Source organism: Hemicordylus capensis, chromosome 3, assembly GCF_027244095.1.
Source record: "Hemicordylus capensis ecotype Gifberg chromosome 3, rHemCap1.1.pri, whole genome shotgun sequence".
In the NCBI taxonomy this organism is placed as follows: Eukaryota; Metazoa; Chordata; class Lepidosauria; order Squamata; family Cordylidae; genus Hemicordylus; species Hemicordylus capensis.
In genome coordinates, this window is record NC_069659.1 from 192102951 (window position 1) to 192166853 (window position 63903).

The window sequence follows — 63903 nt, forward strand, 5'->3', positions numbered from 1 at the left end:
TCAAAGATGGTCTAGATAAGTTGGCCAATTGGGGCTTTAGACAGCTATGTCATTGATATAAGTAGATGCAAAGTCCTCCAGCGCAAATAGCATCCAAACCTATTAAGGTGGTGGTAGCCCTGTGAAATCCAAAGGGCATAGGAGTAAAGTGGAATCCACCCTGACAGGTGACACTCACCACTAGACTAGGGAGCAGGGGAATCTGCCAATATATCTTTGTGAGGCCATGTCTGGTGGATGGCCCCTAAACATTCTAGCAGGCCCTTCATCAAAGGCATGGAGTAAGTATTGAATTTAGAAACCGAATTAGTGGTTTCAAACTTTGATGGACCCATCCAGTTTTGGAACCATAATGGGGAGTGTGGGAGGGCTGGATCACTCCTAGTAATTGCATGTCTGGAATTTCATGGTCTACTATTGGTCTACTATTGGGGCAAGGTGGTGGGGACATCTCTCCCTATTGCCTGTACAACTGTATCATAATCAGACTCTGGGTGGATAGAATACGAGGTCACTTGGAAATGCCCTGGGGAGATGGACAAAACGTCTGAGAAGATAATGCATCTGAGAAGGGTCAGCTGCAGAGCCGACAGAGCTGGGCTGGACCAGGCCAGTTCCTTCCACTTCTGCTGTCAAGACCTCCAAGCTTGCCAGATCATCAAACAGGTTAATATGATAATTATGAAGAACATTACTTTTATCTGGCAAGGGATAAACAACCCTAGTGGATTATGAGCCCTATAGGTGCCCTGCCAGTGGGCCATCAGAGAAGAAGCAATAATACCTTATCTCCCGGGTGGAACTCCTTTGGTTACACTTGGCAGTTGTAAAAGGTTACATGGTTACAATAGCTCCTCTGAGCCTCTTGGAGATTGTGGGAGGCTTCCTGCTTCTTCACCACCCCAAGTGGGACTTTACTTCAAGTGGGCTGAACTTAGCCACCAGTGCCCACAGATCCAAATAGGGAGTCCTTTGTGATACATTCAAATAAATATTGATTGTAGTAATGATAGAGTCTGAAGCAACAGCCTCTCTGTTAGAAAGGGCTCTTCACATGTGTTATCTGCATGGCTATTCCCCTCTGTACCTTGTCTCCCAGTCCCCTCAAACTGAGAAGCACCTTCCAAGAGTTGGCAGTTGACTCTTCCTTGTGGAAACTCATACTGACTTCCAGAATTCGGACTGGGTATATTCTGACCAGTGTTCTATAAAAGTATGCAGTTTTACCTCACTGTTTTGCCCTACCCTCCTCCTCCCTCTCTGGCCAGACATGTGTTGCTGCCTATCAGGCCCTGGTTGGATGGATGGATGCTGGTTTGGATCACATAACCTTAATTACTTCTGTGACAGTAGGAAGAAGTGGTAGGGAGACAGGGGCATGAACAGAAGGCTTGTTATGCCAAAATCTGGGTTAATTATTGAGTTTTCAGGGTTTCCAGGATCAGGGCAGATGCCATGCACTGAATCTGTTCTAATTAAGATCTGGGGATTGGCTCTTATCTCCTTGTAGAAGACCATCTGATACAGGTGATCCTGGTGGCATATCAGGGTCTCTGTTAGTGGAAGAAGTAGTGTCCATGTCAGAATCAGAAAAAGGGCCTGTCTGATTTGTAGAGGCAGCTGCTTGGCATTTGGGGCAGTTTTAGTCAGTTGCTGAGGTGCTACTCTATCCTGGGACTGGCTCTCAGTTGCAGACTTTTTTATTTTTTTGCTTCTTTGGATCTCAGCCTCCAGTTACTGTCTTAGATGAATGGGATCTGGAACATGAGTGCCTCCCGGGGGGTGGCATATCCATGCCCCCCCCCACTTGGATCCCAGCAGCTGAAGGTCAAATGGTGCTATGGGGTCCATTAACACATATTCCAAATGAGGTCTCTGCTCATCAAAATTGAGGTAGTTTGGGGAGTAAGGAAGGTTCCATTGAGGGGAATAGTAACATCTCTCCCTTGCCCAGTATGAGCTCTGCCTGTCAGCCTGCTCCTCCCACTCATGGTACCGAGAAGAGTACTCAAACTCGATATCGGAACTGTCATGATCATGATCCCTCCAAGTCAGCATTGGGATCACGTAGCTGCTCCTCCGAATCCTGCTCCTCTAGCAATGGGGAAGTGGTCACAGAGACAGTGGTCGGTTTTGGAGGCTCTGAGTACTTCTCCTTATGGCTTTTTTTGCTCCTGCCTCCTCCGACATCACCGGCTGCTTTGAAGTCTTCAAACCCAAAGTTGACAGCTTCGGGTTTGGGAGCACCTCTCTCTCTGGCACTGTAATTGGTGGGCTCTCCCTAGGCACCATCAGAGACACAGAGGCCTCCAGCGAAGGGGGAGGAAGCTCTCCAGTAGAGAATATCCCACAGTTTGTATGGCACTGACAGGATGACTCTGAAATGGGAGGATTGTAGGGCTGTGGTAGTAGATAGAGCCATAGTAGCGCTCATAGGTGTGAGGTCTTGTTTCTCCTGGCTTGTCTCGTGAAGGCCTTACTAATGGGGCACAAATGGGTCCGATCGGCCTCCCCTAAGCAGGCCAAGCAGCTTTTGTGCCTGTCAGAAGCCAGGAGCTTCACTGAGCAGGACACACCAAAACTTAGCAGCCTCAGACCTCTGACAGGGGGAAAGCGTGAGGCTGGGTGGAGGTGAGTAAAAAATGAACATGCAAAAACGAAGGCAAGAATATAACAAGAAGATAGAAAGCAAGAATAAACAAAAAATAACAAGGGTATGATGACAAGAAATTAATTTTTTAATTTTTAATTTTTTTTTACAGCTCTGGCTTCAGAAAGAAACTAAGGCAGAAGGTCCTCCAATGTCACTATTGCAGCGGTCGGAAGAAAACTTAGGGAGGTAACATCTGAGGAGAGGGTTATATCACTCAAGGGATCAGGGCTACCGCCCAAAAGGCTTCATCAGCTCTAGAGGTTTCCCCAGGATCATGTCTACGCAGATGCAGACACCCACAGTGTGGAGGACAATAGGACCACTACCAAGAAATAGGTGATTTGTGTGTGCTTTTGGTTTTTAGTAAAGTTTGGTCAGTAAATTCTTATTCCTCCCTGGGAGGAGAGTTAATCTTGCAGCAAGCATTAATACGCCAGTGTCCTGATGGCCTCGCAGTTCCTAATGGCTCTCACCACACGGTAGTGGAGTCCTGCTCTGAATGGGTTCACCACAGCCCTTTACTCCACCTTGGTTTGCCTTTGGATGGGAGACTACATGTGAGAGCAGTAAGATATTCCCCTTAGAGCAGAGGTAGGGATAGATATTCCCTGAGGATGTTCTGGTATAAAAACATAGTGCATTCAACTGACTGTCCATGCAAATCTTCAGTTGTTGTTGTTGTTGTTGTTGTTATTATTATTATCATTATTATTATTAATTCAATTTCAGTTGCTGTTTGTGCCCTCAATGACCCACATGTTGAAAACATTGCATGTGTCACAAGGTGTGTGTATAGGGGGATAAAGCTTAAGTTGTGGCGAGGGTGGTGGTGGTGGTGGCAAAAGGCCTTTAGGTCCCGGCTCCAAAATCACCTAGGTCCATCTCTGGCTCTACTCTACTACAGCCTCCACTTACAACATCTGAATGAGGCTAAAGTTCCAGGGTTATGTGTGACTTGTTTTGCTCCGATTCCTTAATATGACTGAAAAAGGATTCGTCAAAGGAAATTCAGGAAATCTTCTGTATGTAGATTCCCAAATGAGAACACGTTTCTTCACTTGCAATGAATATTACATAGGAGTGGAAATGAGGGGAGTGTAGAAGACCACAAATTTTCCCCCAAGGTGTATTCAAAGTTCACCATAATTACAAATTTGCAAACATTTCAGCATTCTTACCTCTTAGCTAGCAATGTTATCTGACCCCTCAGTGTTTTGTTTGGATCCACCCTGCCCCCTCAGGTACATTTAAAGTTCACCATAGTGGCAACTTTGGAAAAATCTCTGCGCCTTAATATCTGTACCTTAAAATGTTATCTGGCCCCGGTGTTACAAGTAGAATTCAATATCACCTGTTCTCAAAAGGAGGAAACCTCTTCTTTACCCTCCTGTCTCAATTATGCTAAGTCATCACACTTTTGACCTTTCAAAATTAGAAGTTACATGCTGACAGTCATCTTTGCCTATAAATATTGCTCCATTGTCCTTTTCCTACCATCAAGGACAGAAGAGCAAGTAAGAGCAAAGGTCAAACTAAAGAATGGAAGGAAGACAAGACTAAAGCATAATGAGTGCTCCTTTAACACCACATATTTCTGTATGCCTCTTGGCCATGGTTGCCAGCACTGGTCAGTGTGCTGCCCAGGGGCATTTCCCCATGGTGAGAAGGTAGCACTGTTCTTATGTTTCATTGTGCCAGTGCATTAAAAACCTTGTGTGTGTGTGTGTGTTTTGCTTGCAATCCAGTGTATTGAGTAAGCACGCACACACGCACACACAGATATCGGCACAACTGGCTTGTATTTTCCTGGAAAATCAGTTTTTTCCTGAGTTAATGAAAAATTAATAAGGTTTTCCTAGTTTGATTATGTTAAGAAACTAAATAGTGCTTTTCCCAAGTTGTTTAATATTTTTTTTAAAGGACAATGGGTGGAGTACATAGTTACAACAATGTTTCACAGGGTACAAGGTTTCCCCATGATTATAACAGTGTTTTCATTTTCATGACGTCTGGTGAAGGTTAACAGTTGCATGGGCAACATTACCTAGCACTTGAGGGTTGAAACAACACTTGTTGATATTCTGCCTATCATCCAGCTATTAGACACAGAACTCCAGGTTTGTTGGAAGCACGGTAACTTTTATAGTTGCAGCATTACTTGCTTCCACAATGGCGAGAGCCCTGTGTCTAGCAGCTAAGTAATAAGCAGAAACTCAGTAGGTGGTTTCACCCAGCATTTGGAGTTTTGGCTATCAGTGTGTTGAGGGGGTAATCAGGTGCTGGCATTCCCATTGGTGGTGTGAAGGCCCCTCGAAGCTTGCCTCATCCTGTTAGTCCCCTTGGTCAGAGCTGTAGGGGAGGAATGGCAGTTCAGTCCCCAACTTGCAGAGCAAAGCCAGTTTGGGGAAAATTCAGCCAAGTAAGAGGTCTGGAGACAGTTCTTTAAGTTTGAAGAACAACAAGGATTTATTTAGAAGTAGACTAAACTATCAGCCATCTCTGGAAAGACAAAATGAGACTAACACAGAAAGAAGAAAGAGGGGAGGAGTCCAGCACTTCTATCCATTACCCCCTAACCCCCCCCCCCCCAGGGTCACTATGAGACATTGCAGCTGAGAGCTGATGCTGCCAGGGTCCTAGCTCCAACATTAGTCAAGCTCAGGGGTCACAATCACTTCACCTTGAAAGTCCCTGTTCAGCTCAGGGGTCATGAACCCTTCATCCTGGGACTCCTCTGTGTCAGACTTGGGGTTCATGACACCTGCTGTCTATTTAGATTATCTGGAGAGGTCTGGTTATGGTTGCCACCAGCTCATTTGGTGGTAACTCAGGACCGGGCCTTCTCTTTGGCTGTCCTAGGGCTTTGGAATATGCTTTCTGTCAAAATAAGAGCATCTCCCTCTCTGATTGCTTTTAGGAAGACCCTCAAGCCTGTTTTCGCAGGCTTTTAAATGAAATTAATTTTAAACTGTTTAATTGTTTTTATCCCATGATATTGTTTTAGCATTTTTATTCTTTGAAATTGTTTTTACTTTTATATTTGTTGTATTTTAAATTGTGTACATCACCTAGAGATGTACATATCATGTGGTATATAAATATGATAAATAAATAAATTGAATGATCCAATAAAAATATGCATATCATGGGATAATATGAATATGAATACGACAAATGTTTATATATTGCTTTTCAACAAAAGTTCCCAAAGTGGTTTACATAGATAGAAATAAATAAATAAAATGGCTCCCTGTCCCTAAAGGGCTCACAATCTAAAAAAGAAACATAAGAGACACCAGCAACAGCCACTGGAGGGATGCTGTGCTGGGGATGGATAGGGCCAGTTGCTCTTCCCCTGCTAAATAAAGAGAATCACCACTTTAAAAAGGTGCCTCTTTGTTCAATTAGCAGGGGAAATAAACATTTCATAAGTTGTTTCTACCAACACAGAAATGGCCCTCATACACAAGCAATACAGATCTCTCACTGAACAACTTTTATCTTCCTATAGCATCTAATAATGCTTTCCATCATTTCTTTTCCATAGGGACACATACATTTCCCCACCACCTGGTGTATTTTGTGTTGTGCTCTTGCACAATGGTACTACACACTAGGCCTGTGCACAGACCTAAAAGTTGGATTTGGGTCCAACCCAACATTTTCTGACCTTGCAAATGTCAGTTCGGTCCTTTAGACCCCTATGAAAGTCAGGGTCATAGTCAGAACAACCGAGTGGGGGGCAGGGGATTTAACAAAACTAATCACTGATACTCACTGTGAACCTGGAAGAAAAATAACACAACACCAGAGAGGCACAGGGAAGTGAGGTAACAACAGAGAATCCAAGAGGAAATTACCACACAGCAGAGAATCACATGAGAAAGCTGGAAATGCTAATGTGAGTGGGGGAAGGGGCTAAAAGTTGAAATTAATGTTTTAAAAAGTTAAATATCCACAGGGTAGGCATGCTGATGGGCAGATAGGACAGAAGATGATTCCCCGTCCCCCTGCAGCCACAATCTAAAACAACAACAAAACACAAACCCCAAAAAAACTTCTCGCCACCCTGGGGGGTGGGGCATGCCAAATAGGAACTTCAAGCCTTGATTTCAATGTATGAGCAGATTTCAGCAAAAACCATTATTTTTAATACCAGGTGACTTGCAATCACTTTCTGGTGAGAATTGAACAAAATACAGAAGTACAGATTTATGTACTTAGAAAGTCATGATTGTTCCTGCTCAGCAATTATTCTCTATATAAGAAAAAGTTGCCCTGAGACTTCAGGGCACTGAATCTGTAGGGAAAGCAAGAACGGGAGTCACTAAAATCAAACTTAACTTGCCCCTCTTTCATTAAGGGATACTCCATGGAATTAGGGAATTATGGGCAGCTGAGCTTCAGAAGGAAAATCTTTTTATACATTTCTCTTAGGCATACCCATTGCGAATCCCATGTGTGGCAGCTCTCGCGAGAATTCGAGCAGCTGCCGGATAGCGACGGGGATGGGTGGGAGAGAAGACAATGGTGGTGGCAGCCAGCCAGGAGGGAGCGCGGGCGGCAAGAAAATGGCAGCAGCGGGTGGGCGAGGGAAGTAGCGGTGGCCAACAGGCAAGTGGGGGATACATCGGGGGGGGGGATGGCGGCAGAGGCTGGCTGGTGTGGGGGAGTGAAGGCAGAAGAAGACGGTGATGGTGGGGGGGATGGGGGATGGCGGCAGTGGTGAACTGGAGGCGCAAATGCTCTGCGCCTGGTTCAGCTAGTATATATTTAATAGGTATATGCATGTATCTATATATATAATTCTCCTGGGTGCACCTTTAGAATGTGCGCCTGGGCGCCCAGCTGATTGACTGGGCGGTGGAGGTGCCTGATAGGCTGAGGTGGCGGGAGCTCACGCATGGCAGGAGGCCGTTGAGCTGCGGCCAACGGTAATGGTGGAGGAGGTGTCAAGAGTCGACTGGATCGCCAGGAAGAGGAGGTGGCAGGAGGGAGGAGAATCCGCAAGCGGGTGGGGGAGAGAAGCGGCCCAGGCGGGCATCAGAGATGCCTGCCTCAAGACAGGGGGAAGGGGCTGAAGCGGGGGGGGTCAAACTAGGGGTGCAGATGCTATGCGCCCAGTCAGCTAGTACATGGTAATTCTGCTACTAAAAAAACAAACTCCCTTTTACTTTTGAATTAAAGCATACTTGCAGAGGCACTTTCCATTTAACATTTCTTAGACAACATTTTAATCTATTGAAACTGCTCGAAATCTTTTGGACAGCTTTTAACAAGTTATTTCCTACCACTAATGTACTTAACACTTCCATGGATATCATTAATCTCAAGGGCCACATTCAAACCAGGAGACGGCAATAATTGCATCTTCTACTGGAGAATTCTGTACTTTGTTCAGGCATTCTTTTTTCGCAGTCCTCCTTCTCAGGTGTTTGGTAAGGAACAGCAAGTTCTTATATGGAAATAGCCACACCGCTATTAGCCCCAGTTAATATCCTGGACACCAGCACACATACAATTACAACATACTACAACAAATACTAGCAGATCTGATTTCAGTTACAAGCATGTGTGTTTTATAGATAGTTTCCAGCCATGTCTCTACACCCATGAGCCTCTTTTGCCTAGGCAGAAATCCATGTTTTTCAAAGACTGAAATACAGTGCAACTGCATTTACAGTACCTCCCCATGCCCCTTGGGCATCTTGATGGAATAAGTTGCAAGTAGAGTCCAAGATAAATGGTGACAGAAGAATTTCAGTTTCCTTACTGCATTAGATGGGAATCCATGTTCTGAATATTCTTTAGGACTTCAAGAGCTATTTCATAGCAAAACATATACTGTTCCTGGACATGAAAAGGGAAACAGTCAATTATATTATACAGCATAGAAAGGAGGACCCTGAGAATTTACCAGGTTTCTGGGAGAACCCCACCTTTCGCCCCTACAGCAACCATCTGCATTGCCTTCAAACCCCCAGAATTGCTGCCATTGGTGAACTTGGGTCCAGTTACAACAGAGATGACAGAGCACCTGAAGCTCACCAACTGATGCTAGAAGAGTCTCCTTATGAGGCAGAGGGATCACCTCAAGAGGAAGAATCAGAACCAAGCCCAGCTGCAAGGGCTGAATAGTGCCAGGAGATGGGTAGAGACTTACTGGTCCTTATTTAAGCTCTCCAGCCTCAACCCTTAGTTGCTGGTGCAATGGTTCACAAATTATTTGATTGCCTGGCTGCTTGATGTCTTGCCACCAGTGGTGACCTGCTTTGGATTCAGACAATGTCACTGTGGTAGATGCAAATGTATTATAAACAAATAAGATTAAATATACAGAGTGGAGGTAACTGAGTGGGGCAAAACTGGATCTTTTAGATCCTCCTTCCTTCTGCTGTACCAGGTCTCTTGCCTTAGTTTTTCTAGGTTTCTTTTTCCTTTATTCACCCATATGCGCTTATTTAGTTCATGTGTTAGGGAGAAATTTATGTTGCCAGCATTTTCTTTGGTTGTGCTTTGCTCCCTCTCAGAGAGTAGATGCAGAGAAGTAAAGTGCTTAAGGTATGTCCTCTCCCTGCAAATGTCTTCTCCATGCAAAAGCAGACTTTGGTTTGGAAAGTCCAGTTACAAATCAGACTATTGTATAGGGAAGGGAACTGAAGGGAACTGAAATTCTGCTCTCACATGAAATTAAGCAAACATACATAAAAGCACATCATTATCAAACAATTTTTAAAGATAATTTTTCAGAGAACTAGAAGTCTGTATCACAGTGGTCTTGTGAGCAGGGAGAACATGTACAGTTGAAGGGACAGAATATATTCTCCTGCTTATAAGCAGCAGTTAATCAGTGCTGAGATTGATTCTGCCTGAAAAGTTGTATATCAAACCTGGAATTGCTGCCATCTGTAGGCTATATTCCATGGAGGGTACTAGCCCCTGTTTTCATGAACTTTTTGCAGATTCAAAGAGGAAGCTGCCTGTTATTTTAAAAACAGGTTCCAGGGCTGAGCCCTGATAACTCTGAGCAGAAATGAAACTGTATGGCAGATGTACTTGACACCATGAGGCTGTTCACACAAACAACCAAACCCAGGCTTGGACAGTTGTGCCTGGGTTTGATTGCCCATGTGAAGTGCTGGGATCGGAGCTGGTCCCGGTGTTGCCTGCCCCACAAGCCCGAGTTTTTAACCACGGCTTTAACCTGGGTTAAAGGGTGTGAACATGCCCTTTACCCCACATAGCCCGAGCACACACAGAGTTGGGCGCCTAGAGCTCCCAATTCATGGAGAATCTCCCAATCCACTGTGCTGCTTGCGTGGTGCATTTGGGATTCCTGGAGGCCAGGACTCATTTCCTGGCCTCCAGTGATCTGCAGTGCTCTGAGCATGTGGGTGTGTGATGGTGCACAAAAGAGGAGATCACTGGTCGACTGATCACTGGAGATCACTGGTCGTCACTGGGGAAAGGTAGGTTCATCCTTGCCTATCTCGTGGTCATGTGTACAACCTTAATGAATTACTAAGGTCTACACATAACTAGAGCTAGCCTGTACTTCCAGGCCTGCAAATAGACTGGTACTTGTGGTTTGTGCATGAATAACCAGTTAATTTCACAGTATTTGTGCAGGAAGACAACTGAGCTGAACATTTTTACCTTGGTTTGAATCATTCCAAAGCGTTGATGTCTCAAATCTTTTACTATCTGTTTGATGTCAAACTGCAGGAAGAAAATAAGGCTATTTATTTGCAGCCTGTCGTCATAGGTGGAACAACAAGCTTAAGTGGAACAACAAAACATAATAAAAGCTTGTAAAAATAATGCCATTGTTGCAAAAACCCTCTAAGGAAGATCAATTCTATTATGCCTAAATTGCTGATAAAAAGCTGAGGCTGAGAGTAGGAATGTGGAAGAATTTTGGGGGTTCACTATTACGTTCTTAAAATTAAAAAGCTCATTCATGAAACATTAATCATTCATTAAATGTATATTTATTTAGTAATAAATTTAATCCATTTTCTTTTCCCATTGGGAGACCAGCTGCTTTTCTACTATCTGTGTTTGCTCTTCAGTTTCCATGACATATTTAGGTATTCTATTGCTCTCCCAAGGGATCAGACCTAATAACAGATAAAAAATCATTTTTATAAAGATTCAACTATTAAAGTATCATTAGTTTTAGACCAAGCCCTAGATACTAATTGTTGCTCATGTGGTGCAAAGGAAAACTCCTAATGGGATTATTACCTAGCTGACATTATAAACCTCTGGACAATGAAGTCATGCAACTCCAGAATCAGTCTGCCCAGAGGCTAGGGGAACATCTTAGGGCAGCTAATATACAAACAAGTTTTTTTTTACTGCAGGTTCTATTAGCAAGTGCCATAGCTTTTACCTTGTCAGTGTCTGGTGAGATTCTTTAGTCTGAAAGAGATATCTTTTACATGCTTGGGAGTCAGATTCCTTGGGAGCCAGCATACAATAAAGTAAATCTATATATAGCATTCTCAGACAGACACAAAGCTGGTAATATATAAACATCTCAACTTTGCTAAAAAACCTAAAATACTCCTGGACTGTTACTAGTACTAAAATACTCCTGGACCACTACTAAAAATTAGATGGAGTCTTAATTAAATCATGATGAATTCTACATGCTATAGCACAAAACTTAGCTACACTATAAACCATAGATGCTTAATTGTCTAAGAGAAGAAATTAGACATAAAATTTGCCTGAACGTTCTGGCATAGGGGTAACTAAATTGCTATGGGGCTCCCAATAGAAAATAAAGTTAAACATGTCCCACTGTTTCAACTACTCCTGCATCACAAGAACTGGTACACTTGATATTATGGGACTTTACTATATCTACCCTCCCACAGTGCAGACGGAAGCACATTAAATCAAGCCATAGAAAAAGATACCCAATATTTTTAATTTACCAAATCAGATAGATAATCAGCTGGCTTAAAACTGGCGGTGGGTGGGGAGCCTCCAAATCCTAATATGACTGGAAACTAGACTCGGTTCATTTGGTCGTCCAACATCTGAAGCCTTTTGTCCAAGAATTAATCTGCCCTGTCCATAGCCTTTTGATAATAAATGTATAGAAAATCCATAATTTTTCAATCAGTATGGAAACTGATTTCCATACTGATTGAAATTTCTCCACTAGTATTAGTGGTGCTGAGCTTGATGAAAAAAATAATCTTTAGACAATAGTTAAAAATAGCCATCCATGCCCTTGTTTCCACCTTCTCTAGCAATTGCATTGTGATTTGCAGTGAACTTCCTGTTTGGGCACAGTAGGAAGGAACTTGCTTTTTGGGCTCAGAAATCTCATCACAAGCTAAAGGGGTAAAGGAAGTATGGACTAAGGCCACTAGTTAACAGGATATGCTTGTACATTGGGTCAGATTAAAAAGTTTCTTCAAAGTCCAGTGAGATAGACCTGGAGGCTGTGTGGCTTCTCTTGACCACCGAAGGCTTGGTCTATAGGAGTTTTCCTTTTTACTCTGTATAGCAATAGCAATAGCAATAGCAATAGCACTTACATTTATATACCGCTCTATAGCCGAAGTTCTCTAAGCGGTTTACAATGATTTAGCATATTGCCCCCAACATTCTGGGTACTCATAAGCAACAGTTAGAGTTTAGAGCTTTGACTAAACATAGATTTAATTTAAATTCTACTTTGCACGGAAGAACAGTTTTTATTCTTCATTCTGTGTAAATTCCATTGCTGATTCTGGCTGCTAGGAAAAGTGATAAAGATATGATTGATCAGTTAGTTAATACAGAATATTTGGATTTGTTTTTGGGGTCTAGCATTTGTTTCATTACTAGGAACAAACGAGCCCAGTTTGGTTCAATTATCTGTTTATTCACTATGGAGTAACTAGAACCTGAAAAGGGCTGACCTGAAAAGGGCTAACTTTCTTATGAATTATATGTTGATGACTATATTGAGTGTTTTATGAGGTAAAAGGGAAACTTTCATGAAGATTTGACTGAGCTGTTCTTTGACAACACCAGAGAAGATAAAAACTTGACAAGAGCTGGTCTTGTGGTAGCAAGCATGAATTGTCCTCTTTGTTAAGCAGGGTCCAGCCTGGTTTGCATTTGAATGGGAGACTAAATGTGAGCACTGTAAGATATTCCCTTAAGGGCATGGGGCTGCTCTGGGAAGAGCACCTGCATGCTTGCATGCAGAATATCCTAGATTCCCTCCCTGGTATCTCCAAGATAGGGCTGAGAGAGACTCTTGCCTGTAACCTTGGAGAAGCTGCTGCCAGTCTGTGAAGACAATATTGAGTTAGATAGACCAATGGTCTGACTCAGTATATGGCAGCTTCCTATGTTCTTAATGAAGTCATGCAACTCCAGAGTCAGTCTGCCTGATTATGAGCTGAATAAAAGCTTCATGGAAGCTGTTAGATTGTTTGCGAATTATTGTATAGGAGAGGCAACCGGTCGGCTTGGTTATGTAATGGAGAGAAAGAGGTGAAATTGCATCACCATTAAGAATTAATTTGGCTTGAGATGCTACAGTGGTTATGCAAATTGATGCCTCTGATTTGTGTAATGACAATACATGTAGTACGTTGGTCAGTTATATTTCCTTCTAGTTATAAGGAAGGACCCAAGTTAAAAGACCAACAGGAATGAGACCTGAGAAACCAGAGAGTGGATTGGTGGGGAAGTGGAAGAGAGAAGAGGAGAAACTGAATGGGTATAGTCTTCAGGGTCTAGGTTTTTTTTAAAAAAAGTAATGCCAATATCTTGTCAACAGTATGAACAGTGGAGGGCTTGTGGTGAAGGGAAAAGAGAATGGTGACAGGGAACACTGCCCTAGCTGCAACATGGATTTCGTGGTGGCCAAACTTCCAGAGCATGAAAGCTGGACTAGAAATGGAGACTGTGGATCAAGATGCTGTGTAAGAAAGCCTTATAAGTCCAATCAAGGTGGAGCTTAGGTTAAGTTAGAGCTAATTAGCTGGGGAGGAGATCTGAAAAATGTAGAGACAAGAAGAGTATTTTAAAGTTAATTAGGGAAGAGTATTTAAAAAAGCAGTTACCTCTGCATATAATACACTGAGCGGATCTGACAGTAACTGAACAAGTTTAAGAAACTCAAGTACTTGTAACTGGGTTTAACTCAAGTACTCAAGTACTTGTAACTGGGTTTAACAGGGGCAGAACTTGTAACCGACCTTTAAATTAAAAAAAAATTTGGTTTGACATCTGTTCTCTGTCCATTTAGGTATTCTAATTCATAGTTTAATCTCTTAACTATTATGCTACATCTACCAGCCTACTAAGTCTGCCTACCTTAATCTTGTTGCATTACCTTGCCTGGGGCAGCTGTCAATTCCCCAGGCCTAGCCACCATGTCTCCTTCTGATACAGCTTGTGTATAGATGTTTGCAAGCATATGCCATCAAGGAAGCATGCCTGCTAAGGCTAGAGTCCTGGTAGCCATCAGGAGCAGTAGGTCAGGGCCAACCCTGCAATTTACTGTTGTAGGATTTGTCATCTCTACATCTGTAATTCGGTCTTAATGCCAGGCATAAACTCCTCTAGAGTTTTCTTAGACAACCAATTTCTATAGAAAAACTATGCCTCTGATGGCTTGCAGCAAGATGCACTTCTATTGTTTGCAGCAATATAAACAAGGAATAATCATGTCTTGAATAACTGATTTTTACTGAACTTACAGACATATCTTCTTCTATATGGTTCAATAAAATATCCACACAAAGCAGCACCCCGCTTCTTCCAATTCCAGCACTGCAATGTGCAACGATAGGGCCAGTCTGGTGAATTTTTCTCATGTACCGAACAAATTTGACAAGATGTTCTGATGATCTGGGGGTACCATGGTCTGGCCAGGATGTAAACTGAAGATGCTGTACAATACGCCTCTCCTGAGTCTGCAAAATTAAGATGCAAAAGAATATATGCAAAGGGCAGAATATGCCCCCAAAACATTCTCCAAAATTTCTCTGAGGAAGAATTTCTTCTGTACTTTAGAATATTTATTATTTATTATTTATTCAATTTCTATACTGCCCTTCCAAAAATGGCTCAGGACGGTTTACAGAGAGAAATAATAAATAAATAAATGAGATGAATCCCTGTCCCCAAAGGGCTCACAATCTAAAAAGAAACATAAGATAGACAACAGCAACAGTCACTGGAGGTACTGTGCTGGAGTGGATAGGGCCAGTTACTCCCCCCCCCCGGCTAAATAAAAGAGAATTACCACATTAAAAGGTGCCTCTTTGCCAAGTTAGCAGGGGTGGTTAGCAGAATATTATCCAAAATTCTCATGAGGGTATTTTTCAGCTGACCTTTCAGAAATGACATTCCCCACCACCCAGCTTGATTCAGGAGAATAAAATAAAGAAAAACAGCAGCAGCTAGCCACATAAACAATAGAGACTTCTTTGATTTTTGCTTCCTTTCTATAAAAGGGCAAGAGAATGGCCCAGTTCATATGTAACACTAAACCGGAGTTAAATGGGGAAGAGGTTGGAACTCCATTACGTCCAAATGCATGAAATCACACGTTTGCAGCAAAAGCAACCTTCAGTTTGCCTCGCCAAACTCCAAATTGAACCTTCAGTTTGCACAAAGGTTTACGGCTGAGACCTCCAGTTTGGCCGCCAAAGCATTACATCTGACTCAGGGCACCACCATAATTGTGCTTTCACATCGATTTCTAAACTGCAATCATTGAGGTGGCAGTGCAGACCTGCCCAGGGATGTGGCAGCCCTATGCCAGTAATGCTTCTCACTGGCTGCTCTCAGAGAACCAGCCCCACCCCTCCTGTCACCTATTCAGCTATGGAGTTGCCTGACAACATGGATGCCATAATGCCCCATCCTGGAGTTTATTTATTTAATATATTTATATACTGCCCCAAACTTGTGTCTCTGGGTGGTTTACCATTAAAATCATTTAAATGTTAAAATCAGTTGTCAGCCTGTCAAGCTGTGCAGTCACTTGGGACATTCCATCTTCCCACTCTGTCCCTTGCTCCTCCCACCTGGCAGTCTGGTGCAGGATGACAGGTGCAGGGACAGGATGATAGGATGGGCACGAAGTGCTTTGTTCTCTGAGAAGGAAGCAACAGTGATATATGTGCACAAGCAGAAACACTCCAGGTGGCAATATAAGCAGGACACCCTATCACAACGCTGGGAATACTACTCACTCCACTCTTTTGCCCCCTAGCTCCCCTTTTTTGCCCTGAATCGATTCAGGTTTGGAAAATGAGGGTACGAATAGACTCTGGGGTGATTCAGGGGGGCTGATTCAGACCCAAAACAAATCGAGGGTGATTCGGTTTGGGTACAAATCGAATCAAAAAAATCGATTCATGCACATCCCTACTGGAAAGCTGCAAGTGCTTGACAGAGCAGAATAGCTGGATCAGCTCTGGTGGATCAATCCTGCAGATACAGAAGACATGAGTTTCAAGACATGGGAGTTTCCCCCTTCATTCAAAATCTTTTTGGATCAGTTAAAAATTGGACTCCGTGGAGACATATTGGGGAGGGGGGAAGTAAATAAATGGGATGGAACTATGTCAAGTTGCATGTTGGAATGTTTCTGTTAGTGTGTATCTGCTTAAGGAGACTGGTATATCTTTACATTCATGCAAATTCAGTTGCTTAAATATTGGATCCTTTAGAGACAGAGTGGGGAGTGGGGTGGGAATTAGGCATGTGCCTGAAACGTTTCGGAGGCCATTGTAAAGGCCTCTGAAACGTTTCGGGCTAGGGGCCGCTTCGGCGTTTCGGGCCGGCAGGGGTAGAGCTTTAAGGGCGGGGGAGGGTTTACTCACCCCTCCCGCTGCATTTCCCCCGCCGGCGTGCTGTCGGTTTTAAGCCCCTCGGGGCGGCAGCATTCCTCCCTGCCACCCCGTTTCTGCCCTAGGCCGGAAGTGGCCAGAAGTCGCAAGTGTGCGTGTGCACGGCGTGTGCGTGCGCACACGGCAGAAACGGGGCGGCAGGGAGGAACGCTGCCGCCCCGAGGGGCTTAAAACCGACAGCGCGCCAGCGGGGGAAATGCGGCGGGAGTGGTGAGTACACCCTCCCCCGCCCTTAAAGCTCTACCCCCACCGGCGCCGAAGATCGTCGTGTACATCCCTAGTGGGAATATGTTAAGTTCATATTGAAATATTTCTGTTAATGCATATTTGCATAAATATACTTGTTTTTATATTCTTACATTCTTGTGAGTTCAATTGCTGTTTGTGTCCTCAAGAATCCACGTGTTTAAAAATACTGTGTGTGTCATGGTATGTGTGTATGTGTAGGGTGATGATTAATTTGCAGCAGGCAGGGGGCCTCCAAAGGCCTTTAGATGCTGCTGCTTAACTTGCTGGGGGGCAGGGGCTCCAAAGGCCTTCAGATCCAGGCTCCGAAAATACCTAGGTGAACCCCTGTTTGGAACCCCTGAGCAGCGGACATTCCAATTCAGATGAATTTGTAGCAACCACCATGAGGCCCTCCCCCTGCAGACCAGGGGCGTATCTAGGGGTAGGGCAGGCAGGGCACGTGCCCCGGGCGCCACTTGAAGGGGGGCGCCATTTTTCTAAAATTAAAAAAAAAAATTAAAATGGCTGCTGGAAAGAAAATGGCCACCGCGCATGCTCAAATGGCCTCTGTGAGTCCCTAGGCCATGCCAGGCCTCGCAGAGGCCATTTGAGCATGCGCAGTCGCCATTTTGTTTTCAGTGGCCATTAAAAATTTTTTTAAAAAAAATGGCCACCGCACATGCTGAAATGGTCCCTGCGAGGCCCTAGAGGCCATAGAGGGGAGGGGAAACCTTTGCAGACCCCCCCCACAGCCTTTAGGAAGCCCCCCAAAGGGGCTACAGGTAATTTTTTAAATTAATTTTTTTGAAAAATTAAAAATAATAATTCTTTTTTAATTTTTTAAAAATTAACATAATATAAGTCACTGTACACATATTCAGTTTGGCACTATGTACAGAGAATCAGATGGGTGTCAGATGTTTGGACAGGGGGCGCAATTTCAGTGCTTGCCCTAGGCACTATTTTCCCTAGATATGCCTCTGCTGCAGACCTTTCTGTTTCTGGCTCTGGGAGAGGCTTTTCACCAAAATTGGAGGCACCTGATACTGGCTGATAGTTCTTCCCAGCATTTCCACCATGGGGCAAAAGAAGGAATGCTTAATGAACAAAGAGAAGCTATTCTAAATATGTGCAAAGTTCAAACTTTATATCTATATCATTTTTCTTGTATAGTCTGTGTGCCTTACCTGTTTGTCCATCATTTCTATCATTCTAATGATAAAACAATCCAGGATTTGGTAGTTATGCAGTCGCAGCTGGAACTGAATCAAATCCACAGAATCATGGGGAGGCTCAGGCCAGTATCTATGGCATTTTGATATTCCACACTCCATTTCTCTTGTAATCATGGCAATGACATTGGAGTGATTTTCCCAAATCATTTGCCAGAAGTCATTCATGGTACAAGCCAGAGGTCCCTGGGTGGAGATATAAAAATACTGCTTTTTGCCCAGTGGCATGCGAATGTAACTGGCATTGATGTACCCCTTCATCTCTCCAAGGGGAACTCGTGTCTCATCATCTGGGAACAAAGAAACAACAAATTTTTCACTTCGATCCAGACTATAAACTTTTCATGAATATATAAATTTTGACACAGGGCTACTTTCAAGGAAATAATCCCCACATTAATGGGAATTAAAGTAAGTAAGTATGAACTTACACTGGCACATCTGGTATGTAACTTGCTTACTGAGCAAAGAGGCACCTTTTAAAGTGGCAACTCTCTAATATTTAGTAGGGGAAGAGCAACTGGACCTATTCAACTGAACATAGAATCTCTACAGTGGCGGTTACTGGTGTCTATCTTCTGATTCTTTTTAGATAGTGAGCCCTTTGGGGACAGGGAACTACCTCATTACGCACACACACACACATACACACGTAAACTGCTTTGAGAACTTTCATTTGCAAGTAACTACAACCAGAAGCCAGAAGATAATGGGCTGGTTCAGACACAATGTCCTCTGGCATATGTGATCAGAATGAGGTATATAAATATGTGTAGTAGTAGTAACATAGAGGCTGCTGAAACTAACCCATCGTTTTCTGCGTTTCCTGATATTTGTGAGAACAAATGATATTGTCTGAAAAAAACTCAAATGGATCTCAAGAGACTACAAGGCAAGAAAGAGTATAGTAAAGTGAAGTGAAGGATTTGGAGGCACACGTGGTATTTTCCTGTAGAAGGTCAAGGTATTGGAAGAGAATCCAGAATCCTGGAAATAAACAGCTGGCTACAAAGGTAGTTTCATGAAGAACGATTCAGATTACTATGCTATCTAGATTGAATTAGATGGGTTTTACATCATGAGGACTGGGTAGAACATGTTTCTTTTGCTATCCTCATGAAATGACCTTTAAACTAAATATGTATAGAAATAAAACCATACATATAAATATGGATGGAAATAAAACCATAAATAAAGCCTAAAGGTCATTGGTAGAGGTCAGTTTGCTGTTACCACCAGCTCATTTGGTGGCGATTGAAAACTGGCCTTCTCTAGGGTCGCCCTGCGGCTCTGGAACACACTCCCAAATGACATCAGATTCTCCCCATTTTTGGCTGTTTTTAAACAGCTTTTAAAAAGACATATGTTTTATCAGACTTTTAGTTTATGATGTTCTACAGTTTTAAGGTTTTATTTATGGTAATTTTAATGTGTTTTTACATGAATTGTAGGTTTTAGTTATTTGGTTACATTGTAAACTGCCCTGAGATTTTATATAGGGAGGTATACAAATATGACAAACAAACAAACTACAAAGCCAAGTCCTGGAACAAAAAAAATGTGTCAGAGGCAGAATGGGGAAGAAAATGCTCAGAAAGAATTTTGCAAGTAACTAGAACAGGAACAGCCTGCAGATAATGGGCTCTTTTGGCTATGATGTTATCTGGCACATGTGATCAGGATGGGATTGTGTGAAGAGTGTCCCTATCCTGACATCACAGGAGATGTGGGATGTTGTGCTGGGAAAATGCTATTATTTATTGAGGATAAGTAATTTCTCTGCAACATTGGGTTATGGGCCTAGTTGTGAAGCAATAAGTTGTGAAATAACAAAGAGTTTGTAGGCAAGAAAACTACACAAGATGACTACTGTTGCATCTGTGGGGAGGCATCCCACTGTTGAGCTGCTTCATGAAACAAACTGCAGAACATAGTCCTTCAGAGTGAAAATGTTGCTGCATACTCTTGGACTATCTTGTGTTTTGGAGGAACAAAGACCAACAGAGAACAAGAATGGGATTCTGCAAACAAGCAAGCCATGGAACATGTATCTCTGACTGTAAGTGATCAGTTAAACTATCATATAGAAGACAAAAATACAGCAAGAGAGATGTGGGAAAGACTGAAGGAGGTTGTTACTAGCTGTGCTTATTCTGCCTGGCTATCAGAAGCCTCCCTGTTTGCAGTTGGATCTCTGGGCTTGAGGATTGCAATTTGGATATGTTCAGGAGCATCACAACAACATGAGCTCTCTGTTTATGGTACACATGGGGACAGGTCACTTAGCTGGCAATGGGTTAGTCACCCCTAGATTTGGCTGCAAATAAAGCAAATAGGAATGGGGATCAGATGTATGCCCCTTCCCTATGCGGAAGCCTTATCTAAGCAGAGCCCAGAATATAACTAACTATAGTTATCTTTCATCCAAGACAGCTCTGCACTCTAGAGTGAACTGCCTCACTCACTCCCCTCTCCTTTCAGGAGATAACAACATGCTATTAACCAAGCAGGAAGAAAAGTAGATAAGATAGTGAAGCAATGGTCTCTTCATCACAAAGAGGATGAGTCAGTGACGTAGACGAGGTGTATCTGCTGAAATTATTGATAGGATTACTAGAAAGCCCATCCAGGCACAGATACTCTTTCACACACCTGCATACTCTTATTTTTCATCACAAACAGCCTTAGAACATAAGAACAGCCCTTCTGGATCAGGCCCAAGGCCCATCTAGTCCAGCATCCTGTTTTGCACAGTGGCCCACCAGATGCCGCTGGAAGCCCACAGGCAGGAGCTGAGAGCATGCCCTCTCTCCTGCTGTTACTCCCCTGCAACTGGTATTCAGAGGCATCGTGCCTCTGAGGCTGGAGGTGGCCTGTAGCCCTGCGACTAGTAGCCATTGATAGACCTCTCCTCCATGAAGTTATCCAAACACCTCTTAAAGCCATCCAGGTTGTTGACTGTTACCAAATCTTGTGGCAGAAAATTCCACAAATTGATTATGCATTGTGTGAAAGAATACCCCCGTTTCTTGGTCCTAAATTTCTTAGCTATAAATTTCATAGGATGACCCCTGGTTCTAGTGTTATGTGTGGGAGAGAGAAATTTCTCTCTATCCACTTTCTCCACACTATGAATAATTTTATAGTCCTCTATCATATCTCCCCACAGTCGTCTTTTTTCTAAACTAAAAAGCCCCAGGTGTTGTAGCCTTGCCTCATAAGGGAGGTGGTCTAGGCCCCTGATCATCTTGGTTGCCCTCTTCTGCACCTTTTCCAGTTCTACAATGTCCTTCTTTTGATGTAGTGATCAGAATTGTGCGCACTACTCCAAGTGTGGCCACACCATAGTTTTGTATAAGGGCATTATAATATTAGCAGTTTTATTTTCAGTCCCCTTCATAATGATCCCTAATGATCCCTAGCATGGAATTGGCCTTTTTCACGGCTGACACACATTGAGTCAATGCTTTCAATGAGCTGTCCACCACAACCCCAAGATCCCTCTCCTGGTCAGTCCCATCAGCATATACATGGTTGGGGTTTTTCATCCCAATTTGTATCACTTCACACTTCCAACACTGAACCACATTTGCCATTTTGTCACCCACTCACCCAGTTTGGAGAGATCCTTTGGGAACTCCTCACAATCTGTTTTCGATTTCACTAACCTAAATAGTTTGGTGTCATCTGCAAATTTGGCTATCTTGCTGTTTATCCCTACTTCTTGCTTACCCTGGAGGACCCCACTTCCTTGCACCCATTGTGCACCCATTGGACACCCTTTAGGCACTACCACTCACCACAACCCACTCTGGGCCACCCTAGTGCCCCCCACGTGGAGCTATAAGGCTGCTGAAATCCTCATTATTCCCTATGGGGGAAAGATTAAAGATGCACCAACTTCAAAAATTCCTTAAAAATCACCCCTTTGCCCAATTTCTTTGAAATTTGAGTGGTAGCTTCCACCCAGTGGGCACTACCACCCAGTCTACTCTTTTGCCCCCGGGATCCCATTTTTGCCCTGAATATATTCAGATTTGGAAAATTCAGTTAGAAATAGAATCTGGGGTGATGGGAGGGAGAGAGATTTGGACCCCAAATCCAAATGTGAAGACTCTACATCAGTACCTCTCCCTGGCGGTTGGTCCGGCATATTCAGAAAAACTCAGTAAATACAGGATTTTTAAAACTTGGACATAAATCGGGATGAGTTGAAATTTGGGAGGGAAAGTCCAATTTGTGTGGGAGGTGCTTCCAAAGATCTCTCATGCACTCTGGGGTAAGCCTGGCCAATCTCTCTCTCTCTCTCTCTCTCTCTCTCTCTCTCTCTCTCTCTCTCTCTCTCTCTGTGCAGAGATTTGCAGTAACAGCCCTGTGTGGGAAAGCTCCAGGCAAAATACAAAGTGTTGGTTGTAACTTATAAAGCCCTGAAGAGCTAGGATCCAAGGTATTTAAGAGAATGCCTTCTTATTCATGTATCCTGCCACTTATTAAGATCATCTGGGGAGGTCCAGTTGTGGTTGCCACTGGCTCGGTTGGTGGCAACTTGAAACCGGGTCTTTTCTAGGATTGCCCCTGGACTTTGGAATGTGCTTTCTAATGAAATTAGAGCCTCCTCTACTCTGAATGTTTTTAAGGACATGTAAACATACCTGATTAGTCAGGATTTTAGTTTATAGTTTTAAAGTTTAGAGTTTTTATCTGTATTTTAAACTCTTTTAATTGTGTTAATATTTTAATTGTTGTGTTTTTAGATTGTGAACTGCCCAGGGACTTGTGTACAGGATGGTATAAAAATGTGTTGAACATAAATAAATCTGGAGGTTCTATTTCGATGTGCCTGCTTGGTGAAATTCAGGCAAATTAGTCAAGACACTGTTTTGTGTGATTCTCCCAGACAAAAGAGATACCTGATGTGACCACCTGTGTGGTAGGGCATTTCCTCCTACAAGTGGTACACTTTATGAAGGCAATCTTTGTTGCTATAAGACAGTGGGTTGCCTGAGGAAAAAAATGTCTGAGGGTGGGGGGGACATAAACTAACCCAGGGGATGGTGGGGTGGGGGTGGAGGGGGGTGAATGAAAAGTAAAATGCAAAAGAGACAGACTGGGAAAACTGCATTAACCCAAAGAAGTAGGTGGAAATAAAAAGTGAAGGTAAGCGACAGAAGATAAAGGAATACCCTGCCCTTTTTAAAGGTAAAGCTGATCCATGAAGGAGAGACAGCTCTGAAGACACATTTACTGACAAGTGGCAGACAAAAGACTGAGGAGAAGAGGTGCTTTACTGGAGTATCAACAAGTGGGGCTCCTGCCAAAAAACTAATATGGTGAAGCTCTGGAAAATTCTGAAACTTGGCTCTGTGCAGGTGCAAATCCATACACAGAGACCACAATGAAGAATACACAGATGTGACATCAGAGTTATTGTCTAATCTTTGAGAAGTCCTGGCAAATGGATGTGTTGCCAGAAGTCTGGAGAGGAGCAAATCATGGCTTACATGACGTACAGCATTATGGAGTCATAATGCTGTGCCCTTAGACTGCTGCAGGGTCTGAAGGCAGCTCTGACACTGTTGAGAACAGGTGATTGCACTAGCAGTACTTCCACAATTATCCTCATTGTCACAAATGGAGAAAACTGAGGAAGCACCGCAAGCACAACTGCCGATTTTGAACAGTGTTGGTGCTGCCTTCCAACTCTGCAGCAGCCTTGAGGTGTAGTGTTACCTCTCTTTAATGCTGCGCATCATGTTAGCCCTTAGGATAACCCTACCCTCAAATAGGGGTGTGCACAAAACCGAAAACCCAGTTCGGTTCAAGTAGAACTGGACTCGAACTGAACCAGGTTCGGTCCAGTTCTGGGCACACTAGAACTTTTATTAAATAAAACAGAATCTATCAGCCACTTGTGGAGTGATCAGCTTTAATTTTTTATTATTAAAAATAAACAATCAGTGAAGTCTCAGTTCTTTCTGCCTCCCTAAATGGTGGGCTGGCTGACATTGCTTTTTTCGATATTTGCATCCTGAATGGGTATGCTGGAAAAAAGCATCATGTTCAAATAGCTCAAGCCTGCTGAATGTAGCCTCCCCACCTGTTTTTGGACTACAACTCCCACAATCCCCAGCCACAGTGGCCAATAGCCAGGGATTATGGAAACTGTAGGCCAACATCTGCAGGAGGGCCAAAACTGAGCAGCCCTGACTGAGATAAGCTGGTACATGAGCCAGCTGCTGAAGGAAAAAAACAACACATTGATATATAGAGTCTTTAAAATTCAAGGGTTCCCTACAAATTTGACAAAATTTGAGCACCATATTCTACCCTCAAGAAATTTTTGGGAGGGAGGCTTTTCTTCTCAAGCCTTGCTGAAAGTATCAGAAAGTAATTTAGGCTACACAGTAGGAAGGATGTCCTAACTGTTAAGTGCTGTTTGATAGTAGATAAACCACCCTGAGGCTCTTTAGGAAGGGCTGTATTAAAATGGATGGAATAATGGAAGGATGGATGGATGGATGAATAAATAAATGTGCAGTGGTGGTCCTATGAAAAACTTGCATGGATGTGTTAGGGATGCTGTAGCACTTCCCTGTACTGAACAGACAGCTGGACTTGAAGACTTGAAAAATCCCTTCCAAATCTAAAGCTTTGTGATTCCATTATTATCATTATTGTTCCAGTTTCTTTGGTCACAGGGTCACAAGTTGGTCACACTTAAATATTACTGTACTAAAATTGGCATCCTGACGAACACAGCACTCATGCTGCTAACACTGTGCTAGTGCTAGGGGGCTGTTGAAAATATGTCCCTGAGGGCCACACAGCCCTCAGGGAAATATTTTTGGTAGACACAGTGAGCTTCAGAACAAAGGGGAGACTGACAAAAATTACCCTACCCCCAGCGTCAGCACAACACTGGAGCACCTATTCTGCGTTAGTCTGGATGTCAGCCACTATCAGCAACATCTATTTAAATTTAACAAACAAAAAACAAACAAAAGCTAGCCACTATAATAATAGACTTTCTCTGCCTTGTTGTTAAAGGGCTTCTTTGCAGTTTTGACTGGTACCTAGAGATGAATGGGCATACATAGGCTGAAACTCCTTGGTATCAGGTGCTAGGGATGTGCAAACAGGTTCAACGTTGAACCGGTTTGGTTCAACTGTTCTGGGTCTAACTGAACCACTCCTTGTTCGCTCCGACTCCGGACCAAATACCCCTGGCCAGTTCGGAGGGTTTGTGATTTTGTTTTGTTCATTTGTTATTTTTTTTTCCAAACTTACCCCCTCTGGGGGAGTTCTCATAGGCGATGGAGGGATCCATGGAGGTTCCTACTCCCCCTACTGGCCTCCCTTAGTTCTTCAGCCTTTCCCCCTGGCATGGTGGCCATTTTGGAGGCTGCTGCACCTGCGCAATGGGCCTCTGTGTGGCCTGGCATGACCCAAGACATGCAGAGGCCCATTGCATAGGTGCGGCAGCCTCCAAAATGGCTGTCATGCCAGGCGGAAAGGCTCCCAAACAGGCCGAAGAACATTGCAACTAAAGGGTGGCCAGCGGGGGAAGGCGGAACTTCCACAGACACCCCCACCAACACTCCCTTGGATAACTCCCCCAGGGGGGGTGAGTTTGAAAAAAGAATTTTAAAATAAATTTTAAAAGCAAACTCGCAAATCCCCCCTAGACTTAACTGTACAGGTGGGGGGTGGCATTCGAGGGGGTGCCAGACCAAACTGTACCGGTCCGGTTCCGTGCACACCCCTATCAGGTGCAAGGTAACATAGGAACATAGGAAACTGCCATATACTTAGTCAGACCATTGGTCTATCTAGCTCAGTATTGTCTTCAAAGACTGGCAGTGGCTTCTCCAAGGTTACAGGCAGGAATCTCTCTCAGCCCTATCTTGGAGAAGCCAGGGAGGGAACTTGAAAACTTCTGCTCTTCCCAGAGCAGCTTCATCCCCTGAGGGTAATATCTTGCAGTGCTCACACATCAAGTCTCCCATTCAGATGCAACCAGGGCAGACCCTGCTTAGCTATGGGGACAAGTCATGCTTGCTACCACAAGACCAGCTCTTCTGGGAGTTCAAGTCTTGACATAAGGTATCATCTGTGTCATGTAATCATGTGAAGCCCAGCATTCTGAATTGCCCACTACCACATCCATGCTGCATATGGACAGGTGGGGAAAACATAGGAACATAGCAACATAGGAAGCTGCCATATACTGAGTCAGACCATAGGTCCATCTCGCTCAGTATTGTCTACACACACTGGCAGCAGCTTCTCCAAGGTTGCAGGCAGGAATCTTTCTCAGCCCTATCTTGGAGATGCCAGGGAAGGAACTTGGAGCATAGATGCTCTTCCCAGAGTGGCTCCATCCCCTAAGGGGAATATCTTATAGTGCTCACACTTCTAGTCTCCCTTTTGTATGCAACCAGGGTGGATCCTGCTTAGCTTAAGGGGACAAGTCATGCTTGCTACCACAAGACCAGCTCTCTTCCCCAAAACAATTTTTACTCATCTTCTCTGCCTTTGGAAGTGCCCTATGCTTTATGAAAATATGTCCTTGAGGATTGCACAGCCATCAGGGACACATTTTTAGAAGATAAAGGGCACTTCCAAAGGCAAAGTGGATTTGCTAAAATCATCCACCCCTACCCCGCATGTATGCTATAGTAGTAGGGAAGCTTCCAGCTGCATTATGAGCAATGTCCTGCTGCATTCTTGCTTCTTTAGTCAGGATGTAGTTAAAGCTGATCTAGAGCTGATCTTGATCAAGGCTAAAGCTGATCTTGATCAAGTAACATGTAGTTCTTCCCATTTACTCCTTGGACTGCTATACTGACAGTCTATTTTACTTACATGGCAGGATATCTCGATATCGGTTCTTTTCCCGATTTTCTGGTGCTTTACCAATCCAGCAGTCATCAATTGGCTTCATGTGTTCTAAACTCTAGAACAAAGGTAAAGATCAATATGCTTCATTTGCATTTTTTCTGAAAGAGTAGGTGTGTATAACATTTATATACACATTTATATATGTCAGGTCTGGTGTCAAGGGTTGCCAAATCAAGCATCAGCCTGGGGACCAAAGCCCACCCAACTGACTCCTGAAGCTTCAGTGCTCACTTTGGCTGAGAGACTCCTACCACCACTGCCTTTTCCTGTCCTCCCTTTTGGTGAATGGGCTTCCTCCCAGAGGTCCCTGGGATGGCAGGGGAGAGGGCCTTTCAATGGTGGCAGAAGCTCTACCGCTTTCCATGTATCAGCAAAAGCGCTTGTGGCTCCTGTTTTATCCACCCTCTGAAGATGGGAGGGACGTAGCTGCCACTACTGATGGGGAAGCTGATGGGAAGATCTAGAACTGTCACTGGAACTGCTGCTACCAAAGAAGTTTCCCTCCCATTTGCCAATACACCACTGATGAATGAGGGTAGGGGTGGGAAGAATGCATGTATTTGTTTTAATTATGCCTCTCCAAAAGACAGCATTGTTTGCTAGCAGGAGTAGTTTATTATTATATTGTAATAGAATAATATTATTCTATTCTGCGGGCAGCTTACATTAGAAAAATAAGCCACAATAAGACATAAAAAACTACAAAAGACAGCAGCAGATAAAATTATTCATTCATTCATTCAATTTATATACCACCCTTCCTAAAGTGGCTCAGGGTGGTTTACATTACAATATCTAGACCCATTTCAAACTGGATTTAGGGAAGGTTACGGGCAGGTTATTGAGATCAGGGATGTGTGACATCGAACAGGGCCAGTTCAGTGGTTCAATACTGAACCACCCCCAAACCAAACCAACCCCTTTTCAGCCCGATCACAGACACCCAGTTCAGGTTCGGGGGTTCCTTATAATATAATAAGAAACCACTACTGGACACCTCCCTAACTAGCCCTGCATAAATATTGGAATCTAGATCAGCCCAAATGCAAAATATTTTATCTGCAAAGAACTCATTGAATGAGTTATTTGAGACATTGATTGAGTTCTTTGAATGAATGAACTCATTGAATGAGTTCTTTGAGACAGTGAGACATTGTTTCTGAAAACAGATTTGAAACAGAAGGGGCTTGAGTTAAACCCCTAACAATTTGGAACATTTCTGCTGGATGAGAACTTGCAGACGCATTACGCGCAGAATAAAAGCACTACCTTGCTGCATATATTGCCACAGCATAGGCCTTCAAATGGGCTCTATGCTGTGTCTTATCAAATTCAAGATGAGTCCTCCTCCATTTGTTCTCCAGTCATCTACCTTGCCACTTCAGCTCATGTAGCTCATGTAACCCTATACCATGGAGCTAATTTTGAAGTGGGTTGGAGAGGATGCTTAAGAGCGATCCACCAGGGCATCAACAGAATCACTATCAGAACCAACTCCAAAACCCTCCAAGCCCCTTTGGACTCTTACTAGCCTTCTCGGGCGGACTATTCTCAGGTCCACCACCCCTGCAGGGGTCAGATGTGACTGTGAGACCAACCCTAACCATGAAGTAAGCAATTAGACCAGGAAACAGCAATTAGATAAGATAAAATAGCAGTTGGGACTAAAAAATGCTAATTAGAACCAGAAACCAAATTACAGCCAACTTTTTTTGTTTTTAATAAAGCTAATTTTAAAAGGAGGGTTTTCAAGTTCTGTTTAAAACTAGTCAAAGAGGGAGACTGACGAAGCTGTCTAAGAGGGCATTCAATGTGCAGGGGGCCACTACTGAAACAGCCCTATCCTTGGTCCCCACCAGCCAAATATGTGCCAATGGCAGGGCTGAGAGAAGGGCTAGAATTGATAGTCAGAGACCCTTGCAGATTAATATGGGTGAATGCACTATAACAGACACCTTGGTCCCAAGTTTAGAAGTCAATACTGAATCTGACTTTGAATCTGACTCAGAAGGAAATTGGCAACCAATGGAGACACAGCAGGATAGGTGTAAGTCTTGTGTCGTGAATACTGCCCACAAGCATCCTTGCGGCAGTGTCCTAAACCAGTAGAAGCTTTCAAACAGTCTTCAAAGGCTGTCCCCTGAATGCATGTATGAATGAATGAATGAATGTGTGCCATTGTGGCAGCTTCCCCTCCTCCGTTTTCCAGGCTGAGGAGGAGGGAGGGGGAGGGGCTGCTGTTGCCACATGACCCGACCCTCTACTCGACCATAGGGAATCAGAAAATGGGGATAATCTTCAGAAGCAGCACCACCAGCAGGGGTGGCAGGTTCACACCTTCCCCTCATCTCCGTATTTGCCAATAGGGAGGGTGGAAGAAACTGCCAACCTACTGTTGAGTTCCGCAAGCAACCTCCTTTTGAGGTAAAACTATCCTTCCACAGCGACCCCTGATGCTCACATGCCAAAGGCCTCTTCCAACCTGAAGCCAACCCTAGGACTGGGATTTAGTGCACCTATCTCTTTTCCTCTGGGAAGGGAGTCCTGTATGTGATATGTAGCTAATAATTATATGTATTAAATTTATTTACAATTTTAGTTTCATGTTGTTTCTAATTTTTTAAACTGAAGTTCTCTGGATTTTTGTTTCATAATAAATTTTATTTCTATTTTAAACTTTCAAAAATGCTTGGGATCTTATAAAGAGCTGCTTTCTCAAAAAATGGGCTTACTCTTGTAAATAAAATATGTTTTAAAGTTATGTGAAAAAATCACATGGTAAATGTGTTCTATCACTAAGACAACAAATACTAGATTTGTTTCTGAATTTGTGACTCCTCTTAGGGTCGCTTAGCATATTGCATCTTTTAGGAATATATCTAAGGAAACATACTATCAAAGTTTGTAATTACTTCCTTTGGATTATGCAGATATCCAAAAATGATTGAGATGCATTGTAAATCAAATATCATTGCTCAAAGTGATTACTCAGATGGAGTAAGCCTGCCCAGAATTGCAGCATCCCTTTTCTCCCCGCTCCCCCTATCCTTTCTTCAATAAACTGTCAGGTGGACAGTGAGGTCATTCCCACAACCGTTTCTGGGGCAGGGAGGACAGGCGAGGGGAAGGCAGGGTCAAACCTACCTCCCCCCCCAGATGATTACTGAACTCCTGTGCAGCATGTGGCTCATGTGCCCACACAATCTGTGCTGCTTCAAGCAGCACAGATCTCTGGAGGCCTAGAAAACGATGCTCGGGCTGCAGATATCCCTTAATGCACCAGGTGAAGAGTGCAGTGCATTGAGCCATTTCCCCTCAAGCTGGGCATTCTAGGCACCTGGCTCTGTGTCTGCTCAGCAGAGGTGTAACTAGGGAAAACGGCGCCCGGGGCAAGCACTGAAATGGCACCCCCCCACCGTGCCCCCCCGTCGCCCCCCCCAACATACTACATTATACTTAGGTTTTTCCTCACAAGCGCCCGCCGCCGCCGCCAAGCCAGGCCACTGACTGGCCACCAGACGCCAGCAAAGCAATGGGGGGGCCCGCAGGCGGCGCGGAAGGGACCGCTCGTAGGGAAGGGGGCACTGACACGCTCCCTTGACTGCTGCAGTGCTGCTGCACTGAGCAGGATACATTTGTATTAAAAAATTTTTTTTATTTTTTATTTTTAATTGGTCATGGCGGCGCCCCCCATGTGACCAGAAAAGATGGCACCCGGGGCACGTGCCCCCCCTGCCCCCCCTATAGTTACGCCTCTGCTGCTCAGGCTGCCTGCATACCCAGCAGACACATGATGCCAGACCTGGGTAAAAGGGCCCACTTGTGTCCTTTTACCCAGATAAAAGCCTGAGTAAAAAAACTCAGGCTACCCAGGGAAGCAGCGCCAGGATTGGCCCTGATTCTGTTGCTTCACATGAGCAGCTCTACCCAGGTAGGGCTGCCCAAGCCAGGGTAGGTCTGCTTGTGTGGACAGCCTCAGTGTCTGCCTCATCTCTCAAAATTTCGTCAGTGTCTTGTAGGCTACCCCTCACTGTCAGAATACTGACAGCAGAACTTCAATTTGACTGGCAAACTTATCAGCATTTTAACTTCATTGTCAGATTGGTCATGCTCTCTATAACATCACCAGCACTTGCTAGCCATAGACTTTAATAGGGTAGGAAAACCATAATAACTTTTAAACTCCTGATCAAAACTTCAATAAACCACTAAATGGCACTCTTTCCAGACAAGCCTGAACAGAATACATCAGTCATTTTCACCAGATTTGAATGAAATGTATGATACACGTGGATAAACACTACACATAAATGTTTTTTATTTATTATTCATTATATTTTTATACCACCTAAGATGCACCGCCTAGAGATGCACATGTCAGGTGGTATATAAATATGATATATAGACAGATAGACAGATAGTGTTTGAGGAAAAGGGGACAAAGTGTCAATTTTCAGCACTTTTTAACTTGCTCAATCTGTTGCTAAGGAGAAAAACTGGGGTCCACGGAACAGGAGAGGGAAGAGAAAGCAAGACCCATGAACAAAAAAGGTGAATAATGATAAATATATAAACAACCAGCTCTCAACACACATCAAAATAATCAAACACAACCGTATGAACACATATGAAAATACATGTAAAAATACAACAACAAAATGCCAAGTAGAATAATGAAATACAATGGGAAAATGAAAAACCAGTTCATCCTGAGGCTTTAACATGCTTGGAGAAATTTGATCATATAAGAGATAGTTTTCTACTTTTGTCCTTTTCTAATGGGAACTAGCCCCTGATGAAGCTCCTGGCAAAACAGCTCCATATCCCGGGGTGGCTGTCGTGTGACTTTCCCTAGTGTGCCTTGTCTTCCACCATCTTTTATTGCTAGTCATTGCAGAGCAGGTTGCTTACTTTCTTCATATGAAGGAATCATGATTTGATCAACATGCATCTTCATCACTTCACTGAGTAGTTTGTTTCCTCTCTTTGGATTTGAAGACTCATCACAAGTACTGCATGTACTTCTCAATTTCTCATTTTTGAAGACATCTCGGACTGTGTTTGGACACCTACATAAACTGGTTTTTCATTTTTCCATTGTATTTCATTATTCTACTTGGCATTTTGTTGTATTTTTACATGTATTTTCATATGTGTTCATAGAGTTGTGTATGATTATTTTGATGTGTGTTGAGAGCTGGTTGTTTATACATTTATCATTATTCACCCTTTTTGTTTACGGGTCTTGCTTTCTCTTCCCTCAATCTGTTGCTAAAGCTGTTGCTTTCAAATTAGGCACATTTGTAAACCTTGTCTAGTAATTATAAGCAATACAATATTGAAGCTTATAACGGCAGAACCTTTTTTCCTGCTACTCACCTTAACTCAAGGGGCACTCATGTGCCCCTTTAAAATATTTATTGGGTTGTCCTGTTTAGAGTAGATCCATTAGATCTGTTCAGAGTAGATCCACTGAAATAATAGTACTTAAATTACAATGTAATCCTATGCACATCTACTCAGAAGTAAGTCCCACTGAATTCAATGGGGCTTACTCCCAGGTAAGTAGGTATAAGATTGCCACCTTAGCCATTATTAACTTAAATCTGGTTATTTCAATGGATCTTCTCTAAACAGGATTAACTTTGGATACAACCTGTTGTGTGTTGATTTTTATTTACATATCCCCTCCACAAAAGTTCCTTTGGATACCCCTACAAGACAGAATTGCTTAACTCCTATTTTCTGTCTTCTCCTACAATAGAAAAATGACCCAACCTAGGAACAGTTGTACTAATGGAGAAATCACCCTTCGTTAGAAATGTGGTAAGAAAACACATAGCCAATTTAAGTGAATTTAAATCTCCAGGGCTAAATCTCCATGGCTTGACCTCTGTCACTTCTGGGGGCAGAATCAGAATAAGTGGGTTGAAAGTACAAGAAAGAAGATTCAGACTAGCTATTAGAAGGAGCTTCCTACTTGTAAGAGCTGTACAACAGTGCAGCACCATCTCTTTCATGCAGTGGTGGGATTTCCTTTGCTAGGGGTTTTCAAACATAGTCTGGACTAGGGGTGTGCATGAATAGGATTCTGTGGTTTGTTTTGAAATTGAAACAAATAATGAAATCCTCAAATCCTTTTCATTGACTAATATGCCATGTGAGAGGCAGGCAGGTTCAACACAGCAGGCAATGTTGTGACATGCTGTTGCTGCTGCTTGGATCCTGGCTTGGTAAAATAGCTGGTATTCCTGCAGGTACACCTTCCAGAGCTGGGGTTCCCAAAGCTGCAGTTCAGGGAATTCCACCCTCATTTAGCTGCTGAATTCCCCTGACTTTCAATTTCTTAGCCTACTTTCCTTTAGGGAAGTAAGCATATGAGATCACCCAGGGGTGTGTGTGTGTGCGCGCGCACCTAATAACTTCACAATACCTGGACCAATTTGCCCCAAATTTGGTACAGTTGTAGGGACACAAAGGGACACCTCAATGGTGTAGTTTGTGATGATGTCATCCACCCCAATTCAAGATGGTGGGCATGTGACTGTTTGAGGTGGAAGTGGGCTAACTTGGAAGATGGTAATTAGGATTATAGTGAAAAGAAAGTTCACTATAAAATTTTCACTACAGTGAAAGTTCTTAACAAATTTCTTGTTTACTTAACCTTTTTAGTTGAATGCTGCATTCTTCAACATAGTCTTCTAACTGAACCATTCTTCAGTGGAGACAGTGGCCTCTTTTGCATATTTGCCCTCATTCTCCCTGCTGCACTCCCAGATGATTCAATCTGAGTGTGGGACACTGTGGAGGGGACTGGCTGAGGGATTCCTCCTTCTCATGAAGGAGAGCCATGACAGCCAATTAGAGATGGAGAGAGGGAGGAACTTCCTACCCTCAACTCCAGTTCCAAAAGCTGTAATCCTTTGGATGACATACCACTGCTTTCCAACCAGAATTTTTGCCGCGAAACCAAGGAGGAACCGAGGGTGCCAATTCAGGTTTGTGACTGGAAAACCTGGTTCACTTTTCTAATGGAACCTAGGTTTCTTGTATTTGGATGACCACAAACCCAAACCTCTGGCATGGTTATGTGTTTGAGCCATTGTGAACACTTTAGAGCCTCCTCTTCTACCTCTGCATGTCACTGCTGCCACCATTGCCACCTCTGTCATTGCCAGCAATACCACTTGCCTGCCTTTCAGCAGGTTGGTTCAGCTCTGACCACACCACTGGCAGCTGGTGGTTCCTGGGCAGGGCAGGTGATGGGTGGAACCACAGGTAGTGAGAGGTGGAGCCAATTGTGGGCAGCTGTGGAGATAGAACTAGGACTAGGCAAAGTGCAGATTTGTAGCTAATGAGTGGGATCAAAATACAAACACACAAACACAAATCTCAATTGCTCATCAGCAGAGATACAGAGAAATATGGAAAACATCAGTTGCTTTATAGTGCTTAACATGGCAGGATCAATGTACAGGCCACAAGTAAACCACAGACCAGAGGTTGCTTCTGTGGAGAGTAAATGCATTCAGAAGTCACCAGGGGAGCTCTCTCTGCCTGATTATTTAAAAAATGAATACTACTAATAATAAATAACAATAAGAAAGAACTCTGAGCCAGAGTTGTACAGTGGTTAGTGTACTGGACTAGACTGGGGAAAATCAAATCCCCATTCAGCCATGAAACTCACTGGGTGACTCTGGGACAGTCACTTATCTCTCAGCATAACCCTCATAGGGCTGTTTGGAGGATAAATGTAACCAAGTGCTTCACTTGGCCTTCTTGTGGGAAGCACAGGCTATACATGTAAAAGTAAGATCTAGATAAGTCACAGGTAAAGCAGAGATCAGCTACAAAAGTGGAGAACAAATGTATTCTGAAGTTACAAGGGCAGCTCTGCATGCCTATTTCAAAAATGCATACATAAATAATAGAAACATCACAGGTTTTTCAGTGATCTTTACTGCAGCTATGAACTATTTCTTTAACTTAGAGGACACCATGGGAAGCAAAGATACATGGGATACCCTCTCCTTACTCCATGCCTACTGAACAGCTGGGTGCCTGCCACTCTCTGCCCACCTTGAGGGCCCATCATTTAGCAATAGCACTAGCAATAGCACTTACATTTATATACTGCTCTATAGCTGGAAGCTCTCTAAGCGGTTTACAATGATTTAGCATATTGCCCTCCAACATTCTGGGTACTCATTTTACTGACCTCGGAAGGATGGAAGGCTGAGTCAACCTTGAGCCCTTGGTCAGGATCGAACTTGTAACCTTCTGGTTACAGGGTGGCAGTTTTACCACTGCACCACCAGGGGCTCATGCTAGCCTGGGTGTCCATCCTAGCAAGCCACAAATTATTATTGTTGTTGTTGTTGTTTAAAATTTGATCTTTGTCCAATTAACCATAACCCCCAGTGGACATATTAATGTTGTAGTGGCCATAATCCAGAGAAAAACCTGGTTAGCCCTCTGCATAACAACTCCATTTACTCTTTCCCTTTCCCTCCCTTTCCCTCTTGACTCCTTCCACACACACTCTGCAGGATGACCCTGCAAAAGATTACTGAATAGAATACAAGTAGCTAAAAGAAAAAGACTTCCCCATTCTCGGGGCTCTCTGATTGGCTCCTGAGGAGTCAATCAGCATGGTGCCTTCTGATTGGTTCTCAGGGCGTTTTAAGCTCTGTCCAGCTTCTGAAAATAAAGGCATGCCTGCCTCATTAATATTGGAATTTTGGCAGTTGGCTCCTGCCTCATTAATATTGGAATTTTAATAACTCTGTGAGTTCCTATTGGTCTCCACAAAATTCTGGTATTGTTGCCCACCCTACATAAACACTGGGGCCAGGCTGTAGGCAGGGAAGATGCACAGGCAGGGAGGCAGATAGGGAAATGGCTACAGAAGACAGACAGAGGAGATGGTTGACAAATATTTCCAGGTATTTTCAGGGGGTGCCACCCATTCTGCCCTCAGGTAAGAGCCACCACTGGGCCACATCTTGGGCCAGTGTGGTATTTATGCCTGCAGCTACTGTGCATCTGAATTATTCTGCCTGCTGCTCTCCACCACCAATGCCACCTGCCTGCCTTTCAGCTTCCTCCTTCAATTCTGACTGCACTCTTAAATTTTGCGCCCTGCTCTCTGCCTACAGTGAGGTGCCAAGCTACTGTGCATACAAGTGCTTTTGCTTGCCTGCCTCTTTCTTGCACCTGCCTGCTAGTTCAATTGTCTTTGGTACTGATCCAAAGTCCAAAGTGTCTGGAACCCATGTATATTGGTTTAATGGATCTCTTAGAAACTGGGTGGCAAAAAATAGTGGAGGGAGTATTCCTTTCATATAAAGGCAAGGAGCAATTTGCTTCAAACTCAGCATGTTTAATGGCCAGGGTAGGGGATTCAATTCCTGCATGTTTTGTAACTTTCTGCCACAAAACAATTATAGCACTTTAGAAAGCTTTTAAAATGAATTTATAAATCCTAGTAGATGAATCTCATTCAAATTCCACACACAATTCTATTAGCATGTACTAACACCTCGAGAAGCTTGAGAATGTTCTTCCAAGGCATTAAGGAGTCTCCCTCACCCCCGCCCCATTGATTCTGATGGGAAACCTAAAAATCTATATTACCACAAGAGCTGACTTGTCCCCTTAGCTAAGTAAGGTCTGCCCTGGTTGCATATGAATGGGAAACTTGATGTGTGAGCACTGTGTGAGCCCCTGGTGGCGCAGTGGTAAAACTGCCGCCCTGTAACCAGAAGGTTACAAGTTCGATCCTGACCAGGGGCTCAAGGTTGACTCAGCCTTCCATCCTTCCGAGGTCGGTAAAATGAGTACCCAGAATGTTGGGGGCAATATGCTACATCATTGTAAACCGCTTAGAGAGCTCTGGCTATAGAGCGGTATATAAATGTAAGTGCTATTGCTATTGCTATTGCTATTGTGAGATATTCCCCACAGAGGATGGAGCCACTCTGGGAAGCGCAGAAGGTTCCAAGTTCCCTCCCTGGCAGCATCTCCAAGATAGGGCTGAGAGAGATTCCTGCCTGCAACCTTGGAGAAGCTGTTGCCTGCTTGGGTAGACAATACTGAGCTAGATGGATCTATGGTTTGACTCAGTATATGGCAGCTTCCTGTGTTCCTATGTTCCTATGTTCCAACTTAAATCCAACATGACAATCTGACTGTTTGAAAAGGGGCATCTTAATGAATCTGACAATCTTTTATCTTAATCAATCTGACAATCCTTTTGTTGGATTAGAACATGTTGGATTGGATCTGACTTTTTCTACAACCCTACAGCCTACTGTTTACAAGCAATTCAGTGTGACTTGTCTCAAACATCCTTATCTGTTAATGCCCTCAGGGTCAGATCCAGGTTTGTGGGGGCCTTTAGCAAAGGGTATACACAACGGCCTCCTTTCCTGAAGTTTCACTTGGGCTTACTTTGGCATTATTGGATGTGTGTGATGATATTGGCATTGTTGGGAACTATGAGTCAAAGCTCCTCCTTCACACCCCTTCTTTTTCTCTCCCTGCCCCTGCCCCCATTTCCCCACTGATGGCCCATTTCCATGTGTTCTTGCCTGTGAGCTCAATCTTGTTCCTGTGCTGTGGGTGGTGGTAGAAGGTAGGGGGGTAATAAAGCCCCTCTTTCCCCCCTCCCCATCTTAGCCATCTCCTACCACTCAACTCTGTCCAGGACTTCTCTCCTTTAACTTTGCAACCCTAAACTTTTCCTGCTTTTACAACATGGGAGGAAACAGCACATAGCAACAGAGTGGAGTATTTTTGCCGCAGCTTTTTGCAAAGTGCAAGCGCAGTGGTGGCAAGGCGGAGGAAAGCAAGAAGGGGAAAGGGTGTCCCATTGTACTGAGAGAGATGTAAGGTGATAAAAATGCGGTGGGCAAGAATTTAATGAGCTGCCCTTCATCTTTCCAGGGAAACCATGAGAGGGGGAAAAAGTGTTCATATAAATAAGACTGATGGGGACACTCCTGGTCCCAGAGCACATTCATATGGTGACACGGAAAAGAGTGTACATTGGGGAATTTTTTAAGATTGGCCAATTAGAAAATCTCTATGGGAGGTGAAGCAGTTTGTTCCTCTTGTTTGAGGTTGCAAGCGGGGACAGAGAGTGTGTGCAGAAATGATGGCCCACCCCTGAGATGTCCCTGCCCCCCGACTTGTGTCCTTTATTCAGGCAACTGAATGTTGGCAACCACACACCTGCCTGCCTGTGTGTAGGGGAATAATGCTTATCATGTAGAGCCGGCCAGGGTGGGTGGGGCAGGGCACAAAAGGCCTCTAGTTCAAGGCACCAAAATTACCTTAGGTGTGCCTCTGAGTGTGCCCCTGAATGTATATAGCAAAATCCTTGCTTCCCTAATAATATTCTTTGCCTCTCTTCATTATCCCAAACCATTTTTTTAATTTGCCCCTGATTTACTGGCTAGGAATACTGAAGCCACAATTATTCCATAATGGAGGGAAATGTTTGTGTGAACTGCTGCAATTACTGCAAAGCTCAGGAGAATGAAAACATGCATGAGTCAAAAACTCACCACAAACTCCTTTAGTATCTCTTGCTGTTCAATCTGCCTTTGAAGCTTCTCAATTAAAATTTTGATATCATACTGTAGGTCACTTCTTGTTTGTGATGGCTTGATCTGTGCCAATTGTATCAGCTCCTCTTCACTGATGAGTGACATACCTATTGATCAAAAATAAATACTCATTCATTTTCAGTTGGGGAGATCCAGCAGATAGGGCCAGAAAGACATGAGGTTCAGTCCTGACTTAGTCATTATCCCATGGGATAAACTTTTAAAGATTATTCTTAGTTTCAGCATGAGGTAAGGAAAGGTAGAAAAAAGTGCTCTAGCCATGAACACTTGTATAGTGGCTTTTAGAAGTCACAAGGACTTGAAAGATTCTGAATTAGTGGTGCCTCGCTGGGAAACTGACGTGTGATTCCCAGTTTCTTCAGTGCAGAGCTGCAGCTACAATAAGTGATTCATATTTGAATCATATATATGGAGTTCTATGCCCTCAGCCCAAAGTTCTGTGCCCTTGGGGGGTAAGCCCATTGAACTTAAGAACATAACATAAGAACATAAGAACATCCCTGCTGGATCAGGCACAAGGCCCATCTAGTCCAGCATCCTGTTTCACACATTGGCCCACCAGATGCTTCTGGGGAGCTCACAGGCAAGAGGTATGTGCATGTCCTCTCTCCTGCTCTTACTCCCCTGCAACTGGTATTGAAAGGCATTGTACCTCTGAGGCTGGAGATGGCCCACATCCACCAGACTAGTAGCCATTGATAGATCTGTCCACCATGAATCTGTCTAAGCCCCTTTTATATCCACCCAAGCTGGTGGCCATCACCACATCTTATGGCAAGCAATTCCATAGATTAATTATGCGCTGTGTGAAAAAGTACTTCCTCTTGTGAATCTGAAATTTCCCGACTTTCAGTTTCATGGGGTGACCCCTGGTTCTAGTGTTGTGAGAGAGGGAGATAAATTTCTCTCTGTCCATCCTCTCCTCTCCATGTATAATTTTAAACACCCCGATCACGCCTTCCCTTAGTTGCCTCTTTTCCAAGGTAAAGAGCTCTCAGATGCTATAGCCAAGCCTCATAAGGAAGGTGCTCCAGGCCCCTGATCATTTTGGTTGCCATCTTCTGCACCTTATCAGTAAATAGGCATAGAGATTGCATTCTTTCCCCTTCTACAAATTGTTTTTTGGCTGTTCTCCTGTTGATTTCAAATATCAGGAACCATCAAAGGTTTAAGGCATTGAGAGACACAAGGCTTGTTCCCATCACCAAGAGCTTGGTAAGAAGAGCTGCCCGTCTAAAAGCTAGTCAGGCTACAAGCGCACTCCCAAGAAACAGTCGCATGTCAGCAAAAATCAAAGTAGGGGGAAGGGGGAGTGAATGTGTGCTGGTCATGAACTGGGTAGGATGGCATGGGACATGCTTTTCCTCTCCTCTCGATGCTGTGCTGGGTACACAATGTGGATAGACTGCTGCCACCCTACCCAGATCACAGCTAGCACTTGATCACTTTCCCCTCCTCCTTCATTGATTTTTGCCGACACACAGCCATTTCTCAGGAGAGCACACAGGACTTGGAGCCTGGCTGGATGCTTCTTCTACCCAGCTGTCAATTGTGAGAACCAGCCCATAGAATTGTACCAATTTTCTCTTAGGAAGCCTGTGTGTTGTGTGTGTGTCTCTGTGTTGCTCATGCTCAACAACTGAAAACCCTAGTGGAGCTTTTCTTGGTTGTTTTGTCTTCTCTTGCAGTGCAAAAGCCTATGAGTAAATGAGAATAGCCAAAAATCAAAACTAAACTGTCAAGAAACAAGTGTTCCAAATACATGGTTAATATTCTTCATCAGAGTGTATATCTTCAATGATACAAAAGGTCAGAGAGATTTGTACTAGCTGAGGAAAATATTTTCATAGGTACCTCTGGGCAGGACAGACAGCCTCTGGGATATGCTCTCGTCTTCACTTACACAGCCATCTGACTCTGTTCCCCGCCTCTCTGTTTTCAGCTTGTACTTCTGCTGGCTTTAGAACAACAACATTATTCACATAACACTCTATATTGGGAATCACAGTAACCACTGTAAGGAAGGCACTGCCAGTCTAATTTCACACTCACTCTCAACAGTACTAGAATGAAATTATGCCAAGCAAATGTATGTATTTTCTCTTCTTCTTGCTGATGAGAGCACAAAAATAGAGAACATCCTGTTGTAAGCAGCATCCCTTTCCCTAACTCCCACTTGAATTAGCAGGATGCCACATGTCAGAACCAATTCCTGGAGGGTAGGGATGTGCACAAAATTATCTCAAATCTATTTGAATTTGAATCAATTTGAATGAGAAACCATTGAATAGAGTGAAAATTCACTGGAAATTTGCCCAGAGTCTATTAAATGGTTTTGAATTTGAATAGATTCAAATTTGATTTGAATTCAAATCAATTAGAGGGCAGTTTCTCACAGGCCATGGAGCAAGGGAGCCCTTTGTTACTCAGTTCAGTGAGAAAACCTGATCTGGAAGGCACTGATTAGGATCAGAGAGCATCCTATGACCAGCTTTGGCCTTTTGTTTAAAAACAACAACACCTCCTGAAATACACTTCCTTGGTGTATGTATATACATTAAATAATAAAGCAAAACAAAACAAATAAATGTTGATTCCCTCTGTGGCATCCCACAGGTCCCAGTTTCAGGTGTTTTAAATCCTGCCATAAGGTGTTTCCTTTGCCATTTTATAGAGTGATAGTCAGCATGCTGACATTAAATAAATATATAACTAAAACATGATTTGTAAATTGTGTATTGTTGGTAATGCAGTGGTAGTGCAGGCGATTGGGGCACCACCCACACTGCTGCGCATCTGTAAACAGAGTTGATGGAATTGCATACCAAGCTCGCTTTGCTATGATGTAAAGTTGTGCAAAGAGTTGTGCAGGGGGATGCCACTGGAAATAATGGGCATCCCATTGCACAACTGTGTTTGTTCAACTTTAGGTTGAAGCAGAGCTGCTCTGGTGCACAACTCCATTGATGGTGTTTACACACGCACAGCAGCATGGGCATTGCATGGTGGCATATGTGAGCCACTATCTAGAGGAAAATGCTAAGGCTTAGTCCTGGGAAACCTGAATTTAAACCCCAGTAATTTTTAGTATTTATTCAAATATTTTAAAAAACTTCAGTTTAAGATGACAGTAGGGGTGTGCATTTTTGAATTTTCTTGTTTCGATTTGTATCCGAATCAAAACATCCCTGTTTTGTTTTGTACCCAAATTTTCTGAATCCGAATCAGCCCTGTTTTGTTTTGTAGCCAAATTTTCTGAATCCAAATCAGCCCTGTTTTGTTTTGTACCCAAATTTTCTGAATCCGAATCAGCCCTGTTTTGTTTTGTAGCCAAATTTTCTGAATCCAAATCGATTTGGATTTTTAAAAAGGGTCCCAGGGCAAAAAAGAGTGGGTGGTGGTGATAGTGTCCAATGGGTGGAAGCTACCACCCAAATTTCAAAGGAATTAGGCAAAGGACTGATTTTTTGTGTGAATTTTTTTAAAAGTTTACTCATCTTTAAGAATTTTCCCATAGGGAATAATGGGGATTACAGCAAATGTATCGCTTCAAATCAAGGGGAAAGGGATGACCCAGAGCAGAGTGTGGTGGGTGGTAGTGCCCAATGGGGGCAAGGAAACTTCCAGAATTATTTCAAAGGAATTGGGCAAAGGGCTGATCTTTTGTGATTTGTTGAAGTTTACATGTCTTTAAGATTTCTCTCATGGGGAATAATGGAGGTTTCAGCAGCTCCATAATTCCACTTGGGGGGCACTGGGGTTGCCCAGAGCGAGGGGTTGTGTAGTGCACATAGGGTGCCAACCACCCCCACCCCCACAAGCCTGTGGGGTACTGGGTTTTGTTGTTTCTCAGTGTTCATTGTAGATTCTCTTGTAGCATATGAGATTTTCAGTGAAAAACAAGAATCCACTCTCATATGCTACCAGAAAATCTACACTCAGAACACCACAGAAACAGCAGAACCCAGCACCCCATGGGTTAGCAACCCTGGCCAATGTGGGGTCAGTAAAGAGTGGGAAGAAGCAAAAGAGCCAATGGGGAACAAGGAGGGAATTGTCAGCAGGTTAGCCCATGATTTAGGTCACTGATCAGAAGGCTGGAAGGGTGGGAAATTCAAAGAGATGTCAAACACAAAATGGAGACTGACTCAGAGATCACCACAAAATGGAGGTCTGAAACAACAAAACGTTTTGTAGCTGAAACAGGGACGTTTTGTTTTGTATACAAAACTTTTGGATCTGGAAAATGGGTGTTTTGTTTTGTCTACAAAACACCCGAAACAGGCTGTTTTGGGTACAAAACGTTTTGTATCCGAAACGTTTCGCACATCCCTAGATGACAGTTAAGGAGCTTACAATTTTCACTCATGCTCTAAAAAGCATGGACATTGCAAATGAAAGTGATCATCTTATCTTCTGTGCAATGTAAGCAGTAAAGACTTTGTAGAGCTAAATCTTAGGTAAAAAGTTGTCTTGCTTCCGGGTTTTGGAAGGAATATATATATATATATATATATATATATATATATATATATATATATATATATATATGATTCATTGTCTCCAGGCAGAGACAGAAGGTTCTGATTGTCTGAGGTAAGAATGCCTTCAGTGCTCTTGCTGCTGGCTGTTTTAGCCCCACCTATACTCCCGGACTGGAATAAAAGTAACTAAAGCACCATTCAAAAGCTGGCCTGGATCAATGAATGGATTAAGCAAAAAGACATAGTTTTAAAATGTATTCTTGCCTAACAGAATTCCCCCATTTGTTTCTGTACTGCTTTTATTCTAGTAAACTTATTATTGTTTTTCCACTATTTTGCCATTGTCTTTGTCTGTTGTTTTGTCTTCTAAACACCTCACACCTACTTGCCCTATTGATTTATCACACTACTAAGTTTTTGTTATTTTTGAGAGACAGAGGTTTCAGTGACTGGGAGTAGAACCCGTCAAAAAAGCTAAAAACCTTAAATGGGAGGTAGTGGGTGTTTAGACTGAGGGCCAGCGGAGGTCAAGCCCTGATCGATAGTCACCTACTGTAATAAATGTACTGTTACAAATTCAATAGCTCTACAGTTAATCCACAATGACTTTCTATACCAGACGGGTTTCTCTCTGATGCATTGTGACATTATCCACAGCATTCCATGAATGAACTGATGTGAGACTATGCCAGACATACTTAGCATTCTCACAGCACCCAGCTATGCAGCTGGGGGAAAAAATGGCATTGGATTACAGAGACACTTTCAGCCTTGTTAAATTATCCAGCTTGCTATCAAAAGTGGTTATCATAAGCTGTGGGAACTACAGAGAGCTGGATCAAGTTTGACGTCTCCCAAACATTTAAGATAAACTTTAAAACCTGAAAATTCATATTAACAGCATGTCTGCAATTGGAAAACATAGTTCTTAAAATTTATTTTGTCAGTTGATCAGAGTTTTGTCAGACTTAGAGCAATCTCATGTTGACAATGGGAACCTATGGCTCATGCCTTAACAAAGTTTCCATGTGATCACTCATGATATTATACAGCATCACTAATTGTCCTCACTTACAACTTGCCCTCCATGAGCCACGCTTTTCCTTGGTCTTTGAGACCCAAATCACTATGGCGGCAGTGTTGATAAAAATCAATGTTTTTTAAAAATAAATAAATAAAATTATTTAAATTGGATTTTTAAAATTTAAATCAATTTTTTATTTAAATTCTTTTTAAAAAAACATAAAGAACCCAAGTCACAGTTATTATCATGAATATTAATCATAACTTCTAATTATATTTTATTAACATGTTAACACAACAGTATATTGGGATGAGAGATAACAGACCTGATCAGTCCTATTCTGCAGATGGTATGCATGCAGCACGTGCACACACACACACACACGAGTCAAGCCCTTGCTACCCACCCTCAAAAGTGCAAAGACAAAGAAAGTCAGTGAAGGAATAGAGGGATGGAGTAGATCTTAGCAAGGAGGAGTCTGGATATAAATACACAGGGTGGGAAGGCAGAGGAATAGAAAGTGAAACCAAAAGTGAACAGAACATATTCATGCAGTCCTGAGGAAACATTTTCTGAGTGTATCTTCCATTGTTGAAGGGAAACATCTATCATGGCAGCAGGCTGTAAAAGAGACCCCATTTGGGAATATTTTAATGAAGTTCCTATATCTATGGGTAAGAAAGGCATGCATGTGAAAGGCAAACAGTGCAATGAAATGCACTGAATGAAACATCATTATGAGAAGCGTGCACCTATTTGCCTGAATGAAACAACATTATGAAAAGTGTGTACCTATTACAGTGTGTACCTACTAAAAATGAAACCTACATCTATCTCTAAATATATATTAAGGCTATATTAGACAAGAATGTACTTTTATAGAAAATGATGATGAAATAATAGTATCTTCCAGAGTAGTAATTTAAATTGTGATTTAAATAATTAAAATTGAGTCCTTCTGAGAAGTGATTTAAATCATGAGTTAAATCAAATCAATCCTGGATGTAGGGCTGGAGTGATTGGAACCAGCTAAGATGCTCCACATTGTTCTGGTCTTTACTGCCTTATGAAGCATCTGAGCCTTACAGTACAGGAGAAACTCGTTAGCTGTGGATTCCGTATCTGCAGATCTGCATATCTGCGGTTGGGAAAAAGACAACTGACCTCAGCATATGCGGGGGTGGGGGGGAGGAAAAAAACATGTTGCCCTTGCGTATCTGTGGGTTGGGGGTGGCAGCAAATGACCACGGAGATCATTTCCGGCTGCCATGTTGTTTGCTGGAGCCACAAAATGGCTCCATTTAAGTAAATAAAGGGGGGGGACCAGCTATTTGTGGGCATTCCAAGAAACAGCATGACTTGGGTGGAGCAGCAAAGCAGGGTAAGGAGCTCCCCTCGCATCCCCCCCCCCAATCAACCTATTTTTGGTCGACCAGGAACCTAACCCCCATGATCCCATAGCTCCAATGCCTCAATATTCACGGTTTCCATATCCACAGCTGCAGCTAGGAACCGTATCCCTGCGCATATTGAGGTCCACCTGTATTGCTAGAGGAAGTCCCATTATGTTGCAGGCATAGAACCAACATAAGAAATGAACTCTTGCATTATTTAGCAGGGGAGTTCCTAGCTTAGGTGATGAGGTCAGCTCCCTAGAGCAGGGATTCTCAACGTGTGGGTCCCCAGATGTAATTGGACTTCAGCTCCCATAATTCCCAACCAAAGGCCGCTGGGGCTGGGGATTATGGGAGTTGAAGTCCAATAACATCTGGGGACCCACACGTTGAGAAACCCTGCCCTAGAGCACCAGGACAAGCCTCCCTATCTAAGGCACTGTATGACACACACACACACACACAAACACACACACCCCACAACACACACACTTCACTCACCAGCACAGCATCTTCCTTTTTTTCCTACCCCTCTGGTGCTCCTCACTACAAGTGAAACTTTAAAAACAAAATTGGAAAGGACCATAGTAACTGTAGCACCTTCTATCGTCTATGGTACCATAGAGTATAAAAGATGCCAGCAGCCAACGTGATGCAAACTTGTAGATCTATATAAGAAGGGCCATGGGTCTTCATGAAGCCAGCAGCATCCCTGAAGTGACACTGCACTGCAAAACTGAGTGGGAATGGAGGGGAAATGATTTTTGGTCTCTTCCTTCTCTCCAAAAGCCTTTTCCACTTGAAAGAATATGTTACTGGGGGTTGCACAGTCCTCAGGAACATATTCCTCAAGTGGAAAGGGCTTATGGAGAAAAGCAAAACTTGCACCCACCATCTGCACCCACTTGATTGTGCAATGCACCATCAATTGCTGGGCCACTGGAGCCTTCTTGCAGACCCACTGTCCATCTTATGCTGACCCACACATGCATGTCATGGCAGCCACCAACTTTAGTGTGTTCTACAGACTTTTTTCTCAGGCAGAAGAGAGGCAAGCCAGTGGTAGGGAAGCAGTCAAAAATATTTTCCCCTGAGCTTGGGACAAATTTAGGATGGTGCTGTCATTCCGCTTTACTGGAATGCTCCATAAAAACTCCATTTTGTTGAGTCAGAACAAGGATGATGAAGAGTGCTAGAAGAAACCCTCTCCCAACTGTTGAACCTGTCCTGTAAGCTAATGATGTAAGCATTGCTCAAGTCATAGGAGACTTTCTCCAGCTATACAGTAGGACTCACATGCTTCATAAAGGAGTACAGGACCAGAACGTGGAGCACTTTTACTGGTGCCAGACACTCCATCCTACCCATCTTGATTTGGGCCTCAAAGACTTAGGAAAGGTGTGCTTGCATGGAGAGCAAGTTGTAAGGGAGCAGAATTTGTGACATTGCATATCATTAATGATGTGGCACATCTGTTAAGGCATCAGCCTTGGGTTCCTATATTGCAGCTTTGTGGAGCTGGAACCAAATGAAATAGCCATGACTGGTCTTAAACTAGCAGGGTTTTTCAAACCATTAAATTTCCATAGCTTTTTAAAAGGAGAATAGGGGTATGCACAAAACCAGTTTAAATTTTAAACCATTAAATTTCTATAGCTTTTGAAAAGCTGGGTAGGGGTGTGCATGAAACTGGGCCGGACTAACCGGGCATGTTTGGGTTTGTACCTCTGAACAAGAGAACACTTACCGGCATGTCCAGTGGCCTCCAGGGGGTGCTGCTGTGGCTGGATTTCTGGAGGCTCTCCCTCCCACCACCGACCTCCCCCTGGTCTTCTATGGCCTGGTTTGGCCTGGTTTGGGGCTGTTTCAGCCCTCTGCATCATCTTGGTGGCCATTTTGGAGGCTGCTGCTCATGCGCCCTGGACATTTGCATGGCCTGAGTAATGACCTGGCCATGCAAATGGCTAGGGTGCATGTACGGCAAACTCCAAAATGGCCACCGTGGCCATGGAGAGGGCCAAAATGCCCCCCAAATAGGCCAAACAGGACCACAGAAGACAGTGGGGAGGCTGTGGGGAGGGGGAAGAAGAGGAAACCTCCAGGAATGACTCATGGCCATGGCAGCAGCCCCTGGAGGCTGCCAGACCCATCAGTAAGCTTTTAAAATAATATTTTTAAAAAATGTTTAGAACTCCAAATCGACCCAGGGGGGTTTGGCTCAAGGTCAAGCCGAACTGGGCCTGTTCTGGCTCAAGGGCAAGCCCTTGAGCTGGCCTGGTTCAATGGTGAACCAGCTTGACCTCGAGTCAGTTCTCACATTCCTAAAGGAGGGGGATCATTAGTGTTCACTAATGATCAGTCCCTCATTTCCCCAAAGGAACATATAGTGTTGATTTGAAGGAGAAAAATTATAATTAATTCAATTATAATTAAAAATTATAATTAATTCAATTACTATGAATTATAATTACTAGAACATTTGTATTATATTATGCATTACGGCAGTGTCTTACAATCATCATTGCAATATACTACCATGTATCTGATGGAAAAAGCAGCAAACTCAAGAACTTAACGTGTTAAACTAAAAAATCTGATTTGAATAAAGAAAAGAAATTGCATTTGTCTTTAAACTGTTTGTTTGTTTGTTTATAAAGGTCCCTGGATGTTTCACAATATAAAAACCATTAAAACATTAACACGGTTAAAACAATTTAAGATACAATAAATACTCTAAAAACCAAAGCTTTAAAACTATAAACTAAAAGCCTGCCTAAACAGGTATGTTTTCAGGTCTTTCTTAAAAACACTCAGAGAGGGGGAAACTCTAATTTCATTAGGAGAAGCGTTCCAGAGTCCCAGGGCAACTCTAGAAAAGGCCCAGTTTTGAGTCGCCACTAACCAAACAGGTAGCAATCGCAACCAGATCTCCCCAGATAGTCTTAACAGGCTCTGGGGTTGATGAAGAAGAAGGCATTCTCTTAAGCATCTCAGATACTTATAAAGCCATTTAGGGCTTTATAAGTAATGATCAGCACTTTGTATTTCACCCAAAAACATATCCACAGCCAGTGTAGTTCTTTTAAAATTGGTGTAATAGGAGCTCTTCAGGCAACCCTGGAGACCAACCTGGCTGCAGCATTCCAGATGAACTGCAGTTTCCAAACTATGTACAAAGGCAGCCCAACATAGAGCACATTGCAGTAGTCAAGCCTGGATGTTAACAGCATATGCACCACTATTTTAAGGTCATTTATCTCCAGAAATTGAAATAGCTGGTGAATCAGCCGAAGCTGACAGAAAGCACTCCTGGCTACTGCCTCAACCTTAAAAATCTACACGAGGCATTATGAAATTTACATGTATAACATCATGTTTTACATGTATGTAAAACAGAATTTACATACTGTAAAATATCAGAAATGTGAACTAAAAACTTTGAATGTATTTAATTTCAATCTATTTAACAAGCAGACACCATTTGTTATTGGTCCATGTGTAATACATAGTTTTTTGTTGATCACTATTAAAAAGATGGCTTTGAACATGGATGCAGATCATCAAATATCAACAGTTTTTACCTTCCTGCCTCCTACCTTCTAGCAACTTGAGATTCCACAATATGTTTTAACAATGGTATGATAACACTAACAAGTAAATTAAGACTGGAGAACTAATATTCTGAGGCTGTTTACTTGCAGTCCATGGGCAAACTTTAGCTTGGATCGGCATGGCTTCATGCTTGTGTGTTGCATGCATGTGTTCATTTGTGTTGAATGTGGGGTATCTTTTCCCTCCTCCAGGCCCCTCTGAAAATGTGTGTGTGTGAGAGAGAGTGTGGGTGTGGTGGACAGAGGTGGGGAAAATCCATTTATTTCTTCATTTTTCTGGGGCTTACTTCTGTGTAAACTTGTATAGGATTGGGACAAAGAACCCCATGCTAGGAAGCTCCAAAGAAGTGAAGATAGGAAATCCTAGAAACCATTCCAACCCAGCACCAAGAAACCAACATTCTGGTCTGCTCACTAGTCTACTGTATTCATTGAACATACAGGTTCTACATCAGAGCCAAACTGTCAGGGAATATGGAAGCTTCACCTGACTATATTTAAGGAATGGCTTCCATATTAACAGGCATTTTGGCATCAAAATATAGTCATCCCTTCCCAATCACAAGGGTTCCGTTCCAGGGAAACCTCATGATTGGCAACTTTGCGGTTGGCAAGCAATTGAAAGCAATGGGAAACAGGAGGTTAGGGGAACCGCAGTCACAAAAACAGTTCAGAAACAAGGAGAAACAAGGAGAAACGCATCAACATCCACTCAAAACAAAGGGAAATTAGTTGAAAAGCACTAAAAATCCATTCTCGCTCTGTCCTGGCCCAAGCAAAAAGTAGTGGAGGACCCCCCCCCCCGCTCACTCACTGGCTGGTCCACTCACTCACCACACCATGGACCAGAATGGTGGGTGCTTGCATGCTTTCTTTGCTCTTCTGCTCGCTCTTCTGACCTTCTCTCTCTCTTTCTCTCTCTCTCTTCCACTGCTCTCCCTCTCTCTCTCAAACAGAGAGTTTTTGCTGTGGCGCGTGAAGACGGAGATGCAAGTGGAAGCATGTGTACCACCCCTAGCAGGTCCTAGGCAGCCCACAAGGTGGAATGTATGTGGGAAGGGCGCATTCTCCCCCGCCAAACCCTTCCCAACCTTCTGATTGTATTTAAAATAAGGGGTACCCAGCACAGAAGAACAAAAACCCAACAGTAGCCACTGCAGCAGCAGCGGCATCACTGCTCTGCACCTTGAATTGCAAAAGAGGGGATCGCTGCTTTGCAAAGAGCAAATGTGGCCTGCAGAAGGTAGAACGGAGAAGGTAAAGCATGACTTCAAAAAATTCAGAGATTTGGACCTCCATTTTGTGGCCAAAGTGGGTTGGGTGGTAGTGTCCAATGGTTGGAAGCCACCACCCAAATTTTAAAAAAAATGGGCAAAGGGGTGATTTTTAAAGAATTTTTGAAGTATACACGTCTTTAAGCTTTTCCCCATAGGGAATAATCAGGATTTCAGCAGCCCCATAACTCCACTTGGGGGGGCACTAGGGTGGCTCAGAGCGAGTGGTGGTGTAGTGAACATATGATGCCAACCACCCCCAAACCCACAAGCCCATGGGGCACTGGATTTTGTTGTTTCTGAGATGTTCTGTGGGTAGATTCTCTGGTAGCAGAGTCTCATTTCCCTATGGGGAGGAACCTTAAAGATGCGCAAACTTCAGAAATTCTTTAAAAATAATCCCTTTCATCAATTTATTTGAAATCTGGATGGTCGCAGGCACCCATTGGGGCTCTACCACCTGACCCACTCTTCTGCCCCCCAAACCCCCTTTCTGCCCCAAATCTGCCACAAAGACATGCCAACTTCAAAAATTCTTTAAAAATCACCCCTTTGCCCAATTCCTTTGAAACCTGAGTGGTAGCTTCCTTGCACCCATTGGGCACTACCACCCACTGCAACCCACACTGGGCCACCCTGGCACCATCCCCCCTGGGAGTTATAACTAAGGCTAATGAAATCCCCATTATTCCCTATGGGAAAAAGCTTAAAGACATGCCAACTTCAAAAATTCTTTAAAAATCACCCCTTTGCCCAATTTCTTTGAAATTTGAGTGGTAGCTTCCACTCATTGGGAAACACCACCCACCCTACTCCCAGGACCCTTTTAAAAATCCAAATTGATTTAGATTCTAATTCAGAAAATTTGGGTACAAATAGAATATGGGGTGATTTGGAGGGGTAATGCAGACCCACAAATCAAGGGTGTTTTGATCTGGGTACAAATTGAAATAAAAAAATTGATTTGTGCACACCCCTAGTCTCTGATGCCTCTCTGATTTGCTTCTCCATCTCTACTTAAAAATTGTAACAACAGAGGTTCCCGATGGCTATAAGAATCTTTGTTATTCTGTTATACCTATGCAATGACTTTCACAAAGTACTTCAGATGGAGAGAAGGATCTAAGATGGCATTATAAACTTTTTATAATTCTGAAAATTCTGATAAGTATAGGGGTGATTTCAGGTAAAGCAGTCTAAGTCAGTCAGTGTGCCTCTGTGGGCTTATGGGACACCCCCACCCCCCATTAATTGCATCTGAAAATGAAAAATGACCCTAGTAGGCAATTTGCCATTTTTTACACACTTCTCGTGAATCAGCTTATTCTTTCACTAGTTAATTTCTTGGAACTAGTTAAAAGTTAAGTTAAAACGTGGAATTTAATAATTTTAATATAACTCAAGTTAATATTTAAGACGAATTATGATTGACTAGTTCAATTTGTCATTAACTTCTCCAGTGACAGGTTGTTGTAATTGTTTTTTCCACTGTTGGCTATGATGGCTGTGCAGCAGACACTCCTATCTCCATGTATTTGCAGCACTTCTCCCAGTCCCACATGGAGGCAGCCACTCTCACCGTGGCCATTTTCATGCCAATTTCCAGTGCTGGGGGGAACTCTTCTGTGGGAATCTGAGCCTGTGAGGCTGGCTGGGAAGGTGCACAGAGAAGTCATGTGAAAGAAAGGCATGTGGGGACATGAGGGAAGTGCAGTTCCTCCAAGTACCATCACCAGTGCAGTGGTGAGATGGTATATCAACTTGTGAGCGAATGTGAGGCGGTGGCAAGGGGCCTTGTAAAGGAACTTGATGTGGGGTAGAGGGACATAGGGGGAAACATGAGGCAGGAGGGCTTTGCAAGGCAGCAGGGGCAGGTTGGCGAATGGAATTGGGAAAGCATCCAGCGCAGTAACAGGGCAGTCCCCTCACGAGGGAATGTGAGATGGCAGCAAAGTGTCAGTCAGTCAGTCAGTCAGTTTATTATGGTCAAAAAACCCAAAATATAGCATAAAAAACAACAAACAACAAAAGAAACAATTTGATGTACCATTAAATATCAACAAAACAATCATTTAGAAATATTAATTTCCTCCTACGTTTAATCACAGCTGCTAAAAATCTAGCTACAGCAAGGGTTACCTCAGACCTGGAATCAGATAAGATTAATAATGGGCAAATAATATTTTGTCTTAAATCAGCATGAAACTTACAGACCAAAAGTACATGCTTCATAGTCTCTATTTCTAGATTATTACATGGACAGAATCTTTGTGTGAGTGGTAGACCCTGGAATCTCCCTAACACCTGCAAAGGAAAAGCATTTAAACGGGCCTTTGCAGAAGTGATCTGATGAGAACTATTATTAAGATTAATTAAGTATGAAGCCATACACCAATTATTCTGGCGGTTAATACCCAAATGGACTAAAGAGCAGGACAGACTAACTTTACCAAACAACTCTTGAGAAGTTATACCCCAAAGGCTTTGCTTAATTAAAGAGAAGGCTGAAGTGCATCCCATCAAAAACAAATGGTGAGGAGATAGACTAATTTGACTGATTTTCCAGGAAACAGCTTTAAACCAAGAGCTAATAAAAGAATCCTCAACAAGATGGCAAAGTAACCCCGAAGTGTTTCAAAACAAATAAATGCTAAACAAAAGTTTAATTGCTGCCAACCATGCTTTGGTTTCCAATGGACATTGCCCTGTCTCTAATAGGACCACTGCATCTGATACACAACTTGGTAATGTTAACAAAGCTCTTTAAAAATGGGCCTGAATATTACAAAGCCCGTAAGATGCTGCATTTATCCATACAGGGACACCATATAAAATTTGTGAGGACAACTTAGCATCAAATGTTTTAACGGCGGCTGGAACATAGCATCTGCTATATATTTTTTCTATTAGAACAGAAAAAATGCAGAAGCACAAAAAATGGCATCTGACTTCTGTACAGCAGAGCAACGATGGATTGCCCAAGATAAGGAATGATGAAACAGCAAACTAAGATACCTAAAACATCTGACCTGCTCAATCAGGTGACCAGCCATTGATGGCATTTAAATTTCCTCTCAAAAACCAGGATCTTAGATTTATCCCCATTCATTACAAGAGAATTATGCCTGGAAAATGCGACAAAAGCTGTTAAAAGGCGTTTAAGGTCCAATCTTGAATGAGAAAGTAGAACTGCATTTTCAGCATAAAGTAACAAGCATACTTTCCTATGACCAAGAGAAGGAAAATGGCCCTCAACACAATTCAAAGATGACTCCAAATCATTAAGATAAATATTGAATAATGTTGGGGCCATTATGCAACCTTGTCATACTCCCTTGTCCATAGAAATATCATTTGTGAGAAAGTCCTCACTACCACATCTTATTTGCAACTTCCATTTTTTGTACAAAGTTTTATAAGAAAAGCTAAACACTTATCAGACAATAAATAGCTCATCAAATGTTTGCCAAAGCTGAAGTCTAGGAAGAGAATCAAAAGCTGCCCTCATGTCCATAAATGCAGCAAATAATTTTCCACCTGGAGAGCTGGGATACTTTTCTGCAATAGGAGACAGGACCAAAGAATGGTCCATAGTAGAGCAGCCTTTCCGAGAAGCAGCTTGTACTTCTGTAATTTTCGAACTAGTTTCCAAGAATGATGTTAATTTAGTATGTGAGAACCTAGCGTACAGCTTCCCTATATTAGACAATAAATGAATAGCAATAGCAATAGCAATAGCAATAGCACTTACATTTATATACCGCTCTATAGCCGAAGCTCTCTAAGCGGTTTACAATGATTTAGCATATTGCCCCCAACATTCTGGGTACTCATTTTACCGACCTCGGAAGGATGGAAGGCTGAGTCAGCCTTGAGCCCCTGGTCAGGATCGAACTTGTAACCTTCTGGTTACAGGGCGGCAGTTTTACCACTGCGCCACCAGAATAGATCTATAACTTGCAGGGTAGTAGGGGACCCTTTTTTATAAATTGGGATGATTATAGCTCTATTCCAACCTTGCGTGGCATACAAGGTGGTGGCAAACCACTTTATTTCATATAATTTCTACATCAGATATATGCTTCCCTCTATAACAGGCAGAATTTTGCATTTCAACATGAAGGTTCCAGATCAGAGGTATACTGTAGGGATGTGGAAATGTTTCAGATACAAAATGTTTTGTACCCAAAACAGCCTGTTTTGGGTGTTTTGTAGACAAAACAAAACACCTGTTTTGTAGACAAAACAAAACACCAATTTTCCAGATCCAAAAGTTTTGTATACAAAACAAAACGTCCCTGTTTCGGCTACAAAATGTTTTGTTGTTTCGGACCTCAATTTTGTGGTGATCTCTGAGTCAGTCTCCATTTTGTGTTTGACATCTCTGAATTTCCCACCCTTCCAGCCTTCTGATCAGTGACCTAAATCATGGGCTAACCTGCTGACAATTCCCTCCTTGTTCCCCATTGGCTCTTTTGCCTCTTCCCACTCTTTACTAACCCCACATTGGCCAGGGTTGCTAACCCATGGGGTTCTGGGTTCTGCTGTTTCTGTGGTGTTCTGAGTGTAGATTCTCTGGTAGCATATGAGAGTGGATTCTTGTTTTTCACTGAAAATCTCATATGCTACCAGAGAATCTACAATGAACACCTGAGAAACAACAAAACCCAGTACCCCACAGGCTTGTGGGTGTGGGGGTGGTTGGCACCCTATGTGCACTACACAACCCCTCGCTCTGGGCAACCCCAGTGCCCCCCAAGTGGAATTATGGAGCTGCTGAAACCTCCATTATTCCCCATGTGAGAAATCTTAAAGACATGGAAACTTCAACAAATCACAAAAGATCAGCCCTTTGCCCAATTCCTTTGAAATAATTCTGGAAGTTTCCTTGCCCCCATTGGACACTACCACCCATCACACTCTGCTCTGGGTCATCCCTTTCCCCTTGATTTGAAGCAATACATTTGCTGGAATCCCCATTATTCCCTATGGGAAAATTCTTAAAGATGTGTAAACTTAAAAAAAAATTCACACACACACACAAAAAATCAGCCATTTGCCTAATTCCTTTGAAATTTGGGTGGTAGCTTCCACCCATTGGACACTATCACCACCACCCACTCTTTTTTGTCCTGGGACCCTTTTTAAAAATCTAAATCGATTCGTATTCAGAAAATTTGGCTACAAAACAAAACAGGGCTGATTTGGATTCAGAAAATTTGGGTACAAAACAAAACGGGGATGTTTCGATTCGGATACAAACCCGAAAATTCCAAAATGCACACCCCTAGTATACTGCCTATGGATACAGAGATTCCACTTAGCATGAGTAAGTTCCATGTTATACTTTCCACAGTGTCCAGAGAGATTTTCCTTTTTAAAAAGCCTGAAAAATCAGGCATCCAAAATCCTTTCATTTAAGTCAAGTTAAAATGGCTTTGCATTTTCACTTGTGCTCTAAAAAGCATGAAAATTACAAGTTAAGGTGCCTGTTTTAATTTCTGCACCGTAGAAGCTGTATAGATTTTGTATAGTCTTGTATACTATGCCAGCTTTACAAACGAGGCTCCACACAGCCACACAGCCTTGGTATTTCACATGGACATTAGGCTGGAAAGGGATGCATTCAGACAGAATTTCAACAGTCACAACTTCTCCAATCATTTCCTAGTGATGTCCCTTATTATTTTCTGCTTGATGCTTCTCTACAAAGCATAGTACTTCCTCAAAATGCCATTTATCCAGCTGTAGTCCTTAAATAAATTTTCAGTCCTGGAATGTTGTCCAGGCTGACACCAGTTCCTTACAACTTCAGCCAAAAGTGATTAGTACTGCTGGAGGAATTGCAGAGAGCAGATCAAGTCCTTGATTCCTCTCATGCATGTAGGAAGAACTTTTTCCTCAAATCTGAAGCATGATATATTAACTGCATTGTCATTATTTTGCCAGCTGATGTGTGGAAAACAATGACATTTGATGCAGTAATAACATATATTTTGATTATGTTCAGGAACAAAGCAAGATGTAGTCTGCTAAAAATGCAAGGACAAGAAGAAGAAAAGACTGAACAATGTTGCAGCTTGTCCATTCAGAGCTAAGGCAAATAATGGAGAAGCATACAGTAATTCACAAACATGCTCATCTCCACCCTTAAAACAGATGTTTTTGTTTCCTCCAGACATTTTTGTTTCCTCCTTTTAAAGGAGGAAAGGAATCAACATGTTCTAAGGCAACCAGACAATACTCTCCATCTTCTTGTTCTGAATCAGTATGTAGTTCAACACAGCGCACAAAGTCAGGAAGAGTTCCAACCAAGCAATTGTTCCTCCTTTCTCCATTCAGACTGAAGGCCAAAAAAGCCCTTGCATTGGCAGTAGCCTGAGGGTAGTGGGAAGAAAAGTCTCTTAGAAGAATGACATGTGAAACCGCTACATTTTAAAAATATCTGCCTGGACATTTACTATAGTACATAGCATTTGGAAGATGAACTGTGCCTGGCAGAGATACATCACACAGAAATCCATCAGGTGTATCTGTAGGATGTGATTGTGGCTGGATTGTGGGTTTGCTGGACATTTACAATATAGGCGGCATTTGAGGGAAGGATATGCCTTGTAGAGAAGCATCAGGCAGGTAATTCACATATATTTTATGAGTGGAAATGGATCTGGATGTGGTAAAATTATACCTGGCTGAACTGTTTTCTGAATACTCAGGTCCATGGCCTTTGAGAGGGGAATTGCTTTTACCCTTTGAATCCTAAAGGAACAAAAACAATAAACTTAATGAAGAATTTTAAAAGGACAATTGAAAGCACTATTTGACATACTTCTGCAAAAGTGTTTGTAGGGCAAGATGGTGAGCTCTAGGGAGCTAATAACTTTTTCTCCTGCAGGAAGGATAAGAGCCCTTTTATGTTATTACTTATTAGTAGGCTCATAATAAAAAGATCTCATAGAGGGAGGGAGGGAGGGAGGGAGGGAGAGCTGTCATCATGGCTGTACCATTGAAACTTTCCACAGATTTGCTTCCCCTACCTGGGAAGTGATTCCTTCTTTCCAGGCAGTGAATTCCACCCGATGAAATAATTTTAAATGTCCTATCTATCTATCTATCTATCTATCTATCTATCTATCTATCTATTTCTCTAAGGCATACCCGTAGTTAATCCCGTGTGTGGAAGTTCTCGTGAGAGTTCGCAAGCAGAAGCACCTGTCTGGGCAGTGGGGATTCCATATGCAGAAAGGGAAGAGAAGCCTGTGAGAGCAGAAGCACCATGGTGATTGGGTAGTGGGGATTCCATATGCAGATAGGGAGGAGGAGCCTGTGATGGTTAAGGTCAGTTGGAATACAACTGTTACTGGTTGGAAGATGTTCTTTATAGAGGAGAGAAATCCATAGATAGATAGATAGATAGATAGATAGATAGATAGATAGATAGATAGAGGGCAAGGGTCTTGGGGGGGGCATTGTGAGGGAGGAAAGAGCCCCTTCAGCATAAGGAGGCTGTTGTTGTGTGAATTAGATGAGGAAGGGGGGGAGAAAGAGAGGGGGGAGGGGAAGAAAGACAGAGGGGAGGAGCGAGTGGAGGAGAGAGAAAGAGAGAAAAAGAAGGGAGGGGAAGAGAGAAAGAAGGAAGGGTGAGGGACGGGCCTGAGCCTGTCAGCGGCTTGAGGGGAATGAGCAGCCATGGCAGTGGCAGCAGCAAGGAAGGCCCCAGTCAACCATTGCTGCTTTTGGGGGCTATATATATATATATATATTATATTAATTCAATTTCTATACCGCCCTTCCAAAAATGGCTCAGGGTGGTTTACACAGAGAAACAGCAAATAAATAAGATGGATCCCTGTCCCCAAAGGGCTCACAGTCTAAAAGAAACACAAGATAGACACCAGCAACAGTCACTGGAGGTACTGTGCTGCGGGTGGATGGGGCCAGTTACTCCCCCCTGCTAAATAAAGAGAATCACCATGTTAAAAGGTGCCTCTTTTCCAAGTTAGCAGGGGTTACTGCTAACTTGGCTACCAAGTTAACTTGCCTAACTTGGCTACTGCTAACTTGGGTTACAATGGCTACCGAGGTCATTGGTGGAGGGAGGCAGGTGGACAGGCAAAGGACAGGCCTGGGCCTATCAGTGGCCTGAGAAAAATGAGCATTCATGGCAGTGGTGGCAGCAAGGAAGGGCCCGGTCAACCACTGCTCCTGCTGTTCCTGTGGGGAGGAGTAGGAGTGGGGCTCAGGTGAGGGTGGGGAGGTCTCTGAGAATAAGGGGCTGCAGCTTGGCCAATAGGTGCCAATAATGCTGCAGCTGCGACCAAGTTGGGTGAGTAAAGGGATGGAGGAGTGACCAAGAGGGCTGAGGGGGGTGGAAGCAATGGGGTGGAGGAGGAGGAGGAGGAGCGGGAGCATGGCTCAGGTGAGGGTGGAGAGATCTCTGAAGTAAGGGGGGCTGTGGAAGGGGGTGAGGGGAGCAATGGCAGCATGCATCACCACTATCTACTCATCCAAAGAGTAAGGAGTGTGCCCACTCCATTCTACCAAATCTGTAATGAAAAGGCACACTTGAAGCTTATAGAAGCCCCCAGAAGAATTTCCACTCACACCTCACCTTGCTACACATTTTGCTGGAATGTTCCAGGCCTTGGAATGTGAAGTCCTGCTGGGCTCCTAGGATTCCAAATCCACCATGTACATCTATGCACAAGAAGAAAAATGCCAAGGAAATACGAATGGTACGAGCTTTCTACCCGTAAAAGCTGCTTGACAGTGTCTCATACAGTGCTGGGCTTTCCTTCGCAAGAGGTTTTCAGAGGCTGGCAGCTATCTGTCCAGGATGCTCCAGGATGGAGTATCCTTCTCTGAGGAGGAGCTAGGACTAGAAGACATCCAAAGTTCTTCCCATCTCTAAAACTCTCTAAAATGTTATGATTCTATGAAAGGCTGGGGGAATTCTCTGTTTAGGGCCTTGCCATGGAAATCCCTTTTCTCTTGTACTTTACTAAGGGCAGGTTTTGCTTAAGCAAGCAATAAGAAGGGCTGTGAAAGAAAATAAAACATTGTTCTAAGTAGTCAGGATACATAAACTGTCTCACTACTACTACTACTACTACTTCTACTAGTACTGATATTTATATACCGCTCTTCAACTCTAGAACATAAAGTTTGGTGAGGCACATTTTCAATCAAGACAGATGGGTGAGGTAAGGACAGACAATATATTTACTTAAGCTACCCAACAATGCTGTTCTCATGAGCAGCCAAGTCCGAGCGAGGGCAGCCAAGACCTGCATGCCTCCCAGTGGCACCTTGGTGGCAAACCCACCTAGGGAGCCTGCTGGTTAGCCAAGTGCACCCTTCAGCTGAGCTAACTGTTTGTGTGTCAGCACCGGCTGTTCCCAGCCAGTGCTGACACAGAAGGGGTCTCCTGGTTGTCGCCAGGGGGATCCCCACAATGCACCGTGTACTTGTGCGGTGGTGCATTGTGGGATGTCCCCGAACTGCCTGGGGCAACAGTGGCTCTTCTGGGCGCATGATCCGCATCCAGATCTTTTGGATCATCTGCAGGGAAGGTAAGCTGCAGCTTTCCCCACCACCAGCCCTCGAGCCCGCTCATGGGATCATGAAAAAGAACTCAAAACATTTTGAGAATGTAGGCAAAAAGAAAGGGGCAAAGAATGACGACTTGCTCTTTCACTTGCTAAACGCATGAGTAATCTTAGTTTAAACTACATCCATGTTTCATTCATTCCTAGGATATAGCCATTTCTACAGCTAATGCAGTAAGCTTTCTTTTCCAGGCTTTATCTAGAAACTCCATAGCTTTAGGGAAAAGAACACAGTCCACATAGACGGTCTACAGAAGGTATGCCCTTTTTCAATTCAATTAACGAGGAGTTTAATTAGGGAAAATGAGATTAGTTGCCATGGCTGAGTGAAGAAGTATGCAGGGAGTGTGTTATGTACCTTAGATTGGCCAGATGCTCATTCTTCACGACAACATTCTCTGTAACTGTCTTTTCAACTCAACCTGTAGAACCTTTTGCTTAGGCCTTTGTGATGTCACACAAACACATTACATATCTCTTTCAAAGAGGGAGAGCTAAACATGCTAGGAAGGACCCATTTCTTGGTAACGTCAAAACTCAGCCTAATCTCCAACATTACTACTGTGCAACAGTAGGTTGGTGCAGCTGAGTGTTAGCGATGGGGGTGGTGATAATTTTTGCTTTTCTCTCCCCTCCCTCCAACCAAAAGCCCTTTCAATTCTCAGGAATCTATTCCTGAGGGTTACACAGCCTTTCCACACTGTTCTACACCAAAGCGAATGGTCCTGACTCTCCAGTATATGATTAATAGGAGGAAGGAGATATATGTCCCCCTGCAAGTGAGTCTTAGGCTCTGAGCCAAGTAATTCTGATGAATTTGAAGACCCATTCCATACTCCAGAGCCATGCAAATCCTTAAGAATGTCATCAAGAAATCCTTAAGAATGTCACCTACAGCCTCAGAGGCACGATGCCTCTCAATACCAGTCGCAGGGGAGCAAAAGCAGGAGAGAGCGCATGCCCTCACCTCTTGTCTGTGGGCTCCTCAGAGGGATCTGGTGAGCCACTGTGTGACACAGGATGCTGGACTAGATAGGTCTTGGGCCTGATCCAGCAGGACTGTTCTTATATTCTAATCTGCCATCCTACCAGTTCCCAAGGATAATGAGCTCTGGTGGTGCTATGATCCCCTGAAACCTCTGGAGCTTGTATCACTATTGCCAATAGCAGCCTTTGGAGGCATGCAGCAGTTGCAGTCTGGTTTGGTTTCCATGTTATGAGTCATGAAACTTACCATCTTCTGGGGATAGTGACTGTAGGCACTTAGACCACCATCTTTTCTTTGGCAGCTGGAGGTGTATGTTCTCAGCCGTTATGGACAAGCTGGTAGACAAGCACTCTTCTTCCACATCTAGATGGGAACAGATAATCCAACAAATTCTCACTGAAAAGGAGAGGATTCTTCTGACACACAACCCAGTGGATGAACATACAATCCTACTCTTCCTCCCTCCCTCTCCCTCAGAGAAGGTGATGGAGCACCATTGCAGCCCTGGTCCTAGGAGCAAGAGAGGACTGGAATTGGGGGCATGATTAGTCTCCACCCATGGTAGGAAGGGAAAGACTTGAAGCTGATTAGCCTGTTGGCTATTGCTTGGAGCAAGTGGGAGGAGCAACCTGTTCAAGGATACCCTCCTTCATTGCCGGATAAGCTCTAGTTCTGGGTGGCATTCTTCAACAATTCCTAGTATAAAACTATGAAGTACAGATGCAGCAGAGATGCCAGCCTTCTCCAGACATTAAAAAGGGAGTGGTGGCACTGTACAGCAACCCCAGAGTACACCCACAATTATAAATGGGTTATAATTGGACTACTGAACTGGCACTATTGTGATGGCCTAGCAGAAAGGAGCAATGATGTGCTATAACTAAGGTACTTGATGTTATGGAATGCTGTAGGTTCACATCTGACTGGGTCTCACAGTGGAAACTCTGTGAGTTTGTCAATCGGAACTCAAACCTAAGGAAATATTTCTACAGTCTTTCCCATGTTTTGTGCATGTTATATGTTAGTATATATAAACTATCTGATGCATATCCCTATTTAGTCCCAACCACCATGATGACCTAAATGCCTTGGCATAGTAGATTATAGTAAATAATAGTAAATGGCTTAGCATAGGTGTTGGGGACGGAGGAGAATGCAGTAGTGTTTCTGCTCTTCAGTTACTTAAAGCTACTGAAACAATGTCTTCAAGACAAAACAAACCAGTTGAAATGTCAAGCAGCTCTGTAGGCCTCAGTCTTGGGGATGGGATTTCCAAAATCTGTGCCAGGAGTTCTGCACACTTCCTTTATAGATTAAACTGTGCTTTCTTTTTCCTTTTTAATAGTATTTTTATTATTTTATCCATAATATAAACAGAAAAACATAAGAAAAATAGGAATAACAAAAGAAAAAAACCAAGACGTGATCAAACAATACAATTACAAGGATTCTCATTACAGTCTGTTTACTTCCACCTGAGTTCTTTACAACATCATCTCCCTCTCCCCTTCTCCGATCCGAAAGATAAATGGCTGCAAATTCAGCATTAAATTTCTCTACAAAAAGAAACCAAATCTCGGGTGAGGGACCAAACCCTGTCATATATTATATTGAATAAATGGTTCCCATGTCTGAGAAAAAGAATCTTCAGATTTGTTTGTAATATATGCAGTAATATTTAGACATTAGTGCTTAATCCTGAAGTTTAAGATATCAATCATCTAGAGATGGAATCAGATTTGTTTTCCTGCAAGAAGCATAGAGGATTCCTGCCGCCGTTATATATAAAGAAAATTCAGTGTATCTTGCCGAAATATATGGTTTAGTGATGTCATAAAAATCTCTGGGGGGAAGGAAAATCTATATGTAAGATTTGCTGCATCTTCAAATGTATTGTTTTCCAAAATTTTGAACTTTTTAACATGTCCACCACGTATGTTAAAAAGTACCTTTCTGTTCTTTATATTTCCAACAATCCCCAGACTATTGTTCATCTTTGAAATCTCTGCTGGGGTAATATACCAACGCAGGTACATTTTATAGCAGTTTCCCCTCAAGGTACTATTCAGTGTAAATTTTCTGTTCACCTTCCATTGAAATTCCCACTGTTGCATCTCTATTGTTCTGTTAAAATTCTGCATCCATTTTATCATACAGTCTTTCACCTGTTCTGATTCCGAGTTGTATTTCAGTAGTAATCCTCTATAATAAGATGCCTGTGTCCGTCTGTGGACACCCAGGCGTGTGTCCGTGCCTCCCTCGGCCGAACGCGCCGAGGGAGACACGACCGCCAGCACCAGGTGGCCATGTTGGATGGCCAGAAGCGGCCGCCGCGAAGAAGCCAGGGAAGCCCCACAAAGCCAGGGAAGAGGCGGTGGGGGAAACTGGCCGAGGCGGCGGCAGAGCCGCCGCCTCGCCCAGAGGACATGGCATGACCGAGGCGGCGGCGGCGGCGGAGCCATGGCTGAGGCCTGGCTGCGCCGCCGAAGCCGGGCGGGGGGAAGAGGCGGTGGGGGAGAACCTTTGGGGCCCTTGCCCGGCCGGGGAGACCGGCCGCGGCATGGAGGCGAGTGACAGCGGCGGGAGGGGGAATGGTGGCGGGGGCCCGGAGCTCACAACTGCACTAGCGCCTGTTATATGGAAGGCAGAGGTGGCGGCGGCACCAGAACAACCGCGGGCGGCATTTCCTTACCGTAAAGAAATACTATGAGGGTGGAGGGGGGGAAACCAAAAAAACCCAAAACCAAATAAAGAATATTAATTAAACAAAAAATAGCCTCATAAGTATGTAAGAACGCAATAAGGGAGAGGGAAGAGCAACAACAAAAACGGGGCAACAAGAAAAGGAACAAAAAAAGGGAAAAGGGAGAGGGGAGAGAGAGAAAAAAAGGAAAAAATTAGAAAAGGGTGAAGGAAAACAAAGACAGAGAGAAAGAGAGAGAGAGAGACAGAGAGAGAGAAAAAAAGAAAGAAAGAAAAAACAGAAC

At 43.3% G+C, this 63903-nt stretch overlaps 1 protein-coding gene across 2 annotated transcripts; it reads right to left on the reverse strand.

Annotated features, from left to right (window-relative positions):
- Positions 1-8209: 8209 nt before the first annotated feature.
- On the reverse strand, positions 8210-60357 carry PTPN20 (protein tyrosine phosphatase non-receptor type 20). 2 transcript variants are annotated; one of them, XM_053304501.1, is made up of 10 exons: positions 60287-60357; positions 58932-59017; positions 57009-57079; positions 40388-40491; positions 38471-38619; positions 26862-26952; positions 17952-18286; positions 14374-14589; positions 10310-10372; positions 8210-8503 (listed from the first exon to the last, which is right to left on the reverse strand). In XM_053304501.1, the coding sequence occupies exons 2-10, from the start codon at positions 58941-58943 to the stop codon at positions 8423-8425; spliced, it is 1122 nt and encodes a 373-aa protein (XP_053160476.1). In that variant the 5' UTR covers positions 58944-59017; positions 60287-60357; the 3' UTR covers positions 8210-8422. The 2 variants fall into 2 exon arrangements, with proteins under 2 accessions (XP_053160476.1, XP_053160477.1); XM_053304502.1 differs by lacking the exons at positions 8210-8503; positions 10310-10372 and adding an exon at positions 10644-10773.
- Positions 60358-63903: the final 3546 nt, after the last annotated feature.

Excerpts from the sequence above, each read along its gene's own strand:
- PTPN20 (XM_053304501.1), bottom strand. Across the intron at positions 40,492-57,008 it reads TCAGAAAACAGTTCAGCCAG|CCAGCAGAAGTACAAGCTGA; the intron begins GTATAATTTTAC and ends GTTGTTCTAAAG. Across the intron at positions 38,620-40,387 it reads GCTGTCTGTCCTGCCCAGAG|GTATGTCACTCATCAGTGAA; the intron begins GTACCTATGAAA and ends TTTGATCAATAG.